This window comes from Phascolarctos cinereus, unplaced genomic scaffold (assembly GCF_003287225.1).
Source record: "Phascolarctos cinereus isolate Bilbo 61053 unplaced genomic scaffold, phaCin_HiC Scaffold_1;HRSCAF=81, whole genome shotgun sequence".
NCBI classification, from domain to species: Eukaryota; Metazoa; Chordata; class Mammalia; order Diprotodontia; family Phascolarctidae; genus Phascolarctos; species Phascolarctos cinereus.
The window spans coordinates 133,100,324-133,172,412 of record NW_027555514.1 but is presented as its reverse complement, the minus strand read 5'-3'; the positions used below and the strand labels follow the sequence as shown (position 1 = coordinate 133,172,412).

Below are 72,089 nucleotides of genomic sequence, written 5' to 3'. Positions count from 1 at the left end.
GTTTCCTCATCAGAAGTTACCTACAACAAAGAAACAATAGGTCCAACTACGCTGATGGAAGATAGATAGACAGGCATCTATATTTCAATATTTGTTCAAGTGCCTGTGATTTCATCTTTGTAGGTACTCAGAGAATCACAGCATTATAGAATTGGAAGGGATTTTAGTAGCCATCTAAGTCATTCTTTACACAAAGGAATCCTCGCTATAAAATACCAGAGAAACGATCATTTAGTTTCTACCTAAAGATATCCAAGGAGGGGAATCTAAACCTCCTGGCAATCTAACTCCCTATAACCTAGATTACATGCCTCAATGCCTTAGTAAGTAATTTAATAACTTCTCTTGCCTTTCTCTCTCCCCTTCCTTCCTCCCCCCCCACCAAAAAAACAAAAAAAAACTTACCTGGTTACTAATTTGCTGATGCTGAACTTATCAAGACTGGTCTTTGGATGGACTAATTCAGTCTGTAATCAAAACTTTTCCAGCTTGGTTGCATCAGCCCAAGTTTGCATTCTACTGCAAGGTCTTTAAAAAAAATAAGGTTACTAAAGTCACATGCCATGATGAAACATTGGAGTAAGACTTTAGGGGAAGATGAATGATATCTACATGTTTTAAACAGGTACATAATGATTAGGCATTCTTAACCTGGGATCCAAGAATGTCCAAGTTTGTAGTTAGATTGCAGGGGGGCGGGGTACCTGAATTTGAAAGGAGAAAAGAAATCTATTTATTTTCCCTAACTACTTAAAATTTAGCAACACCTTCAGTTATTTAAAAACATTTTGTTTTTTGCAAAAGAGTCCAAGTGCTTCACCAGACTGCCATAGGGGACCAATGATACAAAAAACATTAAGAATCCCTAGGTGCATTCTCTTCTCTCTCTCTCTCTCTCTCTCTCTCTCTCTCTCTCTCTCTCTCTCTCTCTCTGTCATGTGTGTGTATGTGTGTGTGTGTGTGTGTACATATACAGCACCTCAGCTCTATATGTATGTATATACAAATATATACACACATATAATTTTATATGTAGCTATATTTGAGTACTTCAAAGATCTGTGATTTCATTGGCGCATCAATATGTGTATTTGGAGAGTTGCTTTGTCCAAAAAATTCATTACCCTGCTGTAAACCCAGAGATGAGATTCTTCAAACTTAGCTCTGCTGGTCCTTAGATAACAGACATTTGTTCCATCATTGGTCTCATCCTCACAGCCTTTCTAGCTGCATAGGGCTTGTCAGAATTTGTGCTCCACTGGCATAGCTTTTGAGAGCCTGGGGTTACATCCACCTTGTAATGAGTTATTGGAATAAGACTTTTGCCTTATATATTTTAGAATGGGAGTCAAATAAAACAATTTGATAAACTCCATAATATTAGAAGTAATTTAAACTCCTTCTTTTCTGTTATGTGTACTCACATCTTCTGGAGGATCTAGATTCTGTTTTGGCCTAGTCTTATAATATTATTAGGTATTGGAATTTACTTTTCCATTTTAGAAAGCCTGAGAATGTCTCAAAAAAAAGTGGTAAAGGCTATGAGAAGGAAGCACAGTTCAGGCAAAGAGGTATTAGTATCAGATTTAGAAAGCCTAGGTTCTCTTTTTGGTTTTCCCCAGGTTTGTTTTGCTACTTATTATTATACCTTATTATTAATATACATTTTTCTCATATTAGCATCAGGGAAATGATAGCAACTACTCCAAAAGGACATTCCTGGTAATTATGGCATCATAGGGTTTGAGCCTGTCAGTAAGCGGTACAGTTGCGTTTTCAGGCCACTGTGAAATCATAATACTGAAAAACAATTAAGAAGCATTGTCCCAGCAATCTCAGAAAAAAAATCCATTTACTTGATTCTTATTGATAGAATCAAACTCTACATTATATGAAGTTTATAAAATAAAAATTAAGAATACTGTCCTCGTAGAGAAGCTTGGACTAATGCCAATAAACAGAGAGGATTACAAAATTAATTAATAGGGGCAGCTAGGTGGCACAGTGGATAGAGCACAGGCCCTGCAGCCAAGTGAACCTGAGTTCAAATCCGGCCTCAGACACTTGACACTTACTAGCTGTGTGACCCTGGGTAGGTCACTTAACCCCATTGCCTAGCCAAAAAAAAAAATTAACTTGTCAATTAAGACCATTTGTTAATACGACTGAGGTCCCCTTGAATTTAAAATTCACTCTTACTCTGAGTCACTGAGAGTAAGAGAGAATATACATATATATGAATTCCACAGACAGGTGCCTATTTTATAGCCTAGAATTTCTTAGCCATGGCCCGCCTTCTGTATTTTTATAAGAACACAGTTTCTGTATTGAAATGCAGTTTCTATGCTTTCTAGAAATGCAGTTTCTGTTTTTCTACAGAAATGTACTTGAAGGCCAGGGTCTTAAGCTGATAAGTGATAATCCTTCTAAGTGAAAATATTAATCTAAAAGCTGTTGTTGCCCACTTAGGTACTTTTCTCCTTTAAATACATTATTCTGTATGGTTGTGATTCATGGAGTACTATGAAATATTAGAGTCTCTGTAAAAATAGAATTGAGAGCCATTAAAAAGTTAATGGTGGAGTATGTTGTAGGCATGAGCAGGCTATTAGATATTGCCAACAAATTGTTTCAAAGGAAACATGTCCTACCAAGCCAGAAAGACTTTGAGGATAACTCTGATAATGTGCTCTATGGGCATCTACTACTTAATTTTAGAGTATCATCACTAAAATTTGACTACCAGGTGATATCTTTTTTTTCCTCCACAGATGAAAATTGTCAGCCACAAGGATGTCAGCTAAGAAGGCATATAGAGAGATATATGTGATATATGTCCATGCCCAAGACATACCTGTTCCTTGAAGCAACGGTAGATGTGGTTGAGGTGAGCCCTGGATTTTCAGTTAGAGGACTTTGGTTCAAATACAGACTGAGAAAGTCAGGAAAAAGGAAAGCACTTTGAAATATGGTACAGTAGGGAAAGTGATGGATTTGGAGTTGAAATCTAGGTTCAAGTCCATTTGCTACCTATGTGTGACCATAGCAAGAGGCCTCTGTTTCCTCATTTGTATAATGAGGTTGAAATAAAGGGGTTGAACTAGGTGACTTCTAAGGTCCCTTCCAGCTCTAAATCTGTGGTCCTATATAAATGTGAGTTCTTATTTTTATATAATATATTTTTATATAAGGATATTAACATAAAATATACTACTATGTAACATGCACTTATATCAAGTACCTGATATGTGTCAAGAATGATGCTAAGTGCAGGGACACACACACACACACACACACACACACACACACACACACTTTAAAATTAAGGATTGAACTGTATATATTTCACCCCTCCAGCTTGTCTTCTTTCCTTCTGCCTCCTTCCTCAATCTCCACCCCTTCCCACAAACACATACATAACGTCAGAAGTAGTTGTCGATAATTCTGCTTAATTCCAAAAGACTTGGGCTGAAACTAGATGCCTTGCTTTTGAAAGGTCAGACTGTCAGTCTTATTTCATACAGTGTGACAGGTGGACCAGTGAACTAGAGTTGAATGATATCTGAAAGGGAGGGAGAAGGGTAGAAGGGTCAAGGAACTGACAGAAGAGGAGCCTGTAAAAACAGGGTTTTGGGGGTGTGAACTTTGGTGTAACCTATGAATTGGAGTTGGATAAGTGAAACCTAAGGCCCAGGGCTAGGTCCTTTTGAGGGCGTCCTGGTTTAAGTGCTCCCCAAGCCACTTAGCCTCTGATTAGGAGACTTTCTAAGGAGTTCCAGTGAATTACTTTGTGAAAATTAGTTTGGAATGTGAAGGTGGTTTTCTTTCCCTTATTTTAAGGATCCTAGTTACCTTTCCAACTTGGAAAGAGTTGTTTCAAATATTTCCTGCTCTGGGTATGAACTCAGAAAACTTGATATTCTTGTGAATATCTTCTCCTTAACTTTTTTTTTTTTTAGTTAGCAAGTAGAAGATAGTTTCACTTTATGAAATGGCAAAGTTTCACATAAATGGGGAAAGGAAAAGGCATTTCTTGAATTATATTCACAAAAGTAGGGTTTTTTGCTTGTATGAGAAGGGGCGTTTACTGTGTAAAAGCCATGCTAAATCATACAGCAATTTAATTTTATTAGATAGTTACAAAACAGGATTTTGTTTTGTGATATTTTCACAAGTGCTCTTTGGTTAACTAAAACAATATTTTTACAAACACTTTTATGAAATCACCATATGTAAAACTGCTATATGATTTAAGTGTGTAAGAGCTTGGATCTTCAATCTATCACAATGAATACCAAGTACTTTCTTATAGAGTTTAGAACAGAAAAGGATCTTAGAGATTGTCTAGTCCACTCCCCTTATTTTAAAAATGAAGAAACTGAGGCCAAGAGAAATTAAGTGCCTTTTCCAAGATTTTCAGAGTACTAAATAGCAGAGCTAGGTCTTAGGCCCAGGTCCTCTGATTATACATCTAGAGTTTCTTCCATCACATTGTTTGGACCTTAGAAATGATCTGGTCCAACTCTCCCCCCCCAACCCCCTGCTACTTCCCATGAAGGGTCATGAAAAACAGCTTCTACTCTTTACAGAGCTAGCCAACTGACCGAAGGAGACATCAAAACCATGACCTGTCTTGTTTAGCACTAATCTTACTAGATTACTCACTTCCCATTTTAAATATGGAGAAACTGAGGATTAATGAGTTTGGGTGAAGTGATTCAGTCAGTAAAGCCAATAAGGGAGCCACTAAGCAGAGGATAGAACCCAGATTTCCTGCCCCTGACCTGATGGTGTTTTTTTTTTCTTCAAGATTAAAGAACCATTATCTTCGGTTTCTGTGTCTGGTAGTGAAAGTAGTAGAGCAAGGGAGGCTAATGGCAAGAGTAGTTAGAAAACACAGTAGGAATCTTCAGTTTTTTGAGCCTAAACAACATTATGACTTGTGGGGGGACAAAACAGGGGAAGCATGCCAGGAAAATGAATAGCAGTGAAGAAAAAGTGCCTTTACTTAGAGATTGCCTTCCATCTACTTTGTATATCTCTTGTATGTTTACAGTTATTTACATGCTGTCTCCCTCATTAGAATGTGAGCTCCTTGAGGGAAGGGGCAATAATTTGGCCTTTCTTTGTATCTCCAGTACAGTGACTGGCATGTACTAAGTACTTAATAAATGTTTCTTATTGGTTGCCTGATTGAAAAAGAAAAGGAATTGTGTAGCATCATAAAGAAACAAACCCATCTCTATCTTTTTCTTCAGCATTTGTTTCTTTCTGTTGCTCAATGATCTCCCTTATGAAGTATGTCTTAAGGAAATTTTAAATTTATTTCCACCCAGAACCAAGTTAACCAATATACCATATTAATGAATATCATGGTGAAGAAGACATGTATTATGACCATAAGAGACCAGTGTTAAATACCCTTGGCATTTTCTGAAGCACATTGCATTTCTTGTCATTGAACCATTTCTCCTTGAAAGTTGCATCAAAGATAGGTAAAAAAAGAACTCATTTCAATTTTTAGTAGAATCAGACGTGAAGAAAGACTAATTTTATTAGTAGATGGATATTTAATACTTTTGAAACATCACAGGTTAAATAATTACGGAGAAGATAAAATTCAAAACCTGTTAGAGTAAGGCTATTAAAACAAAAATACCTTTTACATATTAAACACAGCATTGAATGTATTTCATACTTGTATTAATCAGTTGTCTTTTTAATTACTTAATTGGCATTAATTATATCATTTAGGATGTTGTATTTAATGATTTCTGGTCAACATGAACAATGAGTGTGATAATCAATGTAAAAGAAATTCATTTCACTTCCCTTGTTTGTGGCTCTGTTTGCCTGCTTTAAAAGTTGACATACAGCACAGGTGTAAAATTGACCAGATCAGCCGGTCTCAAAGGTCGTAACAGCAGTTGCTAGGATTGAATTTCTTGCACTTTAAACCTTGTGATGGTTGATGCTTTTAAAGCTAGTGAGCTACTTCGTCTAAAAAACATTTCCATCAACTTCCACATTAACTACTAGATTAAGTAATTGTTCTTCTAATTTGCAATCTGTGTGTTGTAGTATGTGAAGGGGATGTGGCTGCTTTGGGAATGTTGAAGAGAAAGAAAAGCTGCTTAATATTTAAGAGGAACAGAAGGAACAAATCCTTTCCCTTTTCCCTACAGTAGCCCAGGGCACTTTTATTCATATATCCCAATTATCTTTTCACTTTTACTTTGGCCACCTTCCTCTTTAAAAAAATGACTGAGGAGAAGAAAGGGAAGGGAGGATAGTGCATAGAGAGATATCCTGGAAGCCATAAATTCTTGCCACTGACACGTGCTGGCTGTGTGACCCTGAACAAGTCACTTACCTTCTTAGGGCTCCAGGCAGCAAACTAAGATGGTAAATTGTAAGAAAGAAATGGATCTGTACTGGTAGAGGATGTTTCTTCACTGCGGGGGGTGGGGGACAGTTTCTTTTCAAATTAAATTACAGGCCTAGTTCCTATACCTATCTCTCTCTTCCTACCTTCTAAGTAATATTTTCCTAAAATACTCAATGATTTTTGGTCAATTTTATGCAATGATTTAAAAAAAAATTCAAGTTCCCAAAGCATTTTCCCCTTACATCTACAAGATTTCTCTTCTCAAAAAGGTGTTCTTTTGTGATCTTAGGCTGTCAAGGGTTGTCTAACTTTTAGAGCCCTTCATTTATTGTGATTCTTATACTATTTTCCATATTACCAATTATATTCCTGCTAATTAGTTTTAACAAATATTTTATTGAGTAACTGTTATATATGTACCCAACACTGTGCCTCCTTTGGGAGCTCTTTAGGAATTTCCAGTCTACTGAGGAAAATTAGATACACAAACAATAACCATAAAAAGAAGTATATGATTGTTTCCAAGTAAGTATTTCAAACAGCAACTACCATAAGATTTTATAGAAAGGAGAAATCAGTGTGGGTTAGAGTAGTCTTAGGGAAGGTTTTGTGACAGACGTGTTAGAATTGACATTGAAAAATGACTAAAATTTAGATAGAAAATAGATGAGAAGTTTTCAGATAAAGGGGACAGCATGAAAAAGAGAATTAAGGAAGAATTAAATGGGGGTTGTTCTAAGAACAAGGTAATCTGTTGGGCTTTTTTTGCTAGAGGGTGTGAATTAGGGAGTAAGGGGAGTGTGGGTTAGGCAAGTAAAGTCGCCTGGGCAAAATTGTAAGGGCAAATTCATTTAAACAATAGCCTAGTTAAAGACCATTAGAAGTCTAAATCTTCTGCCAAAACCAATTAGGTCGTGGATACCAAATATAAATAATTTTTTTTAATTGTCTACTCTTTTGGATTTATCCATGCCACCGATTCCTTCCATTATCATAAGTTGAATATATTGAAAGGAGCCTGGGAATTTTTCAGTGTTGAAATGTCATATGTTCTATTTTTTTTTCTACTTTGAAAAATGAAATGAAGCATTCAAGCAAAATGCTGAACTTAGGATGATGGGCCTTTTAAGATTTTTAACAGTTTCAATAATTGCCTATCTTGTGACACTTAAAAGCATTTATCTCCCCTGAAATAAAACCATAAACTAATAGAAAGGAGTTTCAGGATGGTCATGGGGGAATACTGGACACGCAATCAAACCGGTGTTAAATAGATGAAGAGAAACTGTCCTTCTGGCATGTATTAATAATACATTAGGAAAATGGGCCTGTAATTTCTTCAGGTAGGGATCTCCTGGTGTGGACACTCATTATGTCAATGCTGGATATATGTAACCTTCTCAGTAACTTTTAGTCTTGGAGAGCTTCCTGGAGACCTGAAACATTAAGTTACTTCTCCAATAGGCACACGGCTAGCATGTTTCAGAGGCATGACTTGAATCCAGTCTTCCTGATTCCAAATTTGGCCCTCTATCCACTCTACCCCTCCACCTAAATTGACTCTTTAATTTTGCTCTTCTCAGGCTGGAGAGGTTGTAGTAATAGTAGGTCAGTATCTCCTTCCTTTGGAATCATAGGGAAAAACTAGAATATGGTCTCATGGTAACAGAACAGGATGACATGAAAAAACAATAATAACAATAACAAAACCCTTTCTGTAAATACATTCATATTAGCACTTAGCAGAAGTCCATCCCTTGAAGGTGGAGTACACTAGTCACATCCGCTTATGTCCTCTAAGAACCATGTGTAAAAACAAGCACCAAGGTCTTATGCTCAGTCTTTAAATATGAGAGACAGAATTCCTTCAACACACCAAATCAGTGTCCAGAATGGATGATTTCACAAATAATTTTACAGGAGACAGACTCCTATAGTCAGGAAAACTCACGTTGCATTAGTTTTAATTGACCATGTTGATCTGTAGTAAAGCATTTTGTGAAATAGTAAAGTGTTTCATGAAACAGATGAGAAGGTTGGTCCTTGAGGTAATAGTTGACTCTTGGTTCCAGTCATTTTTTATTTCTTTAAGAGTGAGAGCTATGAAATAGCCAGCCAGTCTGATAACTGGGAAGGAGGTAAAAATATGCAACGTGGTTACAATAATGAATTTGCCAATATTAGATCTTGATTTCTTTAAAAAAAGGGGGGGATTTGTAGAGCAATCTGTCGGTCATCTTGAGAGAGATGAAATTATGCAATTGAGGTCATGGTACTCTCTCAGAAAAGCGGGATGACTTCTTATGCTTTCCTGAGATTTCTTAAAAGTGCTTCTAAACAAGGAGGAGATGATGTTGTCCTTTCTCTGTACTGTTAAATTCTGATAGATGGGAACAATCCTAGTGGACTTGCTTTCTTTTACAATAAGGAGCCTACTGAGAAGGATTGGGATGGCTTATACAAATTTGAATTTCTAAATCAATTATTTTTACTAGTGGCATAGCTGATGCTGCTAGTTAATTTTTAGAATTTTCTTCCTGACGTATAGCCAGCAGACTGGGCAAGATGGAATATGAAGGTTTAACAATTCACATTTCTTACACAATTCAGACAGTAGACATGTGATTCACCTCACTTAACTTACTACAGTGCCACACACCCTTTGAGCACTCAACAAATGCTTAGGGATGGATGTTGATGGCAATGATACTTGTAAAGATTATACCTGCCATGTTAATTCAGGGATAGATCTTGGATAAGTGGAGATCTGCTAGTATTCACTGCATGCCATTTTTCCTATTCAACATAGTGATACGACCAAAACAGACTTGCCTAAATCTATCTTTCTACTTACCTATCAAGATTTCCCCAAGTACTTATTATTTTATTTCATTCTTTATCTGAAAATTGCTCCATAAGTAGTGGTGGAAAAGTTGGTGCCTAAACCAGGCACCGTTTTTTCACTGCACTCAGATAAATTTACAACTGAATATTTTTCCGTCCTAAGGAGGTTACTGATATCATACTACGAATAACTACTGAGATAATTTTGAAAGTAAATGTTATCAAAAATCAAATACAGGAAGTAAAATGGGTCACTTTGTTCTTTTAAATTCATAATTGTAGTCAAGGCACCTATGTTCAATAAAGCAATATAGTGTTTTGTTTTACAACAATAAGATATGACATATTGACTAAAAACCCTTAAAGGTAGAATGCAAAAATCATACCATTAAGACCTGAAGAAATGCTAACATTAACTACACTGTTTCTCCAAACTTTGTATAGACCTGTCAACAAAATTATCAACACAGCAGTTTTAGAGATAATATTCTAGATATTGCCTACAGTATTCTACTTGTATTTAAATGAAAATATGCTAGCTCAAACAATCAAATATTTGCCCTAAGTTCTATGTCAGGATGTTTATATATGTTAGTCTAAAAAGCTAATGTCAGTCATTTAGTCTGAATGGCATTTGAAGGATGGATGGAATCATATAGTCTGGAACAAGTAAGGTATCTGAAATTATCTAATATGATGAGAGAAAGATACATTCTTCTATTGCATGAAGATCAGCTAAAATAAAATTTATTGTAATTATGATATAGAAAATGAAGTTTAAGAAATATTTCTTAGATGCATATGGTTTTATGTATAACTTGTGATCTTCTGGTTTATCATTTTCATGAAACAAGGTATGCTGCTGTTATCTCAGGATGAATTAGGTGCTCTATCCCCTTCTCTGAGATAAAGAGATGAAAAAAAGTCCTACAGATAGAGTGACATGTAGGGAGTCTTTCTCATGATCTCTAGAAATAACTAAACAAACTCAAATATACCAAAGTTCACCCCTTGGAAGGGGCTCCAAAGGGTGTCCAAAGTAAAATAGTGGCATCAAAATTTTAATGTTTTCTCCGGTTGATAAAGTGATCTATTCCACTATTCTATAAAATTAACCATATGTTCTGCCAGTTACCTCTGTATCAGAGGTTTATTTCCTGCTGCATACATTCTTGCAACTGCTTATTACCAAGTTTAAAATCAATTTCATCACCTTAATAAACTAATAGATTAGAAGTTATGATTGTGACTAGTGCCTAACTGTTGTGTTTTTATGCATAGAAAGATGTCTATTTCCTTCTGGAGACTTATAATGTGTTTTAAAATGAAAATGAATTAAAATATTAGTCTTGCCTTTTTTTGTTTAAGAAAAAATACATCACTTATAAATGTACCAAGTACCATAAATTCATTTTTTTATTTAATTCCTGTTATTTAATGCTTTATGCTTCATAGGTATAAATGCTTTCCTAAGCAATGCTTCTGAAAAAATGAATTAAAATTTTCTATCTCAAATCACGTTTGTCAATGAAATTGTTCAGTTGTGCTACATAGTCTACTTTAGAATATTTTAAAAAATATGAAAAACACTCACCCAAAAAAGTTTTGTGCAATTGAGTGGTAAGGTTGTTCTAATCTTTATTAGTTTTGTGGTATGGAAGCACCTATCTTGCCAAAATCTGACATATACAAACTTGTTGTATTTATGGCGTATTTATTTATTTAAAGCTCTGTTTTTCCCAATATGCAGAAAATATCTTTAAACAATGAAAGAGAAATGGAAAGAACTATTTGCTCTCCCAAGCTGTTCTAGGAAATAATACCAACACAAGTGGGAAATACAAAAATTGTATGGCCAGTACTAGACGACTTTCATAAAAGTCCTCATACCATTGGCTATGTTTTAAATATTTCTTAAACTATTTTGTAAAACCGTGGGTGGGGGTGGGAGTTGAAGCCTTATTGTAAAAGAAATGAATGCAAGAAAATGGCACTTTAAGTAGTGAAGAGACGTGAAGCATTGAATCTTCATAGCCTGCTAAGGAGCAACAGCTGTACCTAATTTTAACTTGACGTGCTTCAGATCTCATATTCATATAGGTATTTAATGATCCAAACATAATGGTCCTATATAGAATAATTACTTATATGAAGGAGTGAACTTCATATGCATTCCTTTTTAAATGATCCTTCAAGAGAAAAACTGCACTCGTTCTTTGAACAAAGAATATTCCCTTTTAACAATCAAAATGTTTGGGGGCATAATATCTTAAATTTTAAATGAATAATAAAACCTATGAGATTACTTCTTTTTGACAGGTTCTTGGGGTCGCCCTCCTTCCCAAGATAACCAGTACAATGAAAAAAGGTAGAATGCCAAGCCAATCATTAAATCATAATAGTAGGTTGTTAGGAGAAACAGAATGAACATAAGGAAATATGGTATTTTCGAGTTGATGTATTTTGAAAGCAGAGACTCAGTGGCCAGAGTTTGATTGTCCTGGGCAGTGAGACTGGAGGAGTCAGACTCGTTATCTGGCTTAAAACCTGGAGAGGCTAATTCCTGTCCATAGGTTATTAACTCAGCAGTTTCACAACTTGTCTCTTCCATCTCCTCGATAGGTTCACTGATTAAAATCATTGGCCCTAGAGACTTCTCCATGTTATTTTCTGTTTGTTGGAAACTTTCAGCTATGAACCTTTCTCTCCCATCACTGGAAGTCTTGTTACATTCTTGAGGTACAGACCCAGGATGCTGGTTTTTCTCAATACACCGGGCTTCACTGTGGGTTTCACATTTGCACTCTGATGTCGTAGGAATAGACTTGAATGGCGTGGCAGCCATTGGATACTCTGTAGCGAATACTTCCTCATTGGATTGAGTTTTATTAGGACAAGTGGAAACAGGAGCACCATTTTGAGGACATGTGCTTCTTTCAGAATTTAAACTTTGATGAGTGAGAGCAACCAAATCAGCATTCTTCTGAGGGAGTCCTCGGGCCTCTGCATGGCATATATTTTTCTTCAAAATTGTTGGAACAGTAGGTGATTGTGCTGAGTAGAAATCCAGTTCTGAGCTTTCTTTTCCATTCTCAGGAGTGACCTGCAGAGATTCTCCTACAGTTGCAATGTTTCTAATGCCCCGCTCTGCCTTGTCAAGTATTTCCCGGAATTGCACTGAGACATAGTTTCTTCCTTTCGTGTTTCATCTATGTGTACATTATAAATACCTAAATGTGATTTCTTTTCAAAGTCAGTGTCACAGATTACATCCATTGAATCCCGATGACAAAGGGTATAATGTGAATCATCATTTCTCCCTTCATGTGGATCAAACGCTGTTTCCTTTTCCTCAGTGGGCCTGTCACTTAGAGAAGTCTCTTGAGGTAGCTTAGCAATTATTGCTTTTTCTCTAGCAGACATGCTTTCTAGAGTACTTTCTGATGTTGTCTTAATTATATAAGCTGTACCTGCTTCTGCTTTCTCGGTAATACCATGATCAGCTACAGAAGACAGTTCACATCTCACTGTTTCTTGGCAGGTAAACAATTCTTCTGTAGGAGTAACATTCAGGTTCCTTGTATTATCTCTTATTTCCCACATGTCTTCACCATCTGCTTGCTCCTTGATCTGTTCTGTTCTATTTGTCTTACTCTCTCTTAAAACTACCTGACTTTCCAGAACATTCCAACTTTGATTTCCACGTGCAATCTTATTCTGATTGTCAGGAATATTCCTATCTGATTTCTCTCTTTGAACCTGGGAAAGATACAGATCTGTTTGCAAGACATTTCCATTTTCTGATGAGCAAACTTGGCCATGCATTCTTTCTGGAGTGGTGCCTTCTGAATTTGCTAGACCACTCCTTTGGGTTGTAAAGACATCTTTGGGGCTAGATAAATCAGTTCTGAGAGAATGTGATCTATCAACTTTGGGTGCCAAGTCACAGGAGCTAGCAGAGATTTCATTTACTTTGCTCTGAGAGTCACATAAGGATCTATTACTAGCTTGACTCATGTTAACACTTATTTCAGGATGTCCTCTTCTCCCTTGGTTGTCAGCTGAGATTGACAGTACACTTTCATTTTGCCTTTCACTAATGCAAAACTTGATTCTTTGTTCCTCCTTTTCTTTACCATTCCTACACCCCTTTCTAGAATTTCTCTTTTCTGTAACTGGGCATTCTTTGGAAGCATTCATACTGGCAGGTATATAGGCAAGAGACTCTCTTGTTGGACATTCCCAGTCTTTGACTTCAATTTTCTTGGTTCTTTCTCCTTCTTTGTCTTGATCAGCATTGCCTGCCAAGGGCAAATATGCAGTTGGACAAGATGCTTGTGTTTTCTGACCCTCTTCTGCTGGATTGGCATTATCATCCAGTACTTCCATGCCACTGGTGCCTAATGGCACTAATTTGTTGTCCTCTGAAGAAACTGTTTCCAGTGTCATTTCATGGCTCTTTTTGTAGCTGTGAGCATTCCCCTGGCTGGTAAATGATCTATTCACCATCTCACTTTTCATTGCACCATCTGTTTTACTTTTTGAAATATCCACCCTTTTTATTCCTTGCCTTTCTGATTCGTCCAGAAAATGAGAACGTTCTTCCTGTTGTCTTGCAAAGACACTTCCAAGTAAAGGAGAGGTCTCACCACTATCGGTGTATCTCAATGATGGTTTGCTGCTGTTTGCTAGACCTGAAGTAAGTTCCTCTGCCAATTGGTGACTAACTTCATTTCTCAAGGCACACTTTGGGTTGCTGTATGATTCTCCCCTCAAGGGATTTTCTGCCAATGAACTGGGAGACAAAGGCCTCCTGAGCAAGTCTCCACTTATCTCACCAAAGGTTTGATGATTTTCAAATTCTTCAGCTGTATTTGGAAAAGTAACTGGCTCTGTTGCAAATGAACTTTCATCTCTGGTAGAACTTCTAGTTCTTACTGAGTACTGATTTAGCTTTGGGGGGAAGAAAAAGAAAACAATGACCAAAAGAGATTTTTAAAATGTGCAAAATGAATTAAATAAATTTCATTTGCCCAGTTAGTAAGTCCCAGGCATAGTACCATTACCTCATTTCACTTATGGGTTTCTTATAGTCTTCGAAGCAGGATTTTTGGGGGGGAATCTTGCTAAAGTATGATTTGAGAATGAGATTACTAAGGAAAAGGCCAAAAACTAATCACTCTCCTTCCCAGCCTCCAAATATCACATTATATTATTCAACTGTTCTTGCTTGTCATTGCTCTCTCTCCTCACTTAGGATATATACATTGATAGCTCCATGCTGATCAATTAGAGAGTAGCTTCCTGGGTGCCCCTTGCTACATTTACACTTGCTGTAGGTGCCCCCATTACAGTTTCTCTTATTAATATGTTTTCTGCAAAGCCTCTGCAAACTATTAATAGCAAAACGTCACTCAAAGAAAAGTGAGGGAGTTAATGTCTCTGCAAATTCTGTTTTAATGACCCTCTGCCAACTGGTACTCAAATGTATTTGAGCTCTTCAGTGATGCCAACTGTCAGGATTTAACAGTGAGATGCCTGTGTTTTTTTTTTCTCCTCATAACTGACATTTGCATGATCTCAATAATTATATGCAAATCTTACGATTTCCCCTTCTTCTCACATAAGGCTCATGTTACTTGTCAACTGCACAGCTGTCTTGCAAGCCAATGCCTGTGGGTTTCACAGATTTGGTTGTATTTCCATCTATTATAGAGCTTCATTGTTTTATGCATTAACATCGGCATGGTGCAAATTAGCATCTAAATTACCGTTCCCTGTTCATTTATTGGACGTGCAATCTCAGTGACTTCTAAACAAACTTTTATATTTGAGCCTGCTCATTGTAATGAGGTGCATCAGTGGAGTATGTGATTTTTCAGGGTCCTTTCATTATATTCTGTGGTTTGAAAAAAAATGGCAATGTTAACTTTCAGTTGGGGAGAATTCTCACAATGGGTGACAACTTTGTAGTTACTTAAAGTTGGAGCAAAGTAAATTGCATACTTTTGTGATGCATCCTCCATATCACTCTAGAAAAGGTGGTGCTTTGGCGGGGGAAAGGGGAAGAGATGAGCTCTATTTCTTTCCTGCTTCAGCGCTGACACTTGAAGAGGCAAAAGTCCTTTTAATCTTAGATTATTATGAATCCATGTATTCCAATGCTCTAAGCTCAAACTAGACACTGGTAAGGATAAATTGCATTATGTGACTCATTTACTGCTATTTCTCCCTTTGTGATGAAAAATGTAAGTTAAGCCATCAAAAAAAATCTAAATGGATTGAATGTTCACCGGGTATGAAATTTATGATAACAAATTTAATACTAAATTGGATGCTACAGAATTTTTTCTTATTTAAAAATTATAGCAAAAGGCTCTCTTGTTTCTGCTGGGCAATTCAATACTTTACAGCAATGTAAACCATTGGCAGTCTTATGAGGAAAGAAGCAAATAAAGGAATACTATGAAACTAAAAGAATTCTAGATTGTTAGAGCTGAAAGGGACCCTAGAGAGTATCTCATCCAGTCCCTTCATTTTCAAAAGGGAAGAGTTTATATTTGTCAAGAAGATTAGGAATAGGCATCAATATTGGGTTACCTCTCCTATAACTCCTAAAAACTATTATTTAGAGCCACTGGTAAAGAGATAAGAAACAAAAGTCATTAATTTAAGACTACAAAGACTGAAAGCAACCTACTGAAATCCAAATGCCTTTTTGATCAAGATAGAGATGCAATGACAGCACAGACCATGTTTTCACATTTGTAAATTATATTAGTAGATGCTAATGAAAAGGAGACATTTTGCCATCTTTGAAGCATAAATGGTTTATATTCTCTAACACTGTGGCAACCAGAATACTTACCATCAGCTCTAATTCTTTTTTGCTGTGTTCATCATATTCCCTGTTTACATCTTTTACATTTTGACTACTGGCTTCCATGTCTTCCTTATCCTCATGAGAACAAATGATCATTGGGAGGGAGATATCTGAAAAGTGAGTATAATTATACCTGTGTAAGACTTTTTCCCCCTGCTATAGGTTATAACCATAAGAAATACATTTTTTTGCTAGAGATTAAAGAAAAACTGTACCTGTAGTCTTTGAATTATTACAGTTATTCTCTAATATTTCTGAGTCCTCTTTGCTGTTAAATTAAAGAAAAAACTGTTAGGTATTATTCCAAAATTCAGTCTTCTAAGAAATATATTTATTAAATGAGAGTTACAGACCACAAAAAACTATATAAATACTGTGCAATCTTACAAGTTTCACTGTACTCTTTTAAATATTTTTTTCAAAATCAGATTAATCTTTTAAAATTATGTAGTAATATAGTAACAGGTACAAAAACAATGAAAGAAAAAATATCACAATGCAATATTTACAAATGAGGATGCTTTATCTATTTGAAAACTTATATAATCATGATTTTAAAAAGGGGATTTAAATCATGTTATCATTCATAGATTTAATCTTCACAATTTTTCTCTAGGTTTAATAATAAAAGTTTATGAACTGCCAGTCCATTTGTGGTAGTAGAAATAGTTTTCTAACATTTCAATTGTTAATTTTTTTCTTTTCCGTTTCACTCAATGTTACATTAACTCCCTTGGGAAAAAAAAAGCTCACTAAAAACTGAAGGAGGTAGCCAAATATATACTCATTTGAAAGAATTTATATATGTATTGCCATAGGCTAATTTTAAAACTGAGATTTCAGACTTCTCATATGCAAGTTTACATTTTCTTATGTAAAGGATTGTTCTAGATATACTTCCTTCTCCTTCTCATTCAAGATCTGGACTTAAAATACACACATCCCCTTTTTGGTTTAAACTTAACCTTCCCTTGGTATATTTGCAGGGTGATTTTTTTTAAAGTCTCAAAATCATACCCAGTCAGAAAATTTTAGTAAATCTAGTAAATTAAGTCTCATGGGCTTATATGTAGCAGTACCTTTAGTAAATCCATAAGGAATATAGGATTGCATAAAGAGTTTTCTTTGTATAGTTATAGCTGAATTCCTATTCTGGTGGTTTTTTCCCAGTGAAAAAAAATTCTACATTCATACAAGACTGCATCTGCCAATCAAAGCAAAGCAAAGAGACGGGAGAGTTGGCTGATTGATTTGTCCAGTGTAGACAAACAAGTTGGATGGCTTTATCTTTAATGTTAAATTTTTGGCCCTGGAATCATGTGGGTCACTTATAGTACCTCAAATTATAAGAGAACTGTTCAACTTTCCCTTTTGCTTACTTTTATGTTAGACTAGCCTTTTTATAGTACTCAGATAGCTATGTGGTGTTTAGCTTTTAGCTCAAAGTGAAGAATTGAATACATCTAGTGGTCACAGAAAAGGAAATGGGAATGCTTTATTAGCATTTTGATAAGGAAAAATAATGGTTGCCCTACTGGAGCATTAAGTCTGCTATATTTTTTAAAAAATAAAGACAGTAGCTAGGTAAAAAGTCTCAGTTTTGCAAAGGTAACTCCAAATTCATTCACATACATGAGTTCTACTCTTTTCAAAATGTGACCTATTAAGCATCTTTTAATAGCTCCAGCTTCCTCTTCATTCCCTTAACAAAATTCACAATTCCATTTGTACTAGAAAAACAATAGCATTTCAAAGATTCCTTTCACTGTTTCTAAAACCAAAATGTTACCAATCATTTTTCTGAGGTCTCTAAATTGCTTCTGCTTTTGAAAAGCATTCAAATCAAATGGAATAGAGCTTCCTTTTAGCTCATTTTTGGAAAACATTTATTAGGTACCCACCTGTGCATTGTTCTCTACTGGTTATAATACTAATAACTTTAAGTAGACACACTGCTTCTGCTCTATAAGGTTACAATTTAAAACAGACAATGTTGATGTATACATATACAGTGTAAAAAAAAACTTGAAGACATAACAACAAATATACACAGGAATACCAGAAATTAAATAAAATACACGAAGCATACATTGGAAACCAGGCAAAGAAATCCAAATAACAGAGAGAAAAACAAAAGCACTTTATAATGCAGCTTAGGGTTAGAAGATAATCTACCTGCTTACCCAATACATTTGATCATTTGGAAATGTAAAGCCCAAGTTTCATTGATGTTTTTGATTGAGTGGTCTGCTCAATTAAATCTAAACAGTTGACCTTAGAAAAGTTTAGGGGGGAAAAGGGTATTATTTGGCAGTAATAGGAAGCTAAAGAGGCAGCTAGGTGGTGCCCTGGATAGAGCACCAGGACTGGAGTTAGGAAGACTCATTTTTGTGAGTTCAAACCCAGCCTCAAACACTTATTACCTATGAGACCCTGGGCAAGTCACTCAATCCTGTTTTCCTCAGTTTCCTTATGTAAAATGAGCTGGAGAAAGAAATGGCAAACCACTCTAGTATCTTTGCCAAGAAGGGTCACAAAGACTAGACCATGCCTGAAAATGATACAACAACAAAAAGGTAGCTAAAGGGAGGGGCAATCCTGTGCAAAATGAGGTAGGCAATATTTACCTCTAAGACTCTTAGCTTCCCCACCTCCAGTAGCACCCCTTTTTGCTTCCATCCCCCTCAGTAACAGTATTTCCTCCCCATATCTCATTCCATTTATACCTTCTATTTAGGGAGGCCATCCACTGTACAGGAAAGAGTGCTGCATTTGAAGGCAGAAGACCTTGATTTGAATTCTGGTTTTACCATTTACTAGGTTTTTATGATATTAACCTAGTCCTTCTACCTCTCTGAACCTCATTTTTCTCATCTGTAAAATGGTTAGATTAGTGATCAGCTATAGGAGTGTATGAAAGTATCCATATGAAGGTTTAAATGACTAATGAATATTAAAGAGCTGCTCTTCCCAGGGATAGTTGTATTTTATAAAGGGATAAAATCTTAAGCTAAAGGAACAAAAGACCAGTAGTGGAATTTCAGAAAAAATGAGTCAGTGGTAGTGACATTCAGGGGAGGCCTTCATGATGCCTCTACAATCACACTATATTAGGTACTCCTATTCCCAAGGCTGATGATAATTAAAGATATGTATATATGTGTATGTATGTATGTAGATAGACAGACAGACAGGTAGATAGATAGATAGATAGATAGATAGATAGATAGATAGATAGATAGATATAGAAAGATAGATAACCAGGGCCTGGACAGAGAAACAACATAGAGAAAGGAGGTGGTTTTGAGAGAAATTATGAATATGCACACTAGATGGGAAAAGATCAATAAACTTGAAAAGTAATACTAGAAAGGGTTAAATGATCATTGTGCTAACATTAAGAGAATTATGTAGACCCCTATTTCAAATCAACATTTGAGATCTAAAGTAATAATAATACAATTTTTGCAGTGGGCCTGTGGTTTCATTGCTGTAGGGAATGTCTGGTAAAAAAAAAAAAAAAGATTCCCCTTAGCAGTGAAGATCATCCTAAGGCAATAAGAGGTTAAGAGACTTGCCCAGTTGGTCATAGCCAATGTCAGAGACAGGACTTTAATCTGGATGTTCCTAATTCTAAGGCCAGCTGTTTACATTTTGTATCATATTCCAGACTGTACTGGTAAGTATATAACAACTAGGGGGAAAATGTACGTAGTTGACACTTCCCAATTTTGCCTTGCATTATTAACATTTTCTCCATCACTCTCTTAAGCCTAGACAATAAATGAAACAATAAATCAAACCCTATTTTGTAATATTTGTTGATTTCCAAGCTGTAAATATTCACACTGAAATAGGTAGCCCCAACTCCAGCATACCTTTGATACTTTCTGTCAATAATATAACAGCAACAACAATAATAATACAAAGTTACGGAGTAATAAATTAACACGTGATATTTTAATGTTTGCAAACTGCATTGTAAACATCTCACTCTATCTACTTATGCAGTCATGAAGCTTTCTACCTGGAAGGCATCTTAAATGTCAAGCAATTCATTCCCCTCATTTTACAGACCCCAAAGTGCAGATAGCATGCCTTCTTATTTCATCTTTGTATATCTAGAGCCTAGCATAATGCATTGGGATTAAAATAACGCTGAGATTCTACCTCTTACTATCAAGTTGCCAAATGTAACTAAATGACAAAATGACAAAAGTTGGAAGAATTCTAGAAAGAAGGGCATACTGATGCACTGTTGGTGGAGCTATGAATTTGTCCAACCATTCCAGAAAACAATTTAGAATTATACTGAAAAGAAGTTACAAAACTGCATATGCCCTTTGACCTAGTGTTATTGGCGACTTATTGAGTGGGGAACAGTTAAACAAATTATGGTATGTGAATGAGTTTTATTCTATGGTTTAGAAAAATGACAAATGTGAAGAATTCAGAGAAAGTTGGGAAGAATTTATAGACTGATGATACAAAGAAAAGTGAGTAGAACCATAAGTACAATTTATACAATAACCACAGTTACAGAAAGGAAAACAACTTTGAAAGACTGCTGAACTCTGATCAGCACAGCGTCCTATTGCTACTTTATAGAACTAAGGGTGAAGTAAATCTTCTAGTCATGAACTATACGTGAAGAGTGAGACTCACACAGACGTTACCAACTGGTTGATTTTGATTGACTATACTTTTTTTAAACACGACAGTGTTCTATTGGTGGAAAGGGCTGGTTTTTTTTAAGTATCAGCATTTAAAAAATTTTATTACACATAGTAGACTCTTCTTATATGTTTTTCAAATGGAATTTAATTGAACAAAATTGCTGAGGTTCATGCAGTTAGTTATTGACAAACCCAAGACTAGAACTCCTAATTTTTTCTTTGCTAACCACACAGATTTTGATCTTTAAAGAATAAAACAACCATTGGAATGCAGATTCAGTATTTCTGAGAAAGCATTCTCTTATGGTCAATGTTTAGAACAATGATTTATCATTGGTTGCACTAAGGTATGAACATACCAAGAATGGGCGTGAGAAGCAAAACTTTGACAGCCTAGTATCTGATTCTTTGGCCTTTTGCTTACACCAGTTCCTCATATTCCAACAGCTAAGATGTGTTCAATGCTTTTCCATGGAAGGGGACCACCAATAAAACCTCAGCAATTGGTTGGCATACTGGATAAAGTGCTAGATTGCAGACAGGAAGATCTAAGTTTGAATCCTGCCTCAAATTCTTAGGAGCTGTGTAAAGTTGCTCAAGTCATTTAATTTAAGTCTGTTTCCTCTTCTTTAGAATAGTGATAATAATAGCACCTATTTCACAGGGTTGTTGTCAAGATCAAATGAAATTTTATGTATATATGTATACACGTGTGTTTACATATATTATATATATACATACATATATCTTATGAATCATAGAATTATCTACATGTATACATACACGTTAATATATATCACTTGGTAAACCTTAAAGCACTGTGCAAATACTAGCTATTATAATTATGAATTTGAAGTCTCATTGTGATGTCACTTCTCAAAGGTTACATATCTTTTAATAGAAGAGCATACGTGCCTGCAGGTCCTACCAAATTGGAAATGATTCAGTTCTAAGCCTAGTGATGTTTGTTGAAAAAGGAGGAACCATTACAAGTGAGGAAAAGCTCATTACCAGAAGGTTGGTACATGGTGATGATTTTTAGGGACAAATAACACCACCAACTTTTTAGGGACAACTATGACCATCAATTTTTGAGACCTCTAAGACCATATATTGAGGCATGGAGGAGTTGTGCTTTACATTGGAAGAGGGAAGATCAATAAAAATTAAAATGAAATTTTGAAGTACTGAATTATTATAAATATGGAAAGGGAAAGGAATCAAAGACAAGAGTAGAATACTAACTAAATGGAAAGAAAATAGTACCAAATCAAATCCTATAGACTAAAATTCTGCCAGATAAGTGTCTCAAGGAAGCTTGTTTTTCACTAATCCAAATGGGCAAGAATTCATAACTTGAATGACCTACCACTTTGAAGGCTAAAAAAAAAAATTTGTCTTATATATTGACCAAACATCTCACAATAAGGGTATCTGTAGTATTTTGTGAAAATCATAATTATTGAGCTATTTGCTATTAGATAGCCAAGTGGATAGAGCCTTGGGCCTAGATTCAGAAAGACGTGAGTTTAAATATAGCCTTAGTTACTTAACTAGCTATGAGACTTTGGGCAAGCCATTTAATCTGTTTGCCTCAATTTCCTCATTTCTAAAATGGGGATAATAATAGCACCAACCTTGCAGGGTTGTTGTCAGGATAAATCCAGTTACATTCAGGAAACACTTTGCAAACCTTACAACACCATATAAATGTTGCTATTATCATTGTTATTATTATTATTTGCTATATCCAAATCAGCTGCAGTTCATCCCTCTGAAGTCACTGAACATGAAATTTTCCAAAAAAGGGCTTGTACTTAACCATGGTATGAGGAACCCCCTCTACTTGAGTACAGTTCTATTAATGACAAAGTCCAAAACTGAACTAATTATCTTTCTCCCCAAACCCTCTCTGTTATTGTTGAGAGTACCATAATCCCCCTAATTACCTAAGCTGGAAACCTAGGTGTCATCCACAACACTTTCTCATTCCCCATATCCAATCCGTTGCCAAGTCTTGTTGATTCTATCTCATAAAACCTCTCATATATCTCCCTTTTCTCCTCTGACTCCACCAGCAACCTAGTGAAGTTCCTCATCACCTTATTCCTGGACTATTGCAATAGCTTTTTGATTTGTCTCTGTGCCACATGCCTCTCCCCACTCTGGTCTATTCTTGATACAATTGCCAAAATGATCTCGCTAAAGAGCAAATCTGACCATGTCACTCTGTTCCTCCCCACACACAAATACACCCTACTCAATAAACTCTATATTGCCTTAAGGGTCAAATAAGAAATCCTACATTTGGCTTTTAAAGCACCCTATACTCTATAGTCCAGTGATATTGGACTTGTGGAAGACACTCCTATCTCCCAACTCCTGCATTTTCATTGGCTGTCCCCTATGCCTGGAATGCTTTTCCGTCTCACTCCTACCTCCTGGCTTTCCTGGCGTCTTTCAAGTCTCAGATAAATCCCATTTTCTGCAACAAATCTTTCCCAATTTCCCTTAGTGCTAGAGCTTTCCTGCTGAGATTATCTCTGTTTCCTCTGTATTTATTTTATATGTATCTATGTTTATATAGATGCACATATACATATATGTGTATATAGATATGGATATATATATGTAGTTACACATTACATATGTAACTACATAAGTAGATATTGAATGTTACATATCTATCTAATTATTTGCATTTTGTCTCCCCCATTAGAACGTGAGCTCTGTAGTGCTTAGCGTAGTTCCTGGCAAATAGCAAGCACTTAACGAATGCTAAAGCCATGGATTTTATCAGCTTGTCAGGCATCTAACATCATGGCCATACATGTGCCTAAAACCAGACTCTCTCCAAAAACAGGCATTTTTGATCACAAATGGGATTGGGTAAAGAGTTTATCACTATGCTGGGAAAATAACTCAAAGAACATGCACTACTAGTGATTCTCAGTATTGCCATCTTCTTCTATGGAGGACAAAAACTTAGGATGCAAATCAGTTGGATGAGGTTTCAGCTTCATAATGCCAAAAATCAAACCAACTAAGATGACACAAAAGTGACATCTTGCCCATTATAGGACAAAGAAATCAATCCATAAGTATTTATTTTGTATGTACAATGTGACAGACATCATGCTATGTGCTAAAAATACAAATACAAGTAACATGGTCATGTCATCCTGGTTGGTTCCTACTAAAACATGCAGACTGACTCCTATAAAGCAATAATGAAGAATTCCTTACTTACAAGAAAAAAATACACACACACACACACACACACACACACACACACACATATATATATATATAGGTAATATATGCATATATCTATACATGTATTGAATATATAAATCAAACACTAATTTAAATATGTAAATTAGTTCTATAATGCAACCTACAATGATATAGCTTTCTAATGTGTCTCTCAGGCTAGAATCTACACAAACTATCAGTCTATCTGGCAATATGGCATAAGCTGTACTAACTTATTTTCTTTTTTTTTCTTTTTAGTTTGGCAATTGGGGTTAAGTGACTTGCCCAGAGTCACACAGCTAGTGAGTGTTGTGTGTCTGAGGCCGAATTTGAACTCAGGTACTCCTGACTTCAGGGCCGGTGCTCTATCCACTGCACCACCTAGCTGCCCCTGTACTAACTTATTTTCATACATGGCAAGTGAACAGAGTGGATTTGCTCAACAACTTCTTGGACTCTTGACTTTGCTTGGGATAAGTTACACTTCCATGGATAGAATGTCTTAGGGAATCAAAAAAATTTCACCAATATATAAAAGCCCTGGATAAAATTGAAGATTACAAATAGAAACTATGGGAAAAAGCTAAAAGAAACTCTAAAGCTTCCTAAAGGCATACTAAAAAACACAATTAAGAGATATGTCCAGATACAGCTAATGAGGAGAAAAATACAGCTTCTTTTTGCCCATAATAGTGATATTATTCATATTTGTAAATTCTCTTTCATGTTTCATTGCCAAAATGCAGCTGGGAGAAAGAGGTGTGACTAACACTTTGCTCTTGGGAGCAGAATTTAGAGATAAACGGCATTCATAACCCTGCAGCTAGAAACAACTGAACTTAGCATCTTTTTGGTGAGAATGTGCAGTAAAAATAGGAAGATACCAGATGTCGTGCTTATTCTTAACTTTCAGCTGCATCCTAGGTGAGTTCTTCCAGTATTCTTACGATGCCCTGAAGTTTCTCCTCTTCTCTACTGAATTTCCCCAGGTGCCAAAATTGCTAGTTACAACTTGAGATTTTTCAGGCATGCAATGAAAGTCCTGGAAGACATTATTTAACCACCAGGCCTCAGAGAAATAGCTTCAACTAAAGAGAAAGAGACTTTAAGAACAAAATTCTAATAAGGCAATCATTCTTAATTCTAAATGTCTATCACCACCCACTTTGGACCCGCTTTTGCACTAAACTCCCTATTTAATATTATAGATTTAGAGCTGGAGGGAACCTCAGAAATTACACAGTTGAATGCCTTCAATGAAAAAAAAGGCAAGACCCAGAGAATTAAATGTTGCCTGTGGTCAGGCGGCACAGTGGATAGAGTGCCAGTCCTGGAGTTAGGAAGACTCCTCTTTGTGAGTTCAAATATGGCTTCAGATACTTACTAGTTGTGTGACCCTGGGCAAGTCACTTGACTCTGCTTGCATCAGTGACTTATCTGTAAAATGAGTTGGAGAAGGAAATGGCAAACCACTCCAGTATCTTTGCCAAGAAAATTTCAAATTGGAGTCATGAAGAGTTGGCTGTGACTGAAATGACTGAATAAGAATTACAGCAAGGTCACATCAGTAATAAGTAGCCAATCTGGGATTATAATCTCAATCTAGTACTCTTTTCACTGTCACAGTTCCTTTTCTGATTTTGAAGCACTTATGATTTCACAAATCAGAACAATAAGCCTAAAGAAGTGTGAAAGCAGCAGACTCCATCATCAGGTATATTCTTTAGCAATTTAGAAATGAATTATTTTTGTATAATCTCAAAATCACAGAATCTTAGAGCTAGAAGGACTTCACCTGTCATCCAATCTAATCAATAAAGGAAAAACAACCCCTCTCCTCATTCCATAAGATACCAAATAAATAGTCATTCAGTCATTTCCTAAAGACCTTTAGTCAAGGAGAACTCAAAATTTCCCCTGCTGATAAGTAATGGGAGTGTTCCTGTGAACAGTCCCAATACTCTACCCTGGGCAAAACAGTTTTTATACTGAATGGCAGCGTAATATAGTGGACAGGATGCTCATTTCAAGAGTTAAGGAGACCTGGGTTCAAATCCAGACTCATACATTTAGTAGCTATTTGACCTCTCTGCCTTGTTTTCCTCATATTCCTTGGCAATAGTGGTTTAGTGGTAGAATTCTCATTTCTTACACAGGAGACCCAATTTTGTTTTCTGCCTAATGTACTTCTTCTATTGGGAAGCAGCTTGGTACAGTCAAAAAAGCACTGGCTCCAGAGTCAGAGGACTTAAATTCAAGTTATACAGTAAGTATGTTCAAAGTTATACAGTAATTTATAGAGTGTAGAATTCAGATCCAGAATTTCTGATTTAGAACCAGCATTATTTCTATTATGTCATATTGCCTCTCATCCCCTTAATAATATAGTCTAGGTTTTTTTTCTAGAAATCGACATCAACTTCACTGGCTTATAGTCTGCACAATCTTTTCTCTTACTCTTTTTGAAAATGAGACATTTAATTTTACTTCTTCAGTACTTCTTTCTTAGGTCACTGAAAATGATTCAAAAAACGTATCTACCACTTCTTTCAGTACCTTAGGAATGCAGTTCATCTTAGCCTAGGGTCTTGAACTCAACAGGGACAGATTGGTGCTATCTGATTATCTTCCCATTTGCTTTGGGTATCACTTCCCTAATAGCCATTTTTGTTCTGTTCTTTGGAATCTAAGTATCATTCTCCTTGGCAGAGTAAACAGAAACAAAATAAAAATTGAGCAGCTCTGACCTTCTTCTGTAATTACTTTTGGTGAATTCAAATACAGTAGGGTCTATACCCTGATAAAAAACAAACACTTATTAAGAACCTACTTTGTGCAAAGCTTTGTGCCAGACAAAGATATACTTTTAAGCAATGGTACAGTGATAGAGAAGTAGAAAATGGAACCCTAAAGGCCAGTACATCTTTTAGAAAACTTGCAGATGGAACATGGCTACAACATGATATTAGACTTCAAATCAAACTAAAAATCTGTTGAACGACTATTATATCTGTCTTCCTTTTGGACATAAGACTTAGTTCTATCATGAATGTCATAACCTGCTTCCTAAAGTTTCCTTGCTAACAGCTATGACAAATATTGAAAAATTATTGTCATGGGGCAGCTAGATGATACAGTGGAGAAAGCAGCAGGGACCTGACTTCAGGAGGACCTGAGTTCAAATCCGGCCTCAGACACATGATACTCACTGGCTGTGTGACCCTGGGCAAGTCACTTAACCTTGCCAAAAGAACAAAAACAAAACCAAAAATTATTGTTAAAACTGAATCTCCAACAATAAGGCTTCTAAAGTAGTCCATTTACACATTATTTCTTCCATGATGCATCCAGATATCCAGCTACTCAATAGTGCATTGATGAATTCACTTCAATAACAAATTCATTAAGCACTGATGGTCTGCACAGCCATTTACTGTACCAGGCTCTGGGAATACCGAGACACAATCAAAACAATCCCCGTCCTCAAGGAGTTTACCTTGAACTGGGCAGAATCCAACACAAATACTAGTAAATAAATGCAAGTATAGAAAAAGTAATTTCAGAAGGGAGAGAGTGCTAACAACTGAGGAAATTGGGAAAGTTCCTTTGTAACTTATCAACAAGTAGTTATTGAACTCTTCTCTGATCTATGCCTAGAACTGTACTATACAAATCAATTACGAAAAGAGGTGGCATTTAAGCAAAGAAGGTGACTGGTAAATTGTATTGCTAATTGAAAGATAATATTATATAATGAATAGAGAAATAAACTTGAAGCTAAGAAAACCAGGGTTCAAGTCCCATTTCTGAAATATACTGACTATTTGTCACTGGATGAGTCATTTAATCTTCCAGTACTCTGGGTAACTCTCTAAGATTATAAATTTCAGAAGAGTTGCTGACCAGCATTGATAAAGAGAATTTATTACATGGGACTTCCCTATACCAATAAAATGACAGGTCCAATCACTCTCCTTATTTCCAGGGTCAATCACAGTACCTGACACAGAATTGGTGCTTAATAAATGCTTACTGATTGATGTGATGATGATGACAATGATGATGATTATTCTCCATGAAAATGTGGCTATGTATCCCTGCTTTCCTCCAAGCATGGGTTGTTTTTGTGGTGTGAAAGCCATGTATTGTGTGCTCCAATGTAGAGGAAGATGTGACTTCTGTTTTAGCTGGGAGGATGCTGAGAGAGACACTGAATACCTGATGAAGGGGCTTAGTTTAAGTGTGTAGCAGAAACTTTAGAGACATACTACTTGTCACATAGTAGATACCTAACAAATGTTTATTAACTGATTGATCTGTGAGGAGAGGAACTCCAAGGAAAGAGCCAAAAGAGATAGTTTTGAATAGTGGATTTGAACCCTTGGAGCCATAGCATGTATGAGAGCCATATGTCCAAATCTCACCATTCTAGAGACTGTTGAGAGGGGACCTCCCTAGGGTGACATCGTTCCCTCAGCTGAGCTCTTATATCACTCAAGCGAAGGGCTCAGATATTATTGTATATTTGTTGGTATGTGTTTGCTATTCCAATCTGTGTTTGCTATTTTGCGTGGATACATATGCTTACTTGATATTTTTGATGGTCTTCTGTGTAACTAATGTTTAGTGAATACAGTAAATGTAAGTTGGTGAGTATGAGCTAAGGGCTATCTTCCCTCTTAAGAGTGATCAGAGAAACTGATTTCCTTCTGAACCTAGACCTATATCTATGACTTGAGATATTTGAGTGGTGGCAATAAGAATTCTACCCTAACACCCTTCTTAAAAACTAGAGGAGAAATCCCCTAGTCTTGGGGGTCTTGACCTTACCTAACCCTTTCTGCAGCCAGAAAACATGCAGTGCAGGCACAGCCCTCCTCTTATTTTCCACAAAGGTGGGTCAGACTTCAGATCATAGTTACCCATGCTATCTATAAGCTGCACCTCTATATTTAGATAACTCACACATATTCTACTGTACCATATTAATAATAAAGTGTTTTCTACTCTTTCTGCCACTAATTATACAATCTGTTTCAGTTCCCATCAAAACTAATTTTTACCATTAGAATAGACACACACAGTGCTATCAGTCAATACTTATTGAATGAAAAGCAAACAGTCTATTGGTAACATACTAGGTTTTTTTCATATGGCTCCTATACTGTCCTGGGCTATACTGAGACCTCCCTAGTTCTTTTCTCCCTCAAGATAAAAAGTAAGCTTGCTCTACAGATACACGTGCAAAAAGCACCCAAATCTGATGTGGTGGAATTATCTAAAGCTGTTTCAGTCAAGGTGGATAACAGGCTTAGATTTTAGGCAGCAAAAGCACAATTCTGTTCCAAGCAGAATAAGGAATTTGGCATAAAAAGGATGATTTCCAAATGATTCATGAATGTTGTGTTTGTGTTTCTTTAAAACTAATCTTGAGAGCACTTAGCACGGCCTGAATAGAACAAAACTTGAAGTTGTTTGGCAAAACCACTCATCCTCCATGAAAACAGTGAATAACTAAATGTTAAACATTTCAAGAAGTTGAATCCAATCAACTCTCCCCAAGCCTTGTGATCTCATCTCTTTTTTCCCACTAAAGTCCAAAATAAAATGAAGGTCATTTTAGATATGAACAAAATTTAACAACAATATAATTCAACTTGTTTGTGAAACTATGTTATAAGAGCCTACTTAAAGTTATGTTGCAAAGACTTTTCTGTGGAATACAATTATATTCATCTTTTTCATTCATGAAATGAAGTTTTACTAATGGTAGAAAATTAACATTTATATATCTCTTAAAGTTTTGCACAGCTCTTTACATATGGTATAATAATATCTAATGTATTTATATATCTCATAATATATTTTTGTTATATAAAATTATATATAGTCCATATAATATATTATTTAACTTCCCAATAACCTTGTTAGGTAAGTACTACAGGTAAAATTATGTCCTTTTAACAGATGATAAGACTAAGGCTTAGAAGGTTAAGTGACTTGCTAAATAGTCACACAGCTAATAAGTGTCAAAAGTGCATTTGAACTCAGTGCTCTTTTGATTCCAGGACCAGCACTTTATCTCCCACACCAGTAGGACTTTTTGTTTCCGGGTTCAGCTCTGACCTCTTTGTTAGAAATATTAGAATAATAATACCATATTTCCCATGTAAAGGATTTTGCAAACTGAAAGGAGTTTGGAATTGTGTGCAAAAAGTTACTAAATGTGCATGCCCTTTGACCCAACTATACCACTGCTAAGCCTGTACCCAGAAGAGATCTGAGAAAGAAGAAAAGGGCTTATTCATGCAAAAACTTTTACAGCAGTTCATTTTGCAGTAGCAAAAACAAAAAACTGGAAACTTAAGGGATGCCCATCAATTGTGGAATAGCTAAATAAATTGATATAAATGTGCTGAAGTACTATTATGCTATAACAAATGAAGAAATGGATGAATTTGAAAAGTTATGGACTTACATGAACTGATGTGGAGGAAAGCCAAATTTAAAAAAACCAATTTTTACTATAACCTTAACATTATGAAAATGAACAACTTTGAGGACTTTTGTAAACTGGTTAAGAACAAAGTGAGCAGAATAAGGAGAATAATTTACACAAAAATGATACTATAAAAACAAACAACTTTGAAGACTCTAAGAATTATGATCAATACAATGACCACTCATGACTCCAAAGGTCTTGTGATGAAACATGCTATCGATGATAAATTTTTGGGTGCAGAAAAATATATGTGTGACATACATGTATGTTATATGATATGTATATAACATGCATACATATACACACATACACATGTGTGTGTATATACACACCCAGAGACTGAGGGAGGGAAGTTGTTTTACTTAACTGTACATATTTGTTACATTAAACTTGTTTTTCTTTTCTTTTTTTTAGTGGGGTATGAAGTGAGGAGATAAAACGGATTTCTGTTTTGTGTGTGTGTGTGTGTATACGTGATATCTATATTTATTTATTTGTAAAGAGTTGAAAGTGCTGCATATGAAGAATGCCACAGGTACTTTAAAATGAAGTCGCTATGATTAATTTTTATTTAATTGTTTTACTTTGTCACAAGAGACTTCTCATGAACTAGGAGTAATCTTTGCTTATAATATAAAAATAAAACACATCAATAAATTTTTAAAGTTACATACAGATATAACTTTATGTTTTAAATATGCATACATAGATGTATACACACATATACGTGTGTGTGTGTGTGTGTGTATAGTCCCCTGTCATAATCCTGTAAGGTAGATGCTATAATATTATCATACCTATTTTTCAGATGAGGAAACTGAGGTTCAGAGCAGATAAGCAATTTGCACAAGGTCACCTAGTAGCAAAGGTGGGATTCAAACCCAGGTCTCCCTGGTGCCGAGACCAGAACTATATCCACTATATTAAATGACCTGTCAATGCCAGTGAATAAATGTTTATAGCTCCTCTTATAAAGGTCAACAGCAGCAGAGAAACATTCTTTAAAGACAGCTATGGTAGATTAAAAAAAACACTAAAATCTAGGTGTATTTCAGGGGTACAAGTTCTAAAGATGTCTGGACTTTTAATGGAGAAGTCAGAAAGGGAGAGAACTTGGCAAGGAGTTTTATATTACTAAATAGGGATTGAAATAAGTAGCAATACTGAAATTTTCTTTCACAACCCATCCATGATTGCCCATAATTCATGATTCCTATATGTGTTCTCCCCCAAATTCAGCATAGATTGTCTGCCTAATATGCTGGCAGTCTTACTTGCCTTCTCTTGATATGGCAAGTATAGCAGTAGAATACTTGAGATACCTACTTGTTATCCCCTGCCCTCACCATATACTCAGCTCATTTCTTTTTCAATCATACGTTTCTTTGATGATATCCCTTAGCAATTGGCCAATTGAGAGTTTTATCAAGGAAATTATTCAAAGCATATTGTTAAGTAATGTCAGCAAAGGGAAAATAGTAGTTATAATTATACAAAGGATGAATTATTTCCCCCCTTAAATCTATTTTTTATTATCATTATCATTGATTATTATTTATTTAGAATTCCAAGGAGTTCAACTTAACTATCCACCCTGGAAAAACCAAATGGATGAAAGATGCTTATTATATAGAGAAGCGGTATCAAACTCAAATAGAAACAGGTGCCATTAATCCATACATAAGGATCCCTCTGGGTTGCATACTGATTAGTTGTGAAATGTAATACTATTTATGTTTTGTTATATTTTTATGTTTTCTTAAATATTTCATAATTTAATCTGTCTTGGGCTATATTTGGGAGTGCTGTAAACTCCATGTGGCCCATGGCTATGTGTTTGATATCTCTAACATAGACTATGATATATAGTTGAACTGGCAACCCCTAGATATGGTCCATCAGTAATAGCTAGGATTTAGTGCTTTAAAGTTCACAAAGCATTTAATAAATATTATCTCCTCTTACCTTTTTTTTTAACAATCTGAATAGGCAGATGCTATCATTTTCTCCATTTTGCAGTAGATAAAACTGAGACAGACAGAGGTTAAATGACTTGCCAAGGGTCATATAGCTGGTAAGTGTTTGAAGCAGAATTTGAATTCAGGTCTTCCTGACTCCAGGTGCAGCGTTCTATCCACTATGCCACCAGGCTACTTCTGTACATAACTTTTGAATAGACTCTATGAATGAATAGTGAACTAGGGCCAGAACTGAATAGGTAGAGGAGGGCAGATGGATTTGCCCTTAGAAGACTGCACAATGCTCTTAATGACTCGATATTTCTCCATTAAATACAAGCCTATGCTTTTACTAAAATGTTCTTCCAGCAACACTATTTATGTGTAAGTGATGAAATATCATAGTGTCTGAAGAATGGAAATTATAGGTCACCCAAAGGGCAATGGAGAGGTATATCAAGAATCACATGGAAGAAGTAGCATAAAGGATAGCATCAAAAAATGGATGGATGGGAAAAGAGATAGGTCAATCATGGAGCAAGAGTAGAGAATAACTGATGGATAGCCTACATCACATGCCCCATTCGTATCTGAGTAATCTCAAGAGGTCTGGAGAAAGGCCTCTACCAGATTGGGTATGCTCTTGTGGAAGACTTACAGAGGATACAAATGAGAATTGTGCAGATCTCAATCTGTATGGATGGGTTATGTTCTGTCATTAGCATTAACATCAAAGAGATCACAGATCTTTCAGTCTGAAAGTAGCATCTATAGAGAAACCATTGTTGACCTTTCTAAACTTGTGTCTTGTTAACGTTAATTCTGTTAGCTCTAGATATGCATTTTGGAAGAAATTTTTGCTCTAAAACATCATCGTACTTTGATGAATTCATGATTTCCCTATGTGCACCATCTTATTAGTCATGATGATCTCAATTCATCCATATCTCCTTCTTTACTGGTACATGTATAATTTATACATTTTTATCAATCGGATAAAATAACATTGATAGAAACATTTTTAAAAGTTAGTTTGGGGGCAGCTAGGTGGTGCAGTAGCTAGAGCACAGGCCCTGGAGTCAGGAGGATCTGAGTTCAAATCTGGCCTCAGACACTTAATACTTACTAGCTGTGTGACCCTGGGCAAGTCACTAAATCTCAGGTGCCTCATCAGAAAGCTAGGGATACAAACAGAAAAGTAAGATGGTCTGTGGTCTCAAGAAGCTCACATTCTAATGGAGAGACACATTTGGAAGGCTTCAGCAGCAAGTCAGATAGAAAAGTCTCATGTCCTTAGGGTACAGCTGCAAAGTGGATGTTAATACTTCTTTAATGTCATTTTCTTTCATAAAATGTGATTGAATCATAATCCTGATAAATTATTTGACAGTGCCAAAGATTTTGGCGATAAGAACTTTCCTTTCTAGGTCTTCAGTGTCTGTGGCTGTAGCACCTGCAGAAGCAAATGCCATGCTCCATCTCCATAGAGTTTGTTTTTGAAAAGGATGGTTGAGGGTATTGGTCTGGAAGCACTGTTATAATCCCAAGACTTTTATGTTTGAGTTCCTGGGCTATCTACATCTGTATCTGAGGGGAGATGGTAGTCAAGGTGGTGGAGTTGGTTTGACTTGCCTGGCACATGATGCCTCTTGTCTTTCCCTCAGGGTGCCTTGCTAATTCAGCTAGGTTGGATTGACTGCTCAGTGTGTGTGAGTTGTTTGACAGTCACTGGTGATGGCGAGCTCCTTCTCCACAGGAGCTGCCTCCCCAAATGAAGGCTATGCAGTTATGATATTGGAACTGTGAAACAATAGGAATGCGCTAAGATACTGGGTTAAAAAACTGAGAATGTATAACTTGTGTGAAACTTTTATTGTCTAAGTTCCTAAAAGGAAGCACTTTTTTAGAACCAAAAAATATATCCAGACTCTACAGAATTATTCTCTACTTTCTTTGTTCTAAGCCAATTACTCATGACTGACCAAACTTTACAAATTTGCTGATACTGTACTTAAGCCATTTCTATGTTTATAAAGTCACAAAATAATAATATTTTCCACAAAAGTATCAATTTTTGTCGGTACGGGGAACTTTTGGAGTGAGAATTCCCTTTACCTGTGCTGGTCATAACCCACATTTGACTTAAGTTTCAAGGTCAAGGGAGTTGCCTGAGATGCACAGAAACTTTGTGACTTGCCCAGAGTCACACGACTAGTAAGTTTCGATGGCAGGATTTGAACCCATTTCAGCAGCTTCAATTAATGCCTCTATGCAAATGACTCCCAAATTAATATCTCCAGTTCTGATATTTTCTGAACTCAAGACTGAATTTCTAGCTCACTATAGAAAATCCACCACTAGCTATTCCTCTGGCACTTCAAACTCAACATGTCACAAATAGAGCACATTATCTTTTTTTATCATACCTCCTTACTTCACTATTTTATCTGTAACACCATTCAGTTTCCCATTGTCATGATTTAGGCTTTTCTTTGATTTTTTTCATCTACTCCAATTTTATATTCAGTCAGTCTGCAGGTCCTATCCATTCCAACTTCTAATACATCACTTGAGTCCATCCCCTTCTTTTTATTTTTCAGTTACCAGCTTAGGAAAGGCCCATATACCAACAGCTAGATACTCTGTACTATCAAAATATCCTCCTTATATCAATCAGTCAGTCAGTCAATTTAACATTTATTAAATGTCTACTAAGTGCCAGGCCCTGAGTTATATGGTGGGCACTCCTGTCTCCATTCTGTCCCTAATCAATTCATCCTTCATACAACTTTAGAAGAATCTTCCTTACAAATAGATCTGATCATATCACTCTCTTGCCCAAAGATCTTCATTATTGGCTATCGAGTAGATTTTAAACTCCTCTGCATGGCATTCATGATCCTCCACAATGGGCATACCCCAACCAAACACACCTTATTTTAGGTTATTCTCCATTTACTTTACGTGCTAACCAAAACGAACTATTCTTTCCCCATCTTTTCCCATCTTTTCCCCACAGATGTACATACTTTCCAGTTGTGTCTTTATCAGGTTATTCTCTATACCTGAAATGCCTTTGTTTCTAATTTTTGCCTACTGAATTCCTATCCATCCCTTAAAACCAAAACTCTAATGCCACTTGCTTAAGAAAATTTGGTAATGACCACTTTCAGACCACACAAAGTACTTTGTAACTCTCTAACACATTTATGTAATATTGTGTGTTATGGCTATCTTTGCTAGTGTGTTATTCCCTTATTAGATTGTAGCCTCTTTGGAGACAGATATGTTATCTTTGTAACTGTAGGCCCACTGACTCATATATAAATGTTGCTTAATCAATGTTTCATTGACACTATCTTCTTATGACTTATTCCCCACCACAACTCTCTGATCCAACAGCCCTTTCTTCCTTGCTTTTCCTCAGATAAGACACTCTGTCACCCCTTTGCATGCATTTTCACTGGCTGTTCCCAGTGTCTGAAACGCTCTCCCTCCTCCTCTCCATCTCCTGGCTTACCCAGGTTACTTTAAGTATCAGCTAAATTCTACTTTATTCAGTCCTACTTAATGCTATTGCCTCCTCTCTATGATTCTCTCCAATTTATCCTGCCTGTATCTTGCTCACGCACAGTTGTCTGCATGTTGTCTCCTCCATTAAAATTGTAAGCATCTTGAGGACAGGGACTATATTTTTCCTTTCTTCCTATCCCCATCACTTAGCACACTGCTTGGAACAGAGTAGGCACTTAAGAAATGCTTGTTGAATTGATTTGATCATAGATTTAAAACAAGAGAACTGACTTCTTTATTCACTATGCAGAGGAAAATGGTGAGATAGAGAGATTGATAACTTGCTGAAGATTACAAAGATAACATGTCTGGGATTCAAACCAAGGTCTTCTAATTCCAAATTCTGCTCGTTTCCCTGCAATGAAAGGCAGTGTGCCCTGGAGAACTGTCCTCAGACATGGAGAGACCCAGGTCAAAGTCCTGTCTCTGACAGATACTGACTGTGTGACTCAGGGCAAGTCTCTTGATGGGTCAGTATTCTAAACTATAGGAGAAGGTGCTAACCTGCTTTGGTAAAGTGACTTTCCTCACCAGGAAGTTCCCTATGCCAAATGAAATCACAGGTCCTGTTTCAATCCCTATTCTTCCACTGCACCGTTATTTCCTTTATTTAGCATAATTGTATCATTGATTTCCTCATCTGCAAAAAGGGGGGGGCAATAACTAAAGGATCTCTAAGGTTCCTTCCAGATCTAAATCCTGGAACCCTGATCTTCCTCTCATTTGATTCTCATACCAACCCTGTCAGGCTGGCAAAGGAAATACAATCATGCCCATTTATCAGACTAGGACCTGAGGTTCAAAAAGGCTAAAGGATTTGCTCATGGTTTCACAGAATATAAGTGGTAGAACTGGCATTAGAACCCAGGTCTTTTGATTTCTAGTCCACTATTCTTTTCACCACACCATGCTTCCATTAATTAATGTGTCCTCATTGCCCTTTATGTTGATTGCAGTGATGACCCTCTTTTGGTCCTCCTGCCTCCCAGGAAGTAAGTATTTATCAAAACCCTTGTGCTTTATAATACAGCACAATGAGCATGAAGGCACTTCGTCAATATCTCTTCTAATCTCTCAGGCAGAATGATGCTAGTTTAACATCCTTTGAGGGGTGCCAGCAGGGGCCAAGAGCATCTCTGTTGGGAAGGAACTTTGCATTCTGGTCATCTGCTAGATTGAGATCCTTGATCAATAGTCCTTCCAGAATCTAGAGAACAATTCAGGGAAAAGGTGCCTCTCATCTTTGAAGAATAATTCAAGAAAAATGCAGGAAGTGTAATCTTCTGCATCCTCACACAAAGAAGACACTGCTTGTATTCCTGACCAAAGAACTATGTTTCAAAGTGCATTGAGTTTCTTACATGTCCTAATTGGATCCAACAAAAGTCTAAGCATGTGGAGTGAAGGTGGAAATGTTAAGGTGCTGAAAGTCCTCCTGGGGTTGTGTCTAAGTAAAAAGGAGTATACGTGAGAAAGTCATTTTGAAGAGGTATGGTGCATTTTTCCATTCACTATGCAATCAAAGACATGGCTGGTGTATCTTTTATACTTTCAAAGTTTTTTTCTACTAGCAATTACTCTTTTTTTTCAAAGTTATTTTTTAAATACATGTTTTAGCCAAAACATGATTTTGAGAGTTACAGTGAAGAATTTTCATTTTAATACAATGTAGCTACATAAGCAGATTTCAAAAGCAGTTTTCTAGTTGGTGGTAATCAAGTCCTACATAGGTGTATCTGGAAAAATAAAAGATGTTATTTTGAAAAAAAAAAAGGATGGCCTTGTACTAAATCCCAATAAGTCTCAGCTTGGCTCTGTAGAAAATCTGTTGCGAAGTTTTCCAGGCAGTAGCTCCAGTAAATCTTAAAGCATTATCTCTAAATTTGATGCTTTTGTGAACTTACGTCACATATTAAAATTATCTTAATGCACCTTTTTGTCTTTTCTTCACAATAGTGTTACAAAAGAGAAAGGAGGATTGGGAGGAAACACATTTAAAAAGCAAATGAAAAAGAACTCAATGGAAGTCTATGTGACTACCTGTTGATGAGTATGTAAGAGATTCATTAATATGCAGATCATTGCCATGATAGGCCATAATGACTCCTCCAGGGACATATCAGTCTATTGTGTCAGAGACTAGTTAAGAATTCATTAATGTGTAGATTCGTGACTTTTTAATATGCACATTATTAACACAACAGACTAAAGCATAGCTTTCAAATTGTCCACATTTTACAGAACATTCTCTCATCTGCCCCCTCACCCATACCTCTGAAATATTCCTTTTTCTCTCTTGCTGTCACCAAATACCGTGAAATGAGTTCTGGGCTGGTGCAGATTTCACATAAAACCTTTTCTTCCAAGTCAGCCGGGTAGACTTAAGTCCTTCCTATAACATGAGCCACTTCAACTTTTGTGCTCTGCTCCATCCCCAAATAGTCTGACTTTTAGCCTCGGAATCATAATTAAATCTTTATCACTATCGCTTCAGGAAAAGTATAACAATAGTCTGTACAGTGGCTTCACTCACCATTCCTATAACTCCGACCTAAACTCCTTCCTTGGCCTCCATTCATTTCCCTACCAATGTTGTGTCCTCTAGTAGAATATAAGCCCCTTGAGGATGTACTACTTTCATGCAGGCCCCCCATCACCTCATGTCTGGATTACTGTAATAGCCCATTGTTGGCTTTGCCTGCCTCAAGTCTCTCCCCCACCCAGCCTTTAAAGCAATTTTCCTAAACCACAGATCTATGTCATCCCTCACCCCTTGTAGCTCTCTGTTGCCCATTGGATCAAATACAAAATGCTTTATTTGCCATTCAAAGCCCTTCATAACCCAGCCCCTTCTTATCTTTCCAGTCTACTTACACCTTACTCTCCAACCTGTACTCTCTGATCCAATTACACTGGCCCCCTAAGTGTATAATGAGCAAGACACTCCAATCTCAGCACTGTGCTTTCTCTCCGGTTTTCCCTGATGCTTAGAATGCTCTCCCTCCTCAGCTCTGCCTTTTGACCTCCCTAGCTTCATTTAAGCCCCATCTAAAATCCCTTCTTTTACTGAAAGGCTTTCACATTCCCTCTTAATTCTAGTACGATCCCTATGTTAATTGCTTTCTACTTATCCTACATATAGCTTGCTATATATACATATTTTTTTCGCCCGCATGCTGTCTCTGCCATTAGATTGTAAGCTCCTTGAGGGCAGGAACTGTCTTTTGCCTCTGTTTGTCTCACCATCACTTAGCATAGTGTCTAGCACAGAGCAGCACAATAAATGTTTATTGATTGATTGAGACAGAGAACTAAATGGTGCAGCTGAAAGTCCTGGACCTGGAGTCAGGAAGACCCAAGTTCAGATTCAGCATCAAATACATATTAACTGTGTGACCCTAAGCATATCATTTAATTTCTTGTTTGTCTCAATTTCCTTTTCTGTAAACTGAAGATAATAATAGTACCCACCTCTCAGAGTTGTTGTGACAATAAAATGAGATAATATTTGTAAAGTGCTTCCTAAATCGGAAAATGTTACATAAATGCTAACTATTATTTATAAAAAAGATACAGAAAGATGCTTTAGAAAGAAGCTATTTTAAAAAAAAGAAAGGATATAATTGAAAAAATAGAAAAGGTGAAAGTTTAGAGAAAAGATAATGCTGAGGTTCATGTTTTGTGCCTGGCATAGGATTCAGGTAATGATTGATCCCCCATAGAATCAGCAAGAGGTTTGGCATTTGAAGAAACTAGTTTCACATAAGAGTGATGAAATAATACTCACACTTTGAGTTTCCATAATAGGGACAGAGATGAAGATCCCTTTTTTGTTTGTTTCCTGCAGTGGAATTGTACTTAAATATTTCTAAAGATGCATGACTTTGTCAATGTGAGAACTGTCCATTTACACCAATCACTCCCCTTCCACACCTTAGTAGAAAATCTTTATGAGTTGCTGTGTTCTATCCTCCTCCCCACCCCCCACCAAAAAAAAAATCACCAAATAATGATGATTATTCTCTCCAAACTTAGAACTGTTCCTTTTACTCATACTCCATTATCAAACCCATATTGAGAACCATAACTAGCAATTATGGGGCTCAGGGCAATTCATTAGAGGGAGGAGTAGGGTACCACCCTATGAGGAGACAGAGACCCAAAGATATCTTAAGGCAATTGTTGAGGAGGCTGCCATGAAGAAGGGAGAAATAGGTTGGAATGGCTCTGTGAAGAATTCCCCTGGAATGCTCTCCCTTTTCATCTCAGACTCCCAGATTTCTTGGTTTTCTGTAAGTCCCAGCTAAAATATCACCTTCCACAGAAAGCCTTGCTTAATCCACCTTGATACTAGCGCCTTTCCTGTGTTTATTATTTCACACACACACAAACAACTAGGTACAAAAAGTTTACATATACATATATATGAAATACGTACACATACGTTTTGCTATGCATATGTGTGTATACATGTATGTACATATTATACAAGTATATGCACATATATAATTTTTTTGTACTTCGTTGTTTGCACATTATCTCCCTTGGCGGACTGTAAGCTCCATGAGAGTAGGGACTGTCTTTTGCCTCTCTTTGTATGCTCAGTGTTTAGCACAGTACCTGGGGCATAGTAAGCACTTAAATATTTATTCACTGATTGACTTACTGGCTGTGTACCTATGCCATGAAAGGAAGCTTGCCAACTATTAACTGCTTATTTTAATTATTCCTGTTCATATTACTTTGTTATTCTAGCATAGACTACAATATAATAAGAGCATTTACTACCAATCAGTCAATCAATCAACAAGCATTATTGTGAACTTATAACGTGCCAAGCATTGGAGATTCAAAGAAAAAGCAATAAAGCCCCTGCCCTCAAAGAGTTTACACTCTAATGGGGAAGCTAACACGTATATAGCAGAACAGTGCTACCTTGTGAAGAAACATCACAGTGATTTTTATTTAAAAGCTCTAAATTACTCTGTACAGGACGTCAGGGATAGACAGAGGTAAAGGTGCTTGCAACTGTTGACCTTCATTTGCTTGTTGGAGTAAGAAGTATGAATTCATAAAATATTATTTCTCTAAAAATTGTAATGATTTCTCAACTTTGCTTGTTAGAAATACCAGTGTTTTGCTTATAAGGCTACTTAAAGATCTTTGGAATACTTTTTCATTAAAAACTATTTAAAATAAAGCTTTTATAGTAGCATTTTTGAGTCTATGTGGTTGTTACTGGTATTCAAAAATGGTTCATGTTCTACATTAACCTTACATACTGGTTCAGATAGTACATGTAGAGGAGATTACATTTTCAATTTTGTGGTCAAAGCTTTGGACAATGAAAAATTAAACTGTTTACACTTGAGAGCAATGGCCTTCCTTTTGTGACCCCTAATAGATGAATGAAAAAGCATTTATGGATTTTTAAAAAAAAATCTTGCTATGCACTTGCTATGCACAAAACATAGTAGATAAGCTCTGGAAAAATAAAATAATCCTTATCAAATCTCATATTCTAAAGGAGTAGATAATACATATGGGGAGTTTCAGCTGCAAGTCAAATGGAAAGGCTCATAGGTCCTTAGGGTACAGTAACAGAACAAATGGTAATCCATCTTCTGTAGGGTCATTTCTACTGATAATACCATATCTTTTTCTATCATATGTTAAGAGAAGACCCAATGGTAGAACTAGAAGGGACCTTGAAAAGCTATCCCCAATCTTCATAAGACTGCCCTCAATTTATCCTTAACAAGCATATTTAAAGAAGAGAAGAAGGTGGAAGAAAAGAAGCAGAAGATTATTTCACAACTCCAACACATTTCACTAATCCAAAATAGCAGGAAATTATTGTAAATGCCTAACAATCTCTCTTGAAGGAAAGAATTTTTATAACATCTTCATGTTTGCAAGAGAAGCCTATTTGGAGGACTATCAATATATGTCGAATAAAGTGCTGAGTTTGGTATCGGGAAGACCTGGGTTCAAAATCTGCCTTTGACACTTACTAGCTATGTGACCTTGGACAAATGGCTTAACATTTCTTTGCCCCAGGCAACTTTTAAGACTTATCTACTTGGTCATTAATGGGATGTTTTCTATGCTCCTGGAGGGATTTCTGACACTGAGACTTGAAAGGAACCTCCGTAGTCACTAGTCCAAACAATACCCAAATATCTATCCACTGCCTCTCCACAACATACCTAATAGGAGAATAAGAGGCCATCACGCCTCTGTCTGAGGATGTCCCATGAAGGAAAAGCCTCTACCCAAATGGTCTCTTCCACTTTTGTAAACCTCTCATTAGGAGGAGGTTGTTTCTGATGTCAAGACTACATTTGTCTCTTTTCAACTTCCACCTCTTGCTCTGGGGCCAAAGAGAACATATCCAGTTCCTTTTCCTTGCCACGGCCTTTCATATGCTGGAAATTCTAAAGTCCCCCTCTCCAATCCACTCTACCCACCCCACCCCCACCCCAGACCACCATCAAATCTCTTCTCCAGGCTAAACAACCTCTGTTCCTTCAATTCATCCTAATATGGCATAAACTCAAAGCCTCTCATCATCCTAGGTGATACTTTAGCTACTCCAGCTTTTTAATATCCATCCTAAACTGTGGTACCCAGACCAGAGCAGAGCACCATATCAACTCATTCCTGGTAACTATGTCTATTTTATGTCTTACTACTTCTTACCTCCCATATCCAAGCAGTTGCCAAGGCTTGTCAATTTCATCTTTGCAGCATCTTCCAAATACACTCCCTTTTCTCCTCTGACACTGCCACCACTCTTGTGCAGGCCCTCATCACCTCTTGCCTTGATTACTTCAATAGCCTACTAGTGGGTCTGCCTTCCTTAAGTGTCTCCCCACTCTGCTCCATCCACCATTCAGCCACCAAAGTGATTGTCTTATAGCCTAGGTCCAGCCGTATCACTCTCCTGCTCAACAAACTTTAGTGGCTCCTTATAGCCTCCAGGATCAAATACAAAACCCTCTGTTTGGCATTCAAAGTCCTTTCAATGACCTGCCACCCACCACCACCTTTCCAGTCTTCTTATCCCTTATTCCCTAGCACATACTCCTGCAATCCAATGACAGTAGCCATCTCATGAATACACTTTGTATCTGTCAATTCAACCAGTGCTGAATCCATCTAAGTGTAGTATGCCAGAGGTGTTCAGGAACTAGTTTGTACTAGCTCATGAGAGAGCCAATTGTTAAATTTTCACTGTGAACATACGCACCTTAGAAATTGACAAAAATCATAAATCAGGGCTTGGCTTATTGCTTTGTTGATGGTCTAGATTTTGAGGAAGTAATAGAGAAAAAGTTAATAATGCAAATTAAACCTAAAGTGTATTATGTGTACATTAGGGGTAGGGAGGGGAAATGCTAGTTGCTGACCGCTTACCAGCACACCCCTGACTATAGCCCACATGAATAACGAGCACTTTGCTAAAATCTAGGTGAACTATATTTGCGGTATTTCTCCTATCTACCAATTTAGTAACACCATTAAAAAAAAGGAATAAGGTTAATCTGGTACATTGTGACAATGCTTCCTTTTTTCAGTTGTTCATTAACCATGTCTTTTTTAATCTGTCCTAGAATTTTCCCCAGAATTGAAGTCATACTCATTGACTTACAGTTTGGAGACTCTATCCTTTATACTTTTTTGACAACTGGAAAAAATATTTGCCCTTTTTTGAGTTCCATGGTCTGCCTCCCATTTTTCATGGTCTTTCAAATATCACTTATGGTAACTCGGTAATCATATCTGCCAGGCTTTCAGTACCCTTACTCAGAGAGATATAAGCATTTATTAAGCACTTACTATGTGCAGGCATGATGCTAAACACTTTATAAATATTATCTCATTTGATCCTTACAATAACTCTAGGACACAGGTGCAATTTTATCCCCACTTTAAAGATAAGGAAATGGAAGCAGAGGTTAAATAATTTGACCAAAGTCACACAGCTAGTAAGCGTCTAAAGTAAATTTTGAACTGGGTCTTCCTGATGCTGCGCCCAACATTCTATCCACAGTATCACCTAGCTGCCTCCCTCAGACTATTTGTGTACTGTTATTACATTTGTATTGACTCATCACTCAAAATCTCATGAGGCATAAAGGTGACAAATGGCCTTTTCATGGATATTGAAGCAGATTAAATGATTTCTTAAAATGCATTTGTGGTGTTCCCAAAATGAAAACTCAAAGAGCTTGAGTTCATGTTTTTAATTTATTTCAGGAAACTAGTTGTCCTTCATTATATGGCTTTAGAGTTAGCATGAAAATGACTCTTTTCAAGAATTTGTTTGATTCAAGGTTTTGTTTAGCTGGATTCTGGCCTTTATATATGTAATAGTAGAAACATGAGCAGTTACCTGGCACTACTATAGGTAGGCATATTTTCTATCCAGTGCACTGATGTCCTTGTTATCTCTCTAAATGAATTAATTCTCAGTTGACATAGGGATTATTTTTCCATAGTTTGGAGGGCTTTACACTCGTTTTCCTTTTAGCAAAAGAAATCAGACGTGCCCTTTGCTCCGTATAGGTAACATACATCATTTTTATGTTTCGCAATGATACAGCTTATTATACAAACTGATAGTGTTTGTGAAGATTTGGACCTGTGCTGGCAAAATGTTTTCCAGTTGTTATATTCTATGGCAAATTGCCCAAACAATTACAGCAAATGCACGAGCCATAAAGTGTACTGCCAAGGACACTAGTAGGTTAGCTCCCATAAAAGAAACAATTAGAGTCTTGAGGTGAAAATAATAGAGATGAGGTGACAGTTATTGAAAAGGCAGAATGTGCAATTTAATGCTTTAAATGCAGGTTTGTGGATAATGCTGATAGTTTAATGTGTTTAGAGTTTATCATGTGTGAGAATATGTTTCATATAAAATACTACTGCTATGCTTGCTTTTGTCTTTCCCTGAAATTTGATGAACAAGGGAATTACAAAAATATATTCAAGATAGACAATGTTTTGAATAATCACTTATTTTTTTGAACCACTGATGTGATTAAATATAGTGATAAGAAATAGAGACTGGACTTATAGTGTCACTGACATAGTGAGATCCTATTCAAAAACTCCCTCTATTCCAACACCCTAATTTTACAGATGAGGAAACTGAGGCTACTCCAAAATTAAGTGATTTGTCTAGAATCACACAAGTAGTAAGCAGCATAACTCAGTCCCTTTCACTCTATATCTAGTACTCTTTCCCCTCCACAAATACACACATATATGTATAATATATACTATCATATACTCTAGTATACATGGATTGTGTGTATATAAACATAGGTATACACATATGTGCATTAATATAATTGATGCTGTTTTAATGAAATATTTTCTTCTGATGTGAATATGAATGAGTCAATGAAAAGCAATCATTAAGCACTTACTATGGACCAAGAACTTATAAAAGCAAGATAATTTCTGCCCTTGAAGAACTATATTCCAATGGGGGGAAATAACATATAGAGGAGAATGGTGTTTAATAAGTAACATCAGTGCAGGTAACTTCAAATATATTATTAAATGTTTATCTAAAAGGGTAGTCTTAATCTCTGTTTATATAATAGCCTTAGCATATTTTGACTATAAATAATGGTAAATAAAATTACTAAATATTAGAAGATACCCAACTTGTTAAGTTTTACATTTGCTTATTTCTACCTACTCACTGATAATGACATTGGTTGCAATTGATAAATGAAGAATTTATCTCATCAACTCAGAGGTTCCAACTCCAGAAAGCCAAACTCCAAACTTCAAACCCAAACTCCAGATGGACTAGTCAATATCTTAGTTACATGTAGTTTACCCCAAGAGGAGTCTCAGAATCAACTCCCCAAAAGCAGTTTATAGACCTCTTCCAATGAGATTCATTTCACTGCTTGTCAAGCCTGTTTTAAAGAGGACTGGTATACCTGGCTTAGGGCTGGATTTGATGACCTATCATTTTGATTGTTTTCAGTTGTGTTTGACTCTTTGTGACCTCATTTGGAGTTTTCTTGGCAAAGATCCTGGAGTAGTTTGCCATTTCCTTCTCTAGCTCATTTTATACATGAAGAAACCAAGACAAATAGAGTTAAATGACTTGCCCAGAGTCACACAGTTAGCAAGTGTATAAGGCCAGATTCGAACTTGGGAAGATGAGTCTTCCTGACTCCAGGCCCAGCACTCTATCCATTTCACCATCTAGCTTCCTTTGTCATGACTTATGTCCTTTCCTAAACTTAAGATCCTGATACTAATATTACTTTTTAAATACAGGTTTGTTGGGTAATGTTCAACACTATCAGAGTGCAGGGAGGCAATGCCACTGGGTAGACATTTTCAATATGTAGGTGGAGTTTGTCCAAAAACATTTAATAATTTTTTTAAACACATTTTCTTGGCCTTGAAACATATCTTGCTGGTACCATGCAGCTGATGACAAAAGGGGAAAAACTCTAGATCAAAATGATAGATATCATTACACAGACACAACTTTTGATGACTGATCTTACATATACATTAAATTAGGATAATCTTCTGGACTATTTCTTAGTTATGATCAATGTTCTTGCAAATTATTTTAATTTTCTTTTTTTACTATTAACTTGATAATCATCAATAAACCCAAATGGTTTAATACAGAAAGAATTTTTTTAAAAAAAGCTTATACAAGAAACCGTGATTGAGCTGATGTTCATGGGTCATAAGCAGAAAATCATGTTATATGGACAAAAAACTCTAAAGACAATACACCAAGTCTAGGTAATAGTTTAAAGGTAAGATCTTCTATATTAATAGCCCAACCTAAAAATGACTCCTCCTTCAGATGGGGTCATTTGGCTAGTGCTTACTTTTCAGGGCTATATCCTAGAGAAACAGATAACTGGGGTATAGATCACCATGACCCAAAACTCAAAAAAAAGGGCACAGGACTTCCTCAAATTAGGCCTAGAGGGGGCAGCTAGGTGGCACAGCAGATAGAGCACCAGCCCTGGAGTCAGGAGGACCTGAGTTCAAATCTGGCCTCAGATACGTAACACTTGCCAATGTGTGACCCTGGGAAAGTTACTCCACCACAATTGCCCTGCCAAAAAAAAAAAATCAGCCCTGGACAAGAGATAAGAAGTGATGTATAGGGATATAGATATTGATACATGAAAAATTAATAAATAGTAACAATACATTAGTTGATATAGTACTAAAGAGTTAGAAGGCTGTGAGCATTCAGAAGAGAAAGATTTCTGTGGATAAAGTTGAAGGCATGGAGGATACTCATTCCTGGGGCTATAGAATAAAGTGGTAACCACATTGTCCTTTTCCTTTTGCAGTGCCATCAGAGGCTTTCCAGGCTAACATAGTGGTTAGTTCTCTGAGGTTGGTTCTTTTTTTTTTTTCAACTGAGGAAAACAGGGTTAAGTGACTTGCCCAGGGTCACACAGCTAGTATGTATCTGAGGCCAAATTTGAATTCATGAAAATGAGTTTTCCTGATTCCAAGCCCAGTGCTCTATCGATTGTACCATTTAACTTTCCGGTTGGTTCTTTGGGAAGAAATCATTTTTTTAAACTGGTGTCTAGAAGGAAGGGAAGGAGATAAATTTATTTCAAGCAAATTGAAAAATAGATGAAGTTTGTCTTTAGCCTCTTTCTTCTAATCACCCACATACTAGCCTTTGGTTACCCAAAGCCCTAACCACAATGGGTGTTTTCTCCAGGCCTGATTGCTTACCTCAAATGCCCTTCGTTCCAAAAATTTTTTCTGTTCCCTCCTCATCTCACTACCTCTTAATGTTCTCTTCTTCCTCGAATCATCATGTACATACTTACCTATTTTCATGTTGTATACTGTCTTCCCCTCCATCCAGCAGAATGCAAGCTAACTGAGGGCCAGGGCTATTTTTAATTTTTTATTTATATCCTTGGTGCCCCACACAGTGACTTATACACAATATTTTCTCAACAGCAGCACATAACTTCTTTGCTCCTTCTCAGTCCTAACATGGGACAGAACCTATTTCTTTGTCTTCCTGAAGTGGGTTACAGCTAACTGAGTAACCTAGGTCCTGGGTATGTAGTAATTTAAAACTTATTTTATTCTTTATACTAACAAATTTGTGTATCTGACTATAGGCACAGACAGCTAATTCAAGAATGCGTACAATCATTAACAAGTCATTTCCTGTCCATCAAAATATAATCAAATTCTTTTGTGTGTGTGATGCTGCTTGGTGAACACCATGTAAAGCACCTCCCAATTCTTTTCTTGTAAAAAGTGTTCATGATACATTGGTGTAAAATATTTATAATGATTTTTTTCCTTACATGACTGTGGGGATGCCATAGTTGGACTCTAACATCATAATCTCTAATACTCTGCAACAGGAAAATACTCTGCTGGCACCAAAGAAAACAAGGATGGGAGAAAAGTGTAGCATACTAAGTATACACAGAGGAAGCCCATGCTGGAAAGAACATAATTTTAAGGGCATTGAGGAATTCATTCTCAAGATATTTCAATGGAGGACATACATAGGTGTAGTAGGCTAGAACACAGACCAACAAAGAACTGTAAAGGAACAAGGGTACATAGGAATAGCATCAGGGATATATATTACTAGAAAAAAAAGTTACCAATCATGTCAGGAAAGTTAGGAATAACTTATGGACAGCCTATGTATTCCATTGCTACTTCTACAGTATCATGAGTAAGTCCCCAGTAACTAGAGTGGACCCCCTGTGTAGGTTTATGAGAGGAGAGAAACAAACGTCTCATAAAAGGAGAAAGTGTGGATGGTCTGAGATCAGAACTATTGGAGGGAATACCTATATCTACAAGATAGCAAAATCATCTCTAAGTACTGAATCCAATGAAGTTCTGCAATGAAATCTTCCTACAATATCTTATTATTGTGTGGAGGTGACCATGGATTCTCAAAGGTTATGAAAGCAGTGAGTTAATCAATAAACATTTATTAAGTGTCTACTGTGTACCAGAGACAAAAATGAAAAATCCCTCCTCTTAGGCAATATACTTTTATGAAGGGAGACAACATATACATACAGTATGATCTCCACAACAGCTTTTCACTTTCATAGTTTTGTGTATAAGGTATCCCCAAAATCTCATATCTTACCCAAGGGTAAATTCCCTAAACTCTCTAGAATAGCAAGCTGGGGATAGGGACATGATAGAGACAGCTAGCTCCTTTCACGTCACCTTCTTCCAGAATCATATTTTCCCTTCAACAATCTGAAGTGGGTTTTGGCATTATTCATCTTCTCCCTCAAAGCTGGAATGTAGAAATGCCCAAAGTGACTGTAGAACCCAAAGTGCTTAAAGAAAACTGAAAAGATTAGAGCTGCTCTCACTGCCTCCATCCTCTCTTGATCAGGTGTGAGGCATTGCTCTCCACCAATGAGAAGAAAGGCTCATTGGGCTTTTGGACTTGGGAAGCCAGAAAAGAGAAGATTCTAGGATGACTGAGATTTTGAATCTCAGTAGTAAGGAGAAAGGTGGTCACATCAAAATAAATGGGGACGTTTTGATCAGGGATAAGTTTAGGGACGCATCAATCCATCAACAAGCATTTACTATGTGCTACTCACTAAGCTAAGGGCTGTGGTCACAAAAACAAATTTGAAATAGTCCCTACCCTCAAGGAGCTTGCATTCAAATAGGGGAATTAATATGTACGTATACAAGCTTACAGGACATCCAGTACTAAATCTCTGGGAAACAGTACTTGATACGATACTGAGCCTGAAGAGAGATTAGGGTTAGATTTATTGAGCTGTAAATAATCTACATAGAGATAATATTAAAGTCTTGGAGGTACTAAGGTCATCCACTGAGCACTGAGTAAAGAGAAGAAGACAGCAGAGAGAGGCTGGGGAGCTCAGATTTAGACATGCTGAGTTTGAGGCATCAGAATAATAACCAGATAGAGATAGAGAACAATTAACATTTATTAAGTGCCTACTGGGGGCAGCTAGGTGGCACAGTGAATAAAGTACCAGAAAACTTGAGTTCATATCCATCTGTGTGACCCTAGGCAAGTCACTTAACCTTGTTTGCCTCAGTTTCTTCATCTGTAAAATGAGCTAGAGAAGGAAATGGCAAACCACTCCAATGTCTTTGCCAAGAAAACCTCAAATGGGCTTACAAAGAGTCAAACATGACTGAAAAACAACTGAACAACAACTGAAAAGTGTCTTCTATGCTAGGCATCATGTTAAATGCTGTGGATACAAAAAAGGCAAAGGCAGTCCCTGCCCTTAAGGAGCTCACAATCTAATGAAAGAGATAAGAAGTAAACAAATACGTACAAACAAGCTATATGCAGGATAAATACAAAACAATTAAAAGAAGGAAGGGCCTAGAATTAAGAAGGGTTAGTAAAGGCTTCCTGTAGGAAATGGGATTTTAGTTAAGACTTAAAGAAAATCAGGAATCCAGTAGGAGGAGAAGAGGAGAGAGAGCGTTCTAGGCATGGATGATAGCCAGAGAAAATGTCCATAAAGAAATTGAAAAATGTAAGATTAGAATTAAAGTAATCTGTATAGCAGTGATGATTGACCCTTGGAAATCAAAGATATCCTCAAAAGAGAAAGTATACAGAAAGATTAGGATAGAGACTTGATGGGAGCTTATGCTTAAGGGTGAGAGAATTAGCGTAAAACAGCAGAGGAGGATGGGTAAACAGGAGGAGAACCTGAAGAAGGCAGCTTCATGAAAGACAGGTGTAATAGTTCATCTACTGATTTTTTTTTTCGCTTTTCAGTGGGTTACTTTGCTTTCATATAGATTAGACTTATCTTCACAGCGGGAAATGGAGGCAGTGGAATTGGTTTAGTCATTTTCAGTTGTGTCTGACTCTTCAAGACCTCTTTTGTGGTTTTTTTGGCAAAGATACTAGAGTGGTTTGCCCTTTTCTTCTCTGGTTCATTCTGTACATGAGGAAACTGAATCAGATAGGGTTAAGTGACTTCCCAGGGTCACACAGCTAGTAAGTGTCTGAAGTCAGATTTGAACTCAGGTCTTCCTGATTCTAGACCCAGTGCTCTATTCATTTTGCCACCTAGCTGCCCAGGCAGTGGAATAGGGATAATTAAAGAGACACTATTAGCAAGGACCCAGAAAAGCTGATGAAGTCTAAGTTACAGAACATAAGGAGCCAAAATTCAGGGCGATTAGCTAAAGCAGAGTACAGCAAAATGGTACCCCAGTACTAGGTGAGGGTTAGAGTCTAAAGAGCAAAAATAGCGTAAGCCAGCAGCACTTATACACTCATATCGAAGGACAGATGTTATGCCCTCTGCCTTTTTTGTCGTGTCCTCAAGCTGGGCTTCCACCAGCTTACAGATACTGAGCATAGCCAAGTCAGAGACCTGCAGATGAATCATGTTTCTGACTGGGTCCATGAAATGATGATTAACTCCTAATTCATGAAAAGTATTTTTAAGAGGAAGCATTGCCTGATGGACAGAGAGATGATCTTGGATGCAAGAAGTCCTGGGTTCTAGTCAGTACATTCTCTGACACATCCTCCCTCTCTGACCTTGGACAAATCACTTAACATCTCAGTGACTCAGGAGCTATCTGTAACTGCTAGTTGCAGAAAAATTGCTGGTCTTCATTTGTCGAGGGAATTTCTTCACTAAGAACCTCTCCATACCATTGAAATCACAGGTCTGTACAAAACAAAAATCTTAGTGAGGAAAGAGGTCAGTTTAGTAGGGGTAACAAGAATAGTATTAAAAATTGTTTGGCAGTTTGAAGGTCTTGTAATATATTTTACCAACTGTCAGTTTCTTACTCAAGCTGACCTTTGTCCTTCTATCTTGGGAACTGAAGCCAGCTGTCTAAATTTAGGATGTATCTGTGTGATACCAAAGCAGCCAATCTATTTGACTAATTCTATTTTTTAAATGTCATTGAACAGATTTGTGGGTTTTGCATTAATAGAATAACCACCTGATTGACGATTTTCCACCACTCAACTTCATTGTTTTGCAGTTGTATATACAAAGCCTCAGACTTTTAGACTTTTAATTTATCTAAATTATGTGAATTTTTAAGTAGTGAGAGAGAGGGTATCATGTAGTAGTGGAAAAGGCACTGGGCTTGAAATCAAAAGCTCTGCATCTAAAACCTAGCTCTTGCATATTTGAACTCGTTGAACTTCAGTTTCTTCATTGACAAACAGGAGAAAATAATACTGAAATTATATACATCAAATAATTAATTCATTTATTTGGCACATATTTGTTAAGTGCCTATTATAGAAAGAACTCTATGCTAAAGAGGTAATAGCACAGAAGAAAGAATATTGGAATTGGATTTGGAGGACCTGGGTTAGAATCCCAATTCCGTACTATCTCTATGACATATCAGCCTCCCTGGGCCTCAGTTTCCTTATCTGTATGGAATCTGTCTGGGCTTTCTCTCCCAACCCACATGTAATAATATAGATATGGATACATCGAACATAAAACACCTGACCTGAGTGTGATATAGCTAGAAATCCAATCTAGGATCTGGGGAGCCCCATCCCATATCTCCAAAGGGAGATCAAGATTTCTTTGAGGAGAGTAGGCAGGCCATGGCTATACCACCAGTAGCCTTGAGCTTGTGGGGCAGACAGGATCTGGACCAAACATGACTAAGCAAACCATTCCTTCCCTCTGCTGCCTCCAAAAAGGGTATTGGGCTAGAATTATTCCTGTCTACCATACTACAAATATTTGTTGTCTCCCTAGGGACATGATATTTTCTCTTTTAGGGGTTCAGAAAAAAAGAGATTTTCCATGGTCACTCTAAAGGGAAGTATATTCTCACCATTTCCCAATCACGACTCCACTAGTAAATCTCTATCAAAGTAAATAGAAAACAAAAATCAGAGAAGTTACATAGATTAACTAAGATAAATGAATTCACAAGAGTAAATGACGTCTCTGAAAGCAAGACAGTATCTCAGGTCAACCAAGGAACAAAAATAAACTTGCTAGGGTGATTCTGATCTTAGTAGTCTCTAGGACTGTGAGCACCAGAAGTCAGGAGACATATTGAGGACCAGTTTCCCTTCATGTGTTCAGCCCCAAAGAGATCTCTCATCAGTCATTCAAAAGTTCACCTTCTCTGTCTCTGTGTTCTTTCTCAAATTCCTCTACTTTTCTCAACTGATGCTCTGAATTTAAAGAAGCCTCTTCTCCACTTATGCAGGCATGTAGTGTTGTAGGCTCAGTCTTCTTGCATCTACCAGGGAGTCACATCTACACCTCTGAATATGCAGCACACAACACCACAGAGTTGTCTCGCAAGAAACCACCACAGGCTTGAGGGGGCAAGAAATGGAATTACATGTAGAACGGGGTGGTGGGATGGGGACAGATTAGGTGGCCTCTCAGATCCCTTCTAGGCTTAAATTTGTGATACTATAATTCTAGCTACTTGAGGAAAGTTCAAAGTTGAGATAAGATATAGCCTTCACAGTACTGGCAGTCTAGAATAGGGATAAGACACACAGATAATCATAACATACAACATTACATGATAAATGCATTAGAAAGTTGCAAGACAAAGTACATGGGTCATTCAAGGAGACAGGTCATCACTAACAGGGGACATTAGAGAGGAGCATCTAAGTTGGTTTTAAAAGGATGTGTTGGAATAAAACAACCAAAAAAGAGGAAGGAGATACAACATAGTGATAGAACTGATGGTGCAGGGTATGTTCAGAGAGCAGAGAAAATTCCAGTTTGGCTGGAACATAGAGTACATGATGAAGAGTAACATGAGATAAGTTTGGAAAGGAAAGGTTATATCAGATTATGGAGGGCCTTGAATGCCAAAGAAATAAGTGGGCATGGTAGCCACTAAAATTTTTCGATCAGAATATTTATATAACCAGATAGATATAGATATAGATATAGTTATAGATACACATAAGAAAATACTCGCTTTTGACAGCCAGCATGAAGGATGGATTGGAGACACTGGAGGCAGGAAGACTTATATAGTCAAGTGGTAATGAAGACCTTTATTATGGTTGTGGCTATGGAAATAGAGAGAAGGGAAAACATGAGATGTCACAGTGTGTAATAAAAAGGTCTCACCCAGTAACTGACTATGAAGGGACATAGAGAAGAAATAGTCAAAGATAACATAAAGGTTGCAAATATGGAAAACAAGACAAATAGTGGTGCCAGAGACAGCAACCACATGGAGGAAAGTTAATATACTTAGTTTAGGACATGGTGAGTTTGAGAATGATAAAGGAATACCTATTTGGAGATAGGTTATACTTCATTGGGCATGCAGGCCTAGAGCCATCAGAAAAGAGATCAGACCTGGAGATAGACAGATTTTGGAATCTTAAGCGTAGAGGTAGTTGCTGAAACCTTAGGAATGAATGAGTTAGCGAGGGGAAAAAATCTTCACTTTGGAGAATGCTCATTAAGAGGCTGGGCAACTAGTTGGTACAGTGAATAGAGAGCTGGGCCAGGAGTCAGCAAGACCCATCTTCCTGAGTTCAAATTCATCCTCAGACACTTACCAGTTGAGTGACCTTGGGCAAGTCAGTTAACACTGTTTTCCTTAATTTCCTCATCTGTAAAACGAGCTGGAGAAGGAAATGGCAAACCACTATAGTATCTTTGCCAAGAAACCTTAAATGAGTTTTTCACATGCCCACAATGAGTTGGGCATGACTGAAAACCAACTGAACAGCAATATAGTAAGAGGTCAGGAAAAGGATGGAGGAGCCACTGAAGCAGAGACAAATACAATTAATTTGTCTATTTGATCTCTTGTTGGTTCTGGGTATTTTCACACCAAGCTTCCACCATGATCCTTTCATATTCAAGAACTGAAGAGGAAATTGAGGCTCAGAGATGTTGAATTGATTGCTAGTAGCATACAACTAATAAGCATTAGAGCTTAAATTCAAATCCAGGACTATCCTAACTCCAAATTTAGTGACCATAACCCTATTTAACACTTCAAGCACTTCAAATTTTTTGTGTCCAGGACAAAACTAATGCTCTGTGAGGAGGTAAATGACACTCTAAGCATCAATATCCAGCATTCTCATTTGTAAAATGATGGGCTTTGATTTGATGATTTCTAGATCTATATCTATGATCCTATGTAAAGATGGCAGTGATTAAGAAAATATTAATCATCACTTGAATTAATGATAGATGTTTCATCTCTGTAACAGTTTGGTTGTGGTCATTAAAATATATATTTTCATGCTTATTAAAAAAAAACAGTCCAGCAACCAACTTACAGACCTACTCTGAAAAGAGCCAAAATTGCAGTGGGAAGGTATAAGCCAAAAGTATCTAGCAATAAATTCTTTCTTATTACAGTTTTCACAGAGGAATAAAAACAAACCATTAAAATATAATGATTCCCAAAGTTTAATTAAAAAGAGTATAGTTCTGGGAAAATAGTCCCTCGATGGGGCTTGGGAATGCTATGAAGTTATATTATGAATTCTTATTAGACATAGTGTCTCATTAGCAGTGAGAATCTATACTACAGGAAAATAAAATAGAGTAACTTTTCTCTCCCTTCTATAGACCAAAAAGTTGGCCTGGAGAAGAGAAATTCCTGATATAATAGTTTATATCTTTTGTTATGAAGTAATGGCACTAGACCTAGGCATAGGAAATCATACCCTCTTCTCTGAGAAAAGTTGTATAATTGTATAATCTAGCCATAGCAACTATGTTAAAAATTTGTTGGGAATGTTGGTATAATAGAGTATACAATTTATTCAATTGGTACATCTATTGTTAATTCCATCTCTATGTGTATTCCTTCCACCAAGGCAGACTGCAATTTCTTTATGCCTTATTCTCTGAAATTTTTGTGTATATTTCCTCAGAACTCTTCAATTAAAGAATCAATCTATGGCAGTGTGGACCTCCATCTTGTTCTTTTTCTGTCAATGGACTATACACGTCCCACTCAAGCTTTCATTTTTACTGCATAACTGGTCTAATCATTTTCCGGTCCTATATGTCTTTGAGAAGGTCTTTTATTTCATTTGTCAAACACTAAAGCTGTCTTTTGTAAAATATTGTAGCGTCATTATGCCTACCATGGAAGAAAGAGGGGAGTAAAATTATATCAATTTCTACTTGTCTAGGATACTTAAGCTCTTTGGTCAAATTTCACAAATACAAAGCAAACAAGGATCAGGATAGTTTAGTGCATTAATTATGCAATTGGACCTAGACATCTAAGAGAAAATTTCTTAATTTTTAATTAAGATTAATTAAATCTCATTTATTAATCAAAAGAAAGCTACTTTATTTAATTAATGTGCTGTCTTTCCAGCATGTTTTGAATACTGGTCCATGGTTAGGGGAGAGAATAAGCTGACCTCTCAGGATCCATTTTTGTCTGATCATTCTATTCTCTTGCACTTCTTTGACTTGTGTAGTAAGGGGTGGGGGGTAATTCCCGTCTTTTTGTTCTAATGCATTGTACTATCCAAAGAGGTGACTAATCCTGACTCATTTGCCCCTTAAGTGAAGGGATATTCGGACAGTGTGTGATATCTTGCTTCAAAAAGGGAGTCATGAATTGATTCTATGGATGATTGTGTTCAAAGAGAAAAGAGAATTGTGTACAGATTTCACATTACTCATCCCTTTAGTGGATAGAGAACTGGACCTGGATTCAGAAAGCCCTGACCTCTCCCCCTGCCTCTGACATTCTTAGCTACATGACTATGAGCAAGCTCCTTGACTTATTTAAGCTTCAGTCATCTTGTCTGTGAAATGAGGTTAGTAATACTTAGAGTAGTCTATGTAAATGTCTTCTTTAACTCTTTAACTTTAACTCTTACAATGCTCTCCGTAAATCTCTTCTTTAACTCATCCCATTCTAAACCATATTATTATTATCTGGGTAATTGTTATATTGATAGAATATAAACTCCTTGAGATCATAAAGTGCATCATTTTTTATTCCTCTCCAGTTGCCTCTGAGGTCCTCATAGTCGTCACTTCATAAATATGATTAAATAAAATTACAAATGAGGAAATTGGACCTCAGAAGAATGAAGTGACATGACTAAGTTCACATAATTAATATGCATCAGAGCGAGGATTTGAATCTAAGTCTCCTGATTCCAGATTTACCGCTTCTTTCATTGTACTACAGATGACGGATCTTTAGCTCAGCTCAAATCTGCTCCCCTAAAAGGCTAGACTACAGGAAAATAAAATACAATAACTTTTCTTTCCCTTCTACAGACTAAAAAGTTGGTCTGGAGAAGAGAAATTCCCAATATAATAAGAGGTCCTCAAGCTGAGCCAGACTTGTAAATGAAGTTTGCTTTCTAAGAAAAGGGAGAAGTATAGCATTCTAGATTCCAGAATTACCACTCACAGCTAGGTGGCATGGTAGATAGAGCAACAGGCCTGGAGTAAGGAAATCCTGAGTTCAAATCTGACCTCTAGCTTTTTGACCCTGTGCAAGTTACCCCATTAGCCTCAGTTTCATCATCTATAAAATGAGCTGGAAAAAGAAATGGCAAACCATTTCTTTGTCAAGAAAACCCTAAAAGAGGTCTTGAAGAGTAGGACAGCATAGCTGCAGTTAAATTATATGTAACCACATCTCGGGTCAAATATGACTGAAAACAACTAAATAACAATGACAATATTTGCTGCCAGCCTAGTAATTCTATCTTCCAAGTGAGGTTCCATAGTTTAAGAATGGAGAGAAGAACGTGACAAGCTTCAAAAGGAATTTAGTCAAGATGTCTCAAAGTTTAGCAAATGGGATATGCAAGGATGACTCTTAGGCACGGTGTTTTATCTAAATGATTGGCATGTAGGTCATGTGGTTGAGTGGGTGGAGGATTCTCTAACACAGGAAAATAGATATCCTTCAGGAAGACAGCATAATTATCAGCAAGCATCCAAGTATAAAGATGATGATCCTGTATTCTCCATCTCCAGTGACAGCCAAAGAGTAAACGAATTTAAGTTACAAGAGGAATTAGACATTAAGAGTCAGGAAGATATAATGTCTTCATAGAAGCTGTTATCAAATCTAGAACAAATTCTGAAGGATTTCGGCCCTCCCAAGGATTTGAAAAGGACACAAAAAATCTTTTCATATGATTTCAACAATAATTCTGCTTGATTCCAAAGATGTGGTTCAATGGCCCCTTAAAAGCCAGCAATATAATTCAATGCAAATTTCTTAGAAATTATGAAGCACTTTATTAATATCAATAATAATGATTATTGCTTTATTTAAACCAGAAAACATAATCTTAGGGAATTACAGTGGATATTAAATCAAAAGCATGATTATTTTCCCTATGCCAGAACATGAGGAAAAAAATTCTGTACATCCAACTTTCAAATCCCTTGAAGCTGAATTAATTAAGTTAATTAATTGAATTTATTAATGAAATTAAAGCGACAAATATTTGTAGCAATTTATTTATAGATTTTTTCCAAAGGGAATATAACAAGTGGTCTTGAGACTAGGAGGAGGATTTAAGGCCTAATTCTGACAAGTACTGGCTGTATGATTCTGAGTAAGTCACTTAACATCTCAGTGCTTCAGGCACTTTCAGAGAAAGTGCCAACTTGCATTATTGGAGGGAATTCCTTACCCAAGGATTCCTGTTATCAATAAAATCACAAGTGTGGTCCTTACTACTAGACCTAATCTTCAGAAGATCACTGGAAAGCATATTGAGTTGGAAAGGTCTTTAAAGGTCACCTACAACCTGCTCCTCTTATCAATCAGAAAACTAAGTCCCAAGGGCAAAATGATTTGTGCAAGGTCACATAGTAAGCTGACTTGGAATCTGAACCTAATAATGACTACAACTATGGTACTCTTCCCCCTACAACACAATGAAATGAGTGAAATGTAGACATTTCACCTATTTTCAATTTTGATAACTTACTTATTATGATGCCAAGATATAGATAAGAAATGCTCTGAGAGGGCTCCACTGGGTCAGGATGCCAACAAAAATTTTGTAGCAATACAAATCTGCTTTTTCTTTAAACTTCAGGGTCAAAAGGTTATTTTTGAATCGTGGCCAGATTTATCATCAGAAAAAAAATCACCCAGGATGTTATTAGAATAAAATCTACTAATGAAATGAGTCCCACATAACTCTCAGGCACAGTGTTTCATTATTGTGGATGCATGCCATGTAGATCATTGAGGGTAGAGGGAAGAAGGAGGTCCTTTAGTTCATTAGTATTAGTGAAAATTTGAAAAAAGATCAAAGTATCACAGCCACAGCTACACAGATGCCAGTTACAGCACTTTTATTGTTAGAATTCTATTTCTATTTATTGTGATTTGAACAGTCCTGATGTGCCATGCAGACAGATCATTTCCAGAATCACCTGGAGGGGGGAAGGTGGGAAGAGTGTGTTAAAATTCCCTATGACAGGTTTGTTTAATGTACAATTGGTCTCTGTCACTAAACAATGGGGTGTAAAAGTCCAATTTAGCAATTTATTTCTATTTGTCATAAAATCTTTAAGCAGCAGGATGGCATGATTAAGGCTTTAAAACTGGTTATTACTTATATAATAGATAATAACACTACTATGTCTGTTAAACAGGGTGATTCTTTTAGAGTGGCAGCAAAGAAATCGAAAATGGTAGGGCTTAGAGAGCTCTGTCCTGAGGATTTTTTTTTCTTCATATAGTCATTGAACAAAGAAGACTGAAAAAATTACCAGAATGTGACAGCATTTATATAGAACAATATAAGCTTTTAAAAAACTGAGTTTGTTTTCTACATCTAAATTCAACAAGAGGCAGTGTTACATAGTGGATAGAATACTAGAGTCTTCTTCCTGGGTTCAAATCCCACTTCTGAAACTGAGAAGTCTGGCAACCTCACAGGAACCATTTACTAAGACTAATTTTACAATGTTTTCATTGAGTGAGTTCTCACTGTGGGCACCCCCTACGCTGCTGAAATCACAGCTCCTTTACCCTAAAGTCAATTATAAATTCAATCCAGCAAAAGTGTAACTGCAATCAAATTATATGTAGCCACATCTCAAGTATCCATGTAAAATGAAATTGAATCTGATCAATTGACATCCACAAGGAACCTAGAAACCTCAACTTGGTGTTGCCAGCAATCAAACAAGGCACCAAACGGGAGGGTGCAAAATAATGAAAGACATGGGCCAGGCGGATCAGTAAAGACTGACCCAGTTTGTTCATCCGAGGGTACAGGATATGTAGAAAAAATCTAGCCTAACTTCAAAGAGTCCTCCTCGTGAGACACTCCCCAAAACATCTGCTGAGGACATGACAACATACATTTCCTCATTATCAGGGTTCCTAGATTGGGTTGTATTTTCCAAGGTTTTCCCAGGCACCTTGGTGCCACCTGCATAGAGGAATAGTATGTAAATCTAAGGTTCAAAGAGTAAGAAGGAATGTCTCAGAAAACCTCCCTTGCAGGGGGAGATTTGGAGAGCCCTGCTTTCTAAATAATTGAGCCCTGTGGGTTAAGACTTGGCAAGAGTCAAACTCTGTCCTGGATCTTAAACCCAATTCAGACTCTTTAGAGCTGGCCCTCAACACTTGGGACTTCTTTATTTTTCCATTTTTATTTCACCAGCATTGTTCATTAATAAGGAGCCAAATAGTTGCAGAGAATGGGACAACATGCACTGGGAAATGAAGTTCCTTATTGGGAGCTCTGTACATTACTGAAATTAGTGGTCTAGTCCCTATCCCAATCCCCATATCTTCCTTTTAATTTTACCTCTCCTCCAGATGAGCAACTAAGGAGAAAAAAAAAAGGTAGTAGAAGGCACAAAGTAGAAAATCTAGAATCTTAAATGAACTACAATGTAAATAATCAGAGGGCTCAAAAAAAAAAATTCCCACACAGTGACACTATCTAAATTTTTGTACTGTTGAGATAAGGTCACTGCTTCATCTTGTCCCCTTTCTTATCCTGAATATCTATTGACTTCAAATCACCATCCTACCTTCCTGAAGGAAGATTAGTTTGCAATCTTCCTCTTAACTCCAAAACCCTGCCATCACTTTTGGTGACCTCACATTAGGCATAATCTCACTTCCCTCTTATACTTTAATAGAGTGTATTTAAAAGAATTAAAAGATGGGAAAAATCATATCCAACAGCCTGTCACTCTTAAAGGGAAATTGGTCCAAGAGGGATGAGAGGGGTTCAAGAATAAAAATTCTGGCAGAACAGAAGCAGATGATTCCAATAGGGAAGAAAAGGCAGTGATATCTAAAGAGAACAATGAAGATGCTAGGAAGTTCATTAATGAATTCAGATTTTTAAGTGATATGTAGAAGAAGGCAGATAAACTCAGGATGAATTGAAAGGATGTGAGGTCTTGTGAATCAGTGAAAAGAGGCCTAAAGCCCAGCACGAATTTATGTTTGCAATTCATAAATGCTAAAGAAAACAAAAAGGTCTTTTGTTGTTATCCATTCTTTAAAGCTCTGTTGCAAAAAAAGAGGAGGATTTCAATGGATAAGACTTCCTACTTGAGATGAATGGAGAAGAAATAAATGATTACTGAGGAAAAAAGGGATTCTATAACTTCTATTTTATGCCTGTTTTTTCCTATCCAAGGAAAATAATCTCTAGACTGAGGATGATTAAACAAAAATGTTTCATGGGTAAGACTAGATGTTCTTTAAGTTTTCTTCTAGCTCTAATTTCTATGAACCCATTATTCCATGAATTGTGGTCCTCCCCTCAGTGAAATGGTACAAGATCACTTAGCTGCTTGAAATGAATTTAAATCCCCTGACTCAGATGAACTACATCCCAGGGCTAATGAATGTAATTGCTGAACACATAAAAAGGACATTTAAAAAAATATTTGGGATATCTAAAATATATATGCAACTAATAAGTATATAAGATCAAAAGCCATTTCCCAATGCATACATGGTCAAAGGATATAAGCAAAAAGTTCTCAAAAGAAGAATGTACACTATTAACTATCATATGAAAGAATGTTCCAAATCACTAATAATAAATGCAAATCATCACAGCTGTGAGCTTTTACTTTACAGCCAGAGAAGTCCCACTGATGACAAAAGATGAGAATAGCCAACATTGGAGTGTTATAGAAATACAAGGACATTAATGTATTATTGGTAGAGTTGTTGACTGGTACCACCATTCAGGAAAGCAATTTGAAATTATATATTCCCTTTGGTCCAAGGATCCCACTGCTAGACATATACCCAAGGAAATCATTAACAAAAAGAAACTTTCCATATATACATAAACATTATGATCAAATAAGAGATAGTATTATAGGGTGTAAAATGGATAATTCTGATTATATCAAATTAAAAAGTTTTTTTCATAAAACCAATGAAGCCAAGATTAGAGGGAAAGCAAGAAACTTTGGAGGGAAAGATGGGATTTACAGCAAGTTTCTCTAATAAAGGCCTCATTTCTCACATATATGAAGAACTGAGCCAAATTTATAAGAATATGAGTCATTCCCCAATGAATAAATGGTCTCAGAATATGAACAGGCAGTTTTCAGAAGATATCAAAGCTATCTGGAGTCATATAAAAATGCTCTAAATCACTATTGGTTAGAGAAATGCACATTAAAATAACTCTGAGGTACCACCTCATACCTATCAGATTGGCTAACATGGCAGAAAAGGGAAGCAACAAATGTTGAAAAGATATGGAAAAATGGGACACATGCACTGTTGGTGGAGTTGTGAACTGATCTACCCATTATGGAGAGCAATTTGAAGCTATCCCTTCTCAGAATAATGTTTTTAAATGTAGAAAATAAAACATGTGTGTGTGTGTGTGTGTAATTATAAAGGAAACAGATTCTATTAAAAATAATTACCAAAAAAAATTTTTAAACCATAAACCTCAAGTTAAGAACCCCTCCTCTAGAATGAGGGGTCCCACTTTACTTTTCCTAAAACAGACCACATTCAAAAAATTTTGTCCAATTTTCTGTGCCACATTCTCAGAGACATGTTAGCATTGTTGATAATCTATTAAGTCTCCAGATCATAGTAAGTAGGATGGTAAAGTAACTCAAAACCTTGTAATGAGAATCTCCAATATCATTTAATCTGAACAAGACAAGACTTCAGTAGAACATAATAGTTATATTCAGATATTTAAGGGATTGTCATAGGGAAGAGATTTGTTCTCTTTAACTCCAAAGGCCAGAACTAGGCTCATTGGGTGGAAATTATATGAGGAACCACGTTAGCTCAAAATAAGGAAAAATTCTTAACAATTAGAGCTGTCCCAAAATAGGACAGACTGCCTTGGAGGATAGTGAATTCCCCATAGCTGGATGCAAACAGAGGCAGGTATTGATTTAGATGGGATTCATACTTAGGGTAAGAATTATTCTAGATAATTTGTGAGGATCTGAAAAGGCACCTCTGTTTTCATATATGTGTGTGTATACATACACATGTATGTATAAATATGTTAATATATATATAAGTATATGTGTTTACATGCATGCATGTGTATGCCTGTGCAAATATATGTGTATATGTGTATATAAATGTGTGTATTTGTGTGTGTATGTATGTATACTACTAGCTGATTGATATTCCACCATTAAAGTTTCAGTCATTAATGGAAAAGCATTGTCCACTATTAACATTAGCACTTTATTGGTCATTAACTCCTTAATATACGTTAGCTTATTAGCTTCTGCCACGTGGCAAATAGCTGAAAATAGGTTTGATAGAGGAGTGTAGGGGGATGGGTTATGGGGAAGAACAGGTTTGATTGGGATTCCAAAGCAGGCTTCATGAAGACAATAGGTTCTTGGGGATGGGAGCAGGAAGGGAAAAGGCAGCATAGAAAGGAGGCAGAAAAATGCCAAAAACGTACTTCTTCATGAATTTGCTTACTTCTCTGCTTGGAATGCTCCTGATCCAAGATCACAAGTCAGTTTCATAGGCTCTAGGGAGTATGATCCCAGAAATGACTTTAGTTTTTAGATCACAGAATGACAGAGTTTAGTTAATGGTTGCTAGAAGCTCAGGAAGTAGAATGGGGAGCTGTTCTTGGCTCTCCTCTCCCTCTAAGGTTTGTAATCAACTTTAAGAGAATACCAATGTTTATAGATCTGGAGTGGACCTTCTGTGAACAGAAATGGGGCACTCGTGGGTCCCTATCAAAATAGAGACTCGGGGGCAGCCTCCTCAGCGCCACAGGTGGGTCCATCCCTTGTGTGCCAGCTGGTGGCTCCCGAGTGAGACACGTTCTCTGCAACCTCGTTTTCTGTTCTACTGCCTAATGTGGCTTTCAGGTGTAATTTTCAGAGTTGCATTGAGAAGAAATCTAGGTTCCTCATCCTACCTCTTATATTTACTAACTGTTGGACATGAACTAATCATTTAAACACTGTCACTGTCAGTTTCTACACAAATAAAATGGGAATAATAATACCTGTAGCACTTGATCACAGGACTTAAGGTATCAAATGAGGAAAATGTATGTAAAACACTTTGTAAACCTTTTAATGCTATGTAAATATTAGCTATCATCATCATCATCATCATCATTATCATCTTGTTCTCATGCAGTATTCAGTCAAAAACAGTCCTGGGACAAGGACCTCCTTGATGAACCAAGCAAAATTGTGACACTATTCACTTATATTTAATGTCTTATAGACTATTACAAATGTGGGTAAAATAATTGTTTTTTGTAACTGAGAAAGTGTCAAGATGTAAGTTCATCCTATGCAGACTCTCCAAAAACATCCTGCATACAACCCCAATAGCAGAAAGGCCAATTGGGATTAGTAGGATCTCATCCTCTTTCCACATGCTTCTGATCTCCTCTGCTGGGTCTCTATATTTTGAAAACCTTCTCTTACATGTATCTTGGAGATTCTGAGTTTTTGGCATGGAAATATCTAGCAAAGATATTATCCTTAAATTTCTGTGGAGTATTATTACTTGCCTGGAATGCTCTGCCCCTTATCTCTGCTTCTTAGTTTCCCTGGCTTCAGCAAAAACTCAGATCAAATCCCAGCCTCTGCAAGACGTCACCCCTCCCCCACCCAGTTACTAGTGTCTCCCCCTCTAAGATCACCTTCACATACTCTAAATCCTTACGTATTGTCTCCCATTAGAATTTAATCTCGTTAAGAACATTCTCATGGAGAATTGTTTTCTGCCCCTCCCCCCTTTTTTTGTATCCACAGAACTTAGCACAGTGCTGGGAATATAGTAAAAGCTTGACAAATGCTTGCTGATGGTCTGATGGAATTATTCTTGCCTTTAAATAGATCCTCCGACCAGGATAGTCTGATCCCAAAGTGAATGAATCCTTGAGTCTACCTATCTACACCTCCTTGGATAGGAATCTCATCAATAGGAATCTCAGAGTATTTAGAAACCCCCAGTCACTAAATCCAGTCAATAATTAGAATATACTGCTTGACCATGTGCTTTTGCTTCCATTTTCCAGTTTCATTGTGATTTTACCACTCCACATAGGAAAACTATAGTTTTTATGTTATGTTAGATTTTTTTTTCTTTTTATCATTGGTTTTGCTTGTTTCTCTCCCTTGCTTTGCAGGTTCATGCTGAACATTATCTTTGACATCTGTATCACTCAAGGATTTCTTTACTTCTCTCTGCCCATGCTATCACACCCTACTGAGTATTCATACTACATTATTTCTCTACTTTGAAAATTTCTAGATTTGGTTCACTTAAGAAAAAAAAACATATTGTGGCTGAACTTGAACAAGCAAGCTTTTGGCACTTAACTGAAGTGATGTCCTGTCCTAGACTACCCTCCAAGTCCGAATCCACTGATAACAATGCATTCCATGACACCTGCCTTGACTAAAAGAAAATGTAACACACATATTTCTTCTAAATTTATTTATTTTATGTCTGTAACAGATTCCTTCATTTCCGTTGTAAATCAGCAAGGCCAACCTTGAAATAGGTGAAGTTTTCTTTGGCGTTTTCTCTTTTCCTCTATGCCTCTTTGTGGCTCCAATTTCCCCCAAGCAACTAAGCCATGTTTCATTTTCAATGGGCTTTGTTCTCAATTATCTACCATATTTGGAAATGCTGTGATGAATTAAATTCTTTACTGTGGCTTTACTCATAATTGCTTCAGGTGTTACTCTTCTCAGGCATATTTGCATTTTAATAGAGGGCTCTTAAAGAATGAAAAGTCCTTCAAGGCTCAAAAGGAATGTAGCTTTAATTGGAGACACTATAGGCATTGTGGAAAGTAGTAGGTGACATATTTGAATCAGAGTAGAGTCTTTTGGGGTGTTTTCATCCATCATATGGGTAATATTACACTTAACCTGTTTTTAAAGATCATAGGATCAGAAACCCAAAGCTGGAAGTAACCTCAGCAATAATCTAATTCAGTCTGTTGATTTTATAGACTGGAATTGAGGTATAATGAGTTTGAGTCACTTGCACAAGGATGAGTATCAGAGACAGGACTTGAACCTAGGTCCTCTGAATCCAAAGCTAATTCTCTTTTCACTATACCACAATGCCTCCTCCAGATTGTCATATATGTTCGTATACATTTTATTTACATCTGAATTCATAACATCATCTAAGTCTGTTTGACTCATTCATACAGCACAGCCACATCTATGAAGGTATTCAGTTGGCTCATGCCATATATGTCAGTTATCGGTTAGCATTTATTAAGCACTTACTATGTGTCAGATTCTCTTCTAAGTTCTGGAGATACAAAGAAAGGCAAAAAAAATTTCAATTTAATTTCAATGCAATTAAATATCCTTGAATAATTACCTATAGCATGCCTAGGATTTAATAACTGCATTTTCCTGTCCTTTTGCATTTTTTAGTCAATCTAAAGTAGATGGACAGCAGAAATAAAATATGCTCTAAAAAATAGAGACCATCCATGCCAAAGTGGAGATGTGCAAGTGTTGGCCTGAGAAAATCTACATTACATTTGTAGTTTCATGTACAGTCATCTTTTTTTTCTACTGTGTTATGGAAATGTTTGTTTAATTTCATAAATTAAAAATAAAATTAAATTTAAAAAAAGCAATATAGTGCATAAGGGAGTGACTGGAATGACAGAGACTCTTCTCAGTGTGATGTCCCAGTTCCCTATATAGTTGCAAGTAGAGATTATTGACACTTTCATTAGGTGCAAGCTGAGAGACCCCAAAAGGAAATAACTTTGGTTTAAAAAGAATTGATGTTCCTTTTAGAATCCAAAAAAGATATTACTGCCTGTGGCAGGGCCCCCTCATTTTGATTTTAACTACTATTTCTAGACTAGAGTATTCATTATTTGCCTCCATGCATACATGTATGCAGAAAGAAAATCTCACATGTTTTTTTTCTCCTCTAGAAAGAACTGACCAATGAATTGATCTCTTTAGGTGTTATGTAAATATATCACTTATTTACTTTGGTCTGGATCCATAATTTCATCAGTGTGGAGAATTCCCAGTGTGGAAATTGACTCCACAGACACACATCAGTAACTCATCTGGAACATATAGCTGTGCAGAGTTGCCTTGGGCATTAAGAGTTTAAGTGACATAGAAAAGTGTGTAAGAGGGGCAGCTAGATGGTACAGTGGATAGAGCCCTAAACCTGGAGTCAGGAGGATCTGAATTTAAATTCAGCCTCAGATACTTACTAGCTGTGTGACCCTGGGCAAGTTACTTAACCCTGATTGCCTAAAAAAAAAAAAAGCATACAACAGAGGGAAAACTTGAACTCAGATCTTCCTGACTCCTAGACCAGCACTCTGTCTACAATGCCAGACTGCCTTTCATAGTACAACTGTAAAGTCACATTCACTAATACTACAACCATGTGTCAAAAACAATAATTCATTTGATCAAAGAAGTCTAAGCTCATCCTTATTTTAGGAAACTCTATTATGTTTTGTGATATCACACTAATAAGGTAAAAGGACTTTATTTTTTCCTGACAAAGCCCCTTGCAATGGAAAGCAACTGTAATATTCATTTTGAAATTTGATAGTACTCTCTTGTGTGAGTTTTAGGAATATTTGAAACCCATTGCATATAAATTATATTATGGAAAAGCTGTATAAATATTCTATTATGGCACATGCTGTTCTAAGGATCTGTCAGGATTTCCTTTATACACTCCATTTTGAGTGGTATATAAATCAGATGTAAAAATTCATGTTGGACTGAAACTCAGCACAGAAAGCCTCCTCCAGAGGCAAATGCTTTTTTCAAAATGTGGTTTGAATTATATTGGTCATTTTTAAGTTATAGAAGTGCAGAAAATGTATTTGTGGGTTTGAGAGGAAGGGCTTTTTTTCCCATTTTTATAACTCATTAGGAAACTTTACAGGCCTTCAGACCATTTTGTGGTTTAGGATTCAGGTTTTTCCCTAAAGTGATATTAGGACTTGAATGGTATCTGCTATAATTCAATGATGGCTCTTCTGAAAAATTTCTCTTGCTCTCTTTCTCTCTCTCTCTCTCTCAACATGCATGTATATATGGCTGAATGTTTATGTATATGTACATATTCATGTGTGTGTTATGTGTATGTATATATGTATGTGTATGCATGTATTTTTATCCTAGGCATGCTCATTCATTCCTTAGGCAAAATTTCAATTAGTAGCATTACTTTATAGTTTTCTTCATTGAGAAAAATAGAAATAGGTTAAATCTGACATGCCTTTTCTTTGTTTTTGGCATCAAGTCAAGTTTGTTAAGATAGGGAACTTTCTATCTGTACCAGATTACAGCGTATAATGCATATACTTTCAAAACCACATTTTAATCTTACATAATAATCCACTTGGTAAAATGGTACTGTTTTTAGCCCTCAGAACTGTTTCCAAAGTCCTGTTTTTCTGAAAATTAGAAAGTTGTGAGATGCTAAACAGATATCAATTAATGAGGATCTCATTAAGTGTCTCAAATATATGCAGTTATAATGCCGAAGATATGTATTATAAATTTTTAATAATGATATTGTCGATGTTTTAAGAATTCCATAAACAAAAATTTCTTAAGTGGGTGGGTAATCAAATCTTATGGCAAATAGACAATCATCTTAGCATACATAGATGTTATAACTCTACTTTTATATATTTACAGGGAACTTTACAATGCAGATTTGAGGGAACTTTATTCAGACTTAACACAGCTGAGTACAGAGCACAAGCCCTAACAAACTTAAGGGAGAAAACACTAATACTTCACTGTTGCAACTATTTTAAAATAATAGACCATTAATTTTAAAAAATTACTAACAATGTATTATATGTATATAGCACTTTCTGTTTTTCAGTGTGTCACTTACATTATGTGAACAGATCTTCAAAAACTGGAAAACTAGATGACAGAGAGGTTGTGATTCGTCACTGTTAACACAATTTTAGTGATAGAGCTGAAACTAGAGCCTGGATTTTTTTTAACCAAGTACAATGCTTTTTCCATAGCACAATTTTCAGCATGGTTTGAAGGCACTCTCTTCTCCCCTCTGCCAGTCCCCCATTAGGAACTGGCAGAATGGACAACCCCAGAAAACAATCAGACTAGTGATTTATGGAACAATAGTTTTATTTTTTATGTGGGGGCTTTTCTAGCTGGAGCTGAGGAGTAGCAGCAGTAAACTAACCTTTCCTTTAAAAAGATGATCTGGTAGCCTGGTACCATGAGAATTTAATTCATTTATGGTATGGAGGTAATAAAAACCAAACATTCTTTATTAAAATTGTAAATGGGTTTTCAAGTTTACCAAAACTGTTAACAGTTCCCAAACACAAGCCAGTATATCTAAATTGCTTAGCTCTTGTTTACAATTTCTTTAAGGATGTAATTACCATGACAACTTATTGCACTTTAGTATGTAAGTACTATAATGACTTGCTTGATCACAGTCAAAATTCTTAAATACTTCTACTCATCACCTCATTGTGTCTTTATCACTTTATTATTGTAATCTTAGCTCTCACAGTATGACTAATCAGGGACATCACTCAAAAGTTCCTTATAAATGAACTAAAAAAAGTCAGAAAATTTGTCAGTTTCAAGTATTATAAGCTATATTATAAAATCAAGGAGGTAATAATAGAATATTTTTCCAGTTAGGAAACCAAGTAGTATTCACTTTTTGAAGCAGTCTTTTTTCATTCATTTAAGCTTCAGAGTACACTTTTAGGCACATTGACTGTAAATCAACGGACTTATAACTTCATACATCATTTTTACGTGTGAAGGAGTTAAGCTTTGTATTAGAGAGCAGAGGGGAGCACCTATAATTTCCCACTGTACATTGAATTAGTCACTGGTGGCACTGTGAGATGTGAAGGGATTAAAAATATTTGGTGCTCTCTCTTGCTTTAGACTACTTCAAAAAACTGCATCAATTAACAAACAGTGCACATGCTCAACTTCCTGCCCATCCTCTATCATACACCTACATACTTTTCCTTATGATTTAGAAGAAGTATACTGTATTAAGTAATAAGACTGTTTAAATAAAATGAATGTTATTAAAGTCAAGTACGGTTTTAAATACATATCATGCAGTATAGTGTAAAGTACAATGACTGTTTCTTTTAACAAGTGAAATATGTATGACATGAAATATTCAAGCTTCTCAAGACTAAAAACTATAAGATGTAACCTCACCTTGATTTTACCTTTAAGCAGCCTCTTAGCTGTCTGTTAGTTATTACTTCCCGTGATTTTTCAGGCTCTTCCTCCCTTTCCTTCTTTTGACAGACCAACGTATAGTTTCCGCCATTATTGTTTGACCAAAATGTGCCAATAGAGGTTTCGTAGCGTATACAAAATTCAATCCTAGTGCCATCTTTTTGATAAGGAGGAACCAGTGAAATATTAAAGGAGAATTGATCAGTTTCCCCATCACAAGAATTAGGGATATACTCGGCTAAAATGTCATAATGTGACTGCCAGTTATCTAAGGACATTCTAACATATACTAACTTCTCAAAAGAAACATTCAAAACTCGGATAATGCCCTTCATAGTTGTAGCCCCAGTTAGGAACTCCATCGACTCCAGGATTGCCTTCTGAACCTGCAACTCCTGCATCAGCACTTCTTTTGAGGAAGGCAAATCAAACAGTGGAGATAAAATATATTCCTCTGTGTGGAAAACGTCATCCCTTAAGTCAAAATGTGATGATGCTCCTGGTAACTCCCAACAGTCAAATTCTTTAACAGATACAAGATTGAATCCAAAGGTATCAGCAAATGAAACTCTTCGTGAACCTGAAGAAGGATTATCCACGTATGGATAATCTGATTCAGAAGAATCAGAGCCTCGTCGCCTTGGGAGAGGGGAGAAGTGGGGCTTGAAGGCATCTTTAATTTCTTCATCTTCAGAAAGGGAATTAGACAAACTAGGAACTTCTAAAAAGTTATCCTTGTTAATCTGTACAGTTTCTTCAGAAGGCTCCATTGGGTTCTCTGATATAAACCAAGGGAGAACTGGACAACTAGTAGCAACTGATATTTGAGATACTGAGATTTAAAACAAGGATAATGTTACAGTTGACATTGCAGAAGGGAGTCAGACCTAAATATAGAAGCACTGGCATGTAAACTATGCTGGCCAGCTTTCCGAAGGCCTTTAATTTGATCACATCAATGTTACTCTGTCCAGGGTAAGCTTCACATTTAATCCTCACTTTAAAAAATTATGTATTCATCTATGAGTGAACCCCCCAAGTGGCATTTTGAAATCTGAATCTGCTTTGTCAGAAGCTTGAAAATGTGTCATTTGAACCAATTTCCATTAGAGATGAAGCTTTTCATGTTTGTTGATGTTTAGTTTTGTTCCTTACTATACTCATTCGTGTCTTGGATGAAATCAGTGCACCTTTTTGGCATACATAGGGGCCAGATGATCCCCTTCCTCTGCTACACCCCGTTGTAAATTAGG

At 36.5% G+C, this 72,089-nt stretch overlaps 1 protein-coding gene across 1 annotated transcript; it reads right to left on the bottom strand.

The window, feature by feature from the left end:
* Positions 1-11,534: 11,534 nt before the first annotated feature.
* PPP1R3A (protein phosphatase 1 regulatory subunit 3A) lies at positions 11,535-71,606 on the bottom strand. The gene is given in 5 exon segments (XM_078147713.1): positions 11,535-12,397; positions 12,400-14,185; positions 16,101-16,225; positions 16,331-16,383; positions 70,813-71,606. Coding segments are annotated over 5 exon segments (3,621 nt in total).
* Positions 71,607-72,089: the final 483 nt, after the last annotated feature.